The sequence below is a fragment of the Podarcis melisellensis genome (assembly GCF_964234715.1).
Source record: "Podarcis melisellensis genome assembly, chromosome: 8".
In the NCBI taxonomy this organism is placed as follows: domain Eukaryota; kingdom Metazoa; phylum Chordata; class Lepidosauria; order Squamata; family Lacertidae; genus Podarcis; species Podarcis melisellensis.
The window spans coordinates 82,721,985-82,791,567 of record NC_138540.1 but is presented as its reverse complement, the minus strand read 5'-3'; the positions used below and the strand labels follow the sequence as shown (position 1 = coordinate 82,791,567).

General features: G+C 49.8%; 3 protein-coding genes and 1 long non-coding RNA gene across 5 annotated transcripts in view; 1 reads left to right on the top strand and 3 right to left on the bottom strand.

Annotated features, from left to right (window-relative positions):
- NOP53 (NOP53 ribosome biogenesis factor) overlaps positions 1-15,744 on the top strand; it is a 22,752-nt gene extending 7,008 nt beyond the window's left edge. Inside the window, exons 5-13 of the mRNA XM_081922220.1 lie at positions 156-226; positions 310-405; positions 1,489-1,593; positions 4,303-4,500; positions 7,726-7,901; positions 8,741-8,807; positions 12,582-12,658; positions 14,302-14,358; positions 15,665-15,744. Of these exons, the coding sequence (XP_081778346.1) occupies positions 156-226; positions 310-405; positions 1,489-1,593; positions 4,303-4,500; positions 7,726-7,901; positions 8,741-8,807; positions 12,582-12,658; positions 14,302-14,358; positions 15,665-15,671 (854 nt within the window). The 3' untranslated portion in view covers positions 15,672-15,744. The remainder of the gene's footprint in view (positions 1-155; positions 227-309; positions 406-1,488; positions 1,594-4,302; positions 4,501-7,725; positions 7,902-8,740; positions 8,808-12,581; positions 12,659-14,301; positions 14,359-15,664) is intronic.
- An 11,209-nt stretch (positions 15,745-26,953) lies between these two features.
- LOC309376124 (gap junction delta-2 protein-like) lies at positions 26,954-41,562 on the bottom strand. 2 transcript variants are annotated; one of them, XM_081922322.1, is made up of 3 exons: positions 41,121-41,562; positions 33,171-33,627; positions 26,954-27,329 (listed from the first exon to the last, which is right to left on the bottom strand). In XM_081922322.1, the coding sequence occupies exons 1-3, from the start codon at positions 41,189-41,191 to the stop codon at positions 26,967-26,969; spliced, it is 891 nt and encodes a 296-aa protein (XP_081778448.1). In that variant the 5' UTR covers positions 41,192-41,562; the 3' UTR covers positions 26,954-26,966. The 2 variants fall into 2 exon arrangements, with proteins under 2 accessions (XP_081778448.1, XP_081778449.1); XM_081922323.1 differs by having other exon boundaries at positions 41,125-41,562.
- Positions 41,563-61,333: 19,771 nt separating this feature from the next.
- LOC309376239 lies at positions 61,334-62,582 on the bottom strand. The gene is made up of 2 exons (XR_014171093.1): positions 61,864-62,582; positions 61,334-61,736 (listed from the first exon to the last, which is right to left on the bottom strand). It is a non-coding gene; the product is annotated as an uncharacterized lncRNA (long non-coding RNA).
- A 1,459-nt stretch (positions 62,583-64,041) lies between these two features.
- On the bottom strand, positions 64,042-68,376 carry LOC309376136 (homeobox protein Nkx-2.4-like). Its single transcript, XM_081922339.1, has 2 exons — positions 68,000-68,376; positions 64,042-64,609 (listed from the first exon to the last, which is right to left on the bottom strand). The coding sequence occupies exons 1-2, from the start codon at positions 68,256-68,258 to the stop codon at positions 64,065-64,067; spliced, it is 804 nt and encodes a 267-aa protein (XP_081778465.1). The 5' UTR covers positions 68,259-68,376; the 3' UTR covers positions 64,042-64,064.
- Positions 68,377-69,583: the final 1,207 nt, after the last annotated feature.

Here is a 69,583-nt window from a genome sequence, read left to right as displayed (position 1 = left end):
AGCAGGCCGGTATGTGTGCTGATGGGAGGAGAATTGAGTAGCTGCAGCCCCAGAGGCTGCATCTCACACCTTGTTCAGAAGAAGCAGAAGCTCAGGCTCTTGCTGGCCTTGTGACATGCTTTCTTTCTCCTCCCCTCCCTTTTTTGTCTTCCCAGACCCACTGGACAAAGCCCTGGCTGGGAAGGATACCTGGTTCCTGGAGCAGACCAAAAAACAGCCCGTGAAGGTACGTTGGGGGCTTCGCTTTTAAGCCGGGGTGGTTGCTTGAGGAGCCGGGGGCCGCTTCAGCCTCTCTTTATCTCTCCTTAGCGCCCGGAGCGTCTGCAGAAGCCTCGATCTCAGCTGCCGGCCGTGGAGGTTATTCCCCCAGGAGGGTCGTACAACCCCAGTTTCGAAGCCCACCAGGTATCTGCAAGCCTTTCCGCCTGTGGGGATGTGGCTGCGACACTGCTAGGGATTGGGGAAGGCGCCATGGTTAATGGGAGGGGGCATAGGCAACGGAGGCGCCAGGGGAACACATCACACTTTTTTGAACTGGGGGAGGGGTACCGTTTTCAGTTCAAGGGCCACATTTCCTCATCAGCTAGCCTCCAGGGGCCACATGCCAGTGGCAGATGGGACTAGAGTCAGATTTGGACAGCACAGAAGTTGTGACTCTCTGCTATGTGTAGCAGGCTAGATTCAGTTAGAGGTGTCTATGCACATACACACACACATTTTTTATCTGTTGTATTACATTGATAAACCACCTTCACCTTCCAAGGAGCTTGAGGTGGGTTAGGCTAAGGCAGGGGTCAGCAAACTTTTTCAGCAGGGGGCCGGTCCACTGTCCCTCAGACCTTGTGGGGGGCTGGACTATATTTTTTAAAAAATAAATGAATGAATTCCTATGCCTTACAAATAACCCAGAGATGCATTTTAAATAAAAGCACACATTCTACTCGTGTAAAAACACCAGGCAGGCCCCCACAAATAACCTACAGATGCATTTTATATAAAAGGACACATTCTACTCATGTAAAAACCTGCTGGTTCCTGGACCACCTGCGGGCCTGATTTAGAAGGCGATTGGGCCAGATTTGGCCCCCTGGCCTTGGTTTGCCTACCCATGGGCTAAGTGGTGGTGACTGACACCATGGTCACCCAGCATTAGCTTCATGGCTGAGTGCGGGATTCGAACCCTGGCCCCTCCCAGGTCATAGTCCCAGCACTCTAACCTTTATGCCACACTGGCTCAGCCAGCCAGCCAGGCAAATGAGTGATATCACAGTTTAATAAAGCATTGCAGCCAGGAAACAGCACCCAGGGAGGGTGTGGAGCAGGGCTGGTGAGAGAAGTAGCTTGAGAATGATCCTGAGGGCCAGACGGAGAGGGCTGAAGGGCCACATTTGGGCCTGAAGCAGTCCCTTACGCATCACAGCGGAGGTCCCACGAGGGATGGCTAGGCCTGTTCCTCCGCTGTTCACGCCGCTCCCTCCCCCTTTGCAGGCCCTCCTCCTCCAAGCCCACGAAGTCGAGCTGAAGAAGCAGAAGGCAGCGGAGCGATTGGAGCGTCAGCTGAAGTTCCCCACAGTGGAGGAAGCCCCCACCGAGGTGAGCGTTGGCCCCTGCAGAAGGGAGTTCCACCGCTGAGGCTGTTGGGGAATTGACCTGCGCCCTTGCCGGCATTCTGACCTTGTTCTTGGGAGGACAAAAACAAGAGCAGAAGGAGCAGGGGTGCCACCATTGGACCAGAGGATTGTATCAAGTGAAGACTTGGCCAGGATATCCTGGGGCAAGCTTCCCCAACCTGGTGCCCTCCAGATGTTGGACATGGACTCCAGACCATTGGTTAGGGATTATGGGAATTGGAATCAGAACAGTGACGTCTAGAAGTTGCCAAGTTGTGGGGAGGCTGTCTTGGTCCTGTTTGTGCAAAGAGTGCAGAGGGCCTTGTCTTGGATAGAGTCAGCCAAGCTCTCCTGTCTGTTACCTTCTCCTAAGAGCACATTGTTATGCCATCCGTTCCATGTTTGCCAGGGGTGACTAAAACTGCAAAGGGCCATAAAATGACAATGGCTCATCTAGGCCGGGGCTTTTCAAGCTTTCAGTCCCAAGGAAAACGCTTCCCACATTTTTATCCCTGCTAAGTTGCATCTCTGCATCACAGGAGATTCTTGGGGTTAGTAGAGGGAGGAGTTTTCAGCACCTGCAGCTGTCCAGTGTGAAAGGAGAGTTTGCAAAAGCTCCCAGAAGCTGCCTTTTCATGAATACTTACTTGCTGCTGCTATCGATCTTCCAGAGAAGCCCCGGATAAACTTCCTAGGGAAGCAGCGTGAGAATTACAGGTTTAGGTAAACACGTTGACAGTTCAGGTGCTGCATGACAAGATCACAATTTGTCACTTCCTTTTCAGTAGGTGTGATCCTGGAGGGGTGAGCTGTGGTGTCGCAGCCTGGCAGCAATAAGTCATTGTGCTTATGTAGATGAAAAGTTGCCACTTGGTGGTTCTCAGCCCCTCCTTGCCGAATCCTCTTTTGCGGAGGACCAGGAAAGGGCAATGTGGCCGCTTCGCCCGTGGTTAGCACCCCTCTCCTGCTAGAAGCAAGCCAGTTTCCTCACTTGGCCTGAGGAGAGCGTATATTTAGCCTCCTAATAGGCCTTAACCCTACAGCCCTGTATCAGTTTAAAGGGATGTGCCGGCCTCTGAGAAGATGTAAATAATCCTGCCCAGAGGTGCCAGGGCCTGGCACTCAGCAGCAGCAGCAACAGCCTCCCACCAAACAGCAAAAGCTCCCAAGCCTAGGGAAGGAGCCAGGATCCAGCCTAAGGCTTGGAAGAGCCATGCAAGATCCTGTGTCCAGGGTCTTTCTGTATGTTGAATTTAAATGCAGCTGAGGACTTTTAAGTGTTACTTTTTCGAGTCAGAGACTCAATATGAATGCGTTGGTATGAGGTACGTGCTTTCCCCATTTTGGACGCCATGCTTTGGCAGTGATCAGCCTTCAACTTAAGCATTGCCAGTGGGGTTTGGGCAAGACTTGCTGGAGAAACCAAGCCAGATCCAAGGTTCTTGTGTTGAAATACAAAGTCCTGGTCAGCGTGGGTCCAGGATCAGGGCCCCAGAGCCCTTGTATCCCTGCTCAGTCACTGAAATCCAGAGGAGCATTGTGACTGTATTACTAATTATTAACTGCTTAGGTAATGGCAATGCTGCCACAGGGAGTTCAGAGGGACCTTCAGGATCCCAATAGCCTGGGTTGTATCCAGTGTTAGTCATACTCAAAGTAAACCCATTGAAAGTGTGGGGGGGGGTGTTCCTGGATTGTTTTGGTTTTACCATGTATTTCATATTCTCCTTTTGTGTTTTTCTGTTGTGAACTGCCCTGGGATCTTCGGATGAAGGGCGGCATTTAATAAATAATAGAGCAATAATAATTGTTAGCTGTCCTTCCACGTACAGAGGCCCAGTTGGCCTCCACTAGAAGTCAGCCATATAGCATCGCCAGGCCCTTGCAAAGGAACACTCTTCCAGCAAAGATTTTGCTCTCTTTTTGACCTTTAGGTATCTGTTACGAGACATGTTCGTGCCAACAGGCCTTTTGTAGCTGCTCAGTTTTAATTTTTAAAAATGATTACCTGCCTTGTTCTTTATTTTGTGTTTCAGTGTCGGACACTGATATTTTATGATATGGCTTATGCTTCTTTTCTATTTTTTTAAATTTTTTAAATTAAATTTTCCATTTTAACAATCCAATCAAATCACATTAAATATTCCAAATTATACAGATGCATATTATATAGTCCAAATATTCCACCAAATTATAAATTTTTATTGGGACTTCCCATGCTTCAAGTTTGGTGGGGCTCTGATCATCTTATATCTCTACTGCCTTGAGTTTCCAATAGTTCCTTTAAATCTTCCTGTGGTTAACCTCCCTTCCTTCTTTCATGGCCTCTGAGTTGTTTCCACAGGCGAGTTGAAGTAAACAATGATATGCTTCTCTGTGAAATTAGATATGGCTTACGTTTCTATAGGTAAATGAAATAAAACCAAACGGGGTGCACTGAACCCTCTCTGGCTCTTCTGGCCCCTTTCAGATATATTAATGTGCAGGCAGAAGGTATCATGCAGAGTGAAATGGGAAAGAGCTTTTTTGTCTTTGCAACGGCCTTCTCCCTAAGAGAGTTGGCACATCCTTTGAGGACAATGGATTGAACGCTACCGGCCGTTGAGAGAAGACGCAGTCCAGGCAGGGTGTGCGATGTTTCTCTCCACCCCCAACTCATTCCTAATGCTGCAGCTTCCCTCTGCACTTGCAGGAGACGGTGTTCCAGGAGCAGTGCGAGGGCCTCTTGGAGGAGGAGTCGGACGGCGAAGGGCGGCAGGAGAGCCCGTCAGAACCTCAGGAGGGAGAGTCGCAGGCGGACGCCGCTCCCATACCTCGTCTGACCCGAGTGGCGGCAGGAGAAAAGAAAACAGAGCGTCAGCGGAAAAAGGAGAAGGAGGCCAAGCGGAAGGTGGGTTTGTCCTCGGTCTAGTGCAAAACTTACACGCAGCCCCAGATTTGTGGTTGTGCCTGAGCCCCTCCCTTATATCCCAGAACCATAGAGTTGTAGACTTGGAAGGCTCCCTAGAGTCATCTGGTCCAACCGCCCTCCTGAAACGCAGGAATTGCAGCTAAAGAATCCCATACAGATGGTCGTCCAACCTCTGTTTAAATACTGAGGCTCCCCCTTACGTTCTGAGGTAGTCAGTTCTTCCTGATGTTTAGTCAGGATCCCCTTTGCGTCGTTTGAATCCATTGCTTTGGAATCCATTGCTACCCCCTGGGGCATCAGGAAACAAGCTTTCTCCACCTTCCATGCGGCAGCCCGTAGGGTACAGTCGTACCTTGGAAGTCGAACAGAATCCGTTCCGGAAGTGTGTTCGACTTCCGGAACGTTCAGAAACCGAGGCGCGGCTTCTGATTGGCTGCAGGAAGCTCTGCAACCCATCGGAAGCCCCGTCAGACATTCGGCTTCCAAAAGAGCATTCGCAAACCAGAACAGTCACTTTGGGGTTTGCAGCGTTCGGGAGCCAAAACGTTTGAGAACTAGGCTGTTCAAAAACCAAGGTGCGGCTGTATTTGAAGATGGCCTGTCATGTCAGCCCTCAGTCCTCTGTTAGGCTAAACTCAATCAGTCAATGCCTGGTTCCTTGCACCTTCCACCTTGAATCAAGTATTCAGGCGTGTTGTTTTTCTAGAGCAGGGGCCCTCTGGGGGTGATTGGACTCCCAGCTTCCCATTAGCCCAAGGCAGTGTGGACGATGGTCAGAGGGGATGTGGCCCCAACAGAAGGCCAAGGGACCCCTGTCCCTGTCGTGGAACATGTCTTAGGGGAAATGGATCGTTGGTTGAAAAACTTAAAACTTTCGTATGTAGAATATCAAGCGGGGGGGGGTGGGATTCCAGTTGTGGTCCCCCCTCCACCCCCAAATTATGCACCCGGGTCTTTGAGTGACGTTTTCTTGTTCATATCTGGGTCATTGCCTTTGGGGCCATGAGTTGATTTGCACCAAGGCTTTGGCCTGGGACTTGTGGTGGGTTAAAGGAGGATGCTCCTCTTTCCCTCATATTCACAAGAATAAATGCTTTATTCTCAGTGTTCATTATTAAAGAAATTAACACTTCTTTGTAAGACCTTGTCCGAAAGACTAGTATTAGCCTTCCCCAGCTCCTACATGGGACCGAAAAGATAAAGTTGCCTTTGGTCAACCTCTAAGTCTCAGACTGCATGCCATACATTTGAAACACACATGTGATGTTTTGCAAAGGATCTTGGGAACTGAGCCACGTGCAGAGGCGGCATTTGAACTGGCGGCACCTTCCCTCCCAGCTCAGACTCTCTTCAGCACTATGCAACAATAACTATTGTCATTGTTGTCATTGTTACTGTTACTATTACAGTGGTACCTCGGGTTGAGAACTTAATTCTTTCTGGAGGTCCATTCTTAAGCTGAAACCGTTCTTAACCTGAGGTACCACTTTAGCTAATGGGGCCTCCCGCTGCCGCCGTTGCACGATTTCTGTTCTCATCCTGAAGCAAAGTTCTTAACCCGAGGTACTATTTCTGGGTTAGCGGAGTCTGTAACCTGAAGCGTCTGTAATCTGAGGTACCACTGTGTTTCTATACCATCCTTCATCTGAGGATCGCAGGGTGGTTCACAATATAAAAACACAAAAATACATAGCACAGCAACAATAACACACACTCCCCAGTTTAAAAGGTCACAGATTAAACTCATTAGCCAAAGCCTAATTACAGCTGAGTTACCATAGCCTCCCCTGCCTCTTGAGATGTGGGTGTGGGCTGTTTCTCTATTCTCTTGTCTCTGGAAGTGAAGTTCGCTATAAGCACAGCCACAAAAGGGGCTCGGGGTTGAATGGGACATGGCAGGTTCCCACAAGGCCTCTGGTGAACAGGGCTGTCCGTGTGCACCTTGATCCTGTTGGAGCAAAGAAAACCTTTAAAAAAATTTTATTTATTTATTAAAGTTTTAAAGGTTACAGAAAGAAAAAAGAGAAAACACCAAATTACACAAAAACAAGACCACATGTCACAATAAAGAAAAACAAAGAAAAAACAGAAAAATAGAAACAATTTTTTAAAAAAACCACAACGAACCTTCCCATAACTTATCTTTCATTTGCTTGTTTCCTTGACCTCCTCACACCTCCCTTTTTTGTATTCTAGTTCAGTTAGCTATCCAGAGGTACTTTAAACAATTATACACACAGGAGACGCAGAAAGAAATGGACATTGACCGATTTTTGAAAACAAATGGTCTACAAAAAATCTCTCAAGAAAATAAGCTAATGTTGAATTACAAAATAACGGAGCAGGAGGTAGAAAGAGCAAAGAAAACCTACAAAACATAATAGCTAGAGGGTTGGCTTCCTCAGCACCTCCCTTTCCTGTAAAATCAAACACGACATTTCTGGCCCCAGTGGTTGGTTATGTGCTTGAAAGAATCTTGACATTTCTCTACTGAAGTCTCAGAAACCAGTAGGAAGTAGCTTGATAAAAAGCAGGGAGATTTTCTCCTGTGCATAGCTGCTTCCTCCTCTTAAGCTGCAAAAAAAAAAAAATAATAATAAGAGGAGCCAAACCTCCATAGCACATATAGACTGTACGATCTAGCTTTTCCTCGAGGCAAAGTTTGGTGCAAAACGATAGTAGTTCTGGTGCAGGGATGCACAGACCAGTCGCCCTGTGATTGCGTAAAATGCCCTTTTGTTTTGTTTCTCTCTCTGTGTGTGTGTGTTTCTACACACGCTCGTACTCCTTCCTGTGCAGGCACCTAAGCCTCTGCCAGGGCTTGCTTGCTCCCTGAGCTGCCCTTGAGAAGCCGTGGCAATGAGGGCTGCCTTCTGGGCCGCCTGCCAGAGCGAGCCTGATTATCCTCTCCACTGATGCTGCTGCGGCTCGCGAACACGCGGCCATCTGGCCGAGCCTGGCGCCTGCCATCTGCTCCCTGCAGGAGCTACGCGGGAGCAGGGAGGACGCCAGCTCTTGGGGACGACCACCTCTCTGCTGAGAGAGAGAGATCCTGCGCTGGCAAGAGGGAAGGGGTTTGCCCTGGGCTACAGAGCGCACCGTGGACAGCAAGGGGCAAAAGCGAAGAGGGAAGCCATTCTCTCCAGACCTGCTGCCTCATCCTCTCTCTCTCTCTCTCTCTCTCTTTTTCCCCTCTGTAAACAGAAAGCTCGGGAAGCGCTTGAGAAGGCGGCCCGGCTCCGGCGGCAGGAAGTGTTCCAGCTGCGCGCCATCCGGCTGCAGGTGAAGCGGAGGGAGGCGGAGCTGATTCGCCGGAAACGAGAGCGGGAGGCCAAGCGCAAGGCGGAAGAAAACAAGCCCAAGAGGCTGGGCAAGCTCAAGTAAGAGCCTGTTGAGGGGGACGCAAGGCTGGGAGGAGGAGGAGGAGCTTGGCTAAGAGACGCCACGGATAATGACCCCATTCTCTCCACCCCTGCCAGGAAGGGAGCTCCGAAGGAGAAGGCCCGGTCCTTGTCTCACACTTCTCAGCAGGGCTAGAAACTCAGGATACATTAGCTAGGTGCCAAATGGCTCCTTAAAGCAGGGTTTAAGGAATGTCTCGTAGCCATTTTGGGGCAGGGCTGCAAGTCTTGTTTTTCAAAGGGTGGACTGACCGTGATCGATTCTCGGTTAAACGTCTGGCTAGTTCAGAGGACCGCCTTGAGCTCGGTGGAGAGCTTTGAGAACTTTAAAGGAGAAAAGTCACTTGACCCAGGGACAGTCCACATGTACAGTGGTAACTCTGGTTAAGAACTTAATTCGTTCTGGAGGTCCGTTCTTAACCTGAGGTACCACTTTAGCTACCCGCTGCCACCGTGCGGTTTCTGTTCTCATCCTGAAGCAAAGTTCTTAACCCTGAGGTACTTTTTCTGGGTTAGCGGAGTCTGTAACCTGAAGCATCTGTAACCTGAGGTACCACTGTATATTTGGCCCATTCCGACCTCTCTTTCTGTACGGTGACTGCCCCTGCTCAGAAAAAGCGTTTTCGTACCCTGAAATTCATCCTGAGTGTGCAGATAAATTATAACGGATAGAATTCGACATGGTGGGGTATTAGTGTGTGAAAACAAGCATCTTCGCTCAGTCGCAAGCAGCCAGTAGCCAGGGGCAGAATGCGCCTGGCGAATTTCGGACACTGCTTCTCAGCAGCCCCCTTTTGTTTCCCCCTCTTGCGTGGCAGGTACGAAGATCCTGACCTGGACGTGCAACTGAGCACTGAGCTGGCAGAGTCCTTGAGGACGTTGAAGGTGAGCATTTGCAGGGCAGGCAAGAGGCTGTATTTAGCTTCCCCATCGAGCGTTCAGAGTTCCCTTGGTCCCGTTGCTGGCCCCCCTCCATTTCTCTGCCGCCTTCTTGAGGTTGGCACAACCCTCGCTGCACGCTTTCAAGCCAGCCCTTTTCAGAACGCAACTTTCTAATTAGGCCGCCCACTCCGAAAATGAGCAGCCTGGCCTTGCTGGCGTTTGGAGGGGCTGCCGAGTGGAGTTAAGAGAGCCCCTTTGGAGTTGAGGGGTGGTCCATTCCTCTCCAGGGGCCTCTGCCCTGTGCCCCCCACCTGCCCGCCCGTGCCTGCATTCTTCCTTCCCTTGGTGCCCGATGATGAGACCCATCCTTGCGCTCGGAGAATTTGCAGCAGTTGCTTGCTGGGAATGTGAAGTTCCCCAGGGGCTCCCTGGCCCTGCCGAGCAGGTGAGGACTGGGGAGCTGAGGCGCCCAAGGAAGACTCTCCTTTCTTCTCTCTCTTCTTCCCACCCCCTTCCCAATTTGGAAGAGTTCTCCCATATCTGGGTACTGCACGATCACAGCCTCTCTAAAGGTGTCCTCTCAGAGCTGCTTACTGCCAGCGTTTGTGCCCCTTCTCTGGACCAGCTTGGGTCAGGGAGACCCACAAATTCACCCCAGGATGTTGAGCTCTCAAACTCATCTCCCCTCCACACAGTTTGGACCACTAGGCTCCCAAACATTTTTTGGACCACTACCTCCTTGCTTCCATGAATGCATCCCCAGTGGCTCCTATAAAAAAGGCATTTTTGCAGCATAGCGGTTTGCACAGCTTCCTAAGGAATTGCAGGCATGGAATTGTCGAGTTGGAAAGGGACCCCAAGGGTCATCCAGTCTAACCCCCTGCAATGCAGGGGTCTCAACTAAGTCATACACGATGGGGCCATCTTACATGGGTAGGCAAACTAGGGGCCGGAGGCAGCCCTGTCGCCTTCTAAATCCAGCTCAGAGATGGTCCGGGAATCAGCGTGTTTTTACATGAGTAGAATGTGTGCTTTTATTTAAAATGCGTCTCTGGGTTATTTGTGGGGCATAGGAATTCGTTCATTTATTTATTTTTTCCAAAATATAGTCCGGCTCCCCCACAAGGTCTTGGAGACAGTGGACCGGCCTCCCTGCTGAAAAAGTTTGTTGGCCCCTGAAATCTCTGCTCGAACAATATTCAAAACAGTATCAATTCATTGCGCATTTATTCAAAATCCAGTTAGAACTATTTAGTTTAATTATTTCTGCAAAACTGCTGAACCTGACCCTGTGGTGCCATTTTTTTCATAGTCACTGACGCCACTGCCGCCGCCCCCCCTTTCCCCTTAGTTCCCCCCCCCCCCACAAGCAGCCAGCAGAGCCCCCTAAGGGGACACCAACTCTGGACAGTGCTGACTTCCTCTTCCTGTTGGGTGTGACCTTCACCTTCCTCCATCAGCTGACTACCACAGAGGGAGGAGGGGCTGCGTAGACATCCCAGGATGTTCTTCAGCATCAGAATTAACGTGATAGATGGGTCTTTCTGCGTTTGACTATCTGAGATGCCACAGAGGGATTTCATGTCAGTGGAGAGGCTGAGCTTCTGGCTTCTGTGGCCAGTAGTCCGAGAGAGAGGCCTGTTCTGCCTGTGTGTTGACTCCCCTTTCTTTTGCAAAAACCTGATCAGCTGAAGTAGCCACCTATTGCCATGCACAGTAGCAGGGTGTTCCAGTGGTCTGTGGTGTGAAGAATTAACTTCCTTTGGCATTTGCCTTGCCTTTGTTGCCTCTTAGTCGTGGGGAGCAAACCCATCAGAGGGCTTGTCTGCATGCCCCTATTTCACAGTGTCCTTTCAGCGTCCCTGCGATTGGCGAGCTAGTTTGGGATTGCGGCTTCTCCAGCGCCAGCCAATGAGCTTCGAGGCTGAGAAGACTTTGGAGGTGGGCTCTCCCCCCTCCCAAATACTCCGTTCCCTCCCTCCCAGCTCCTCACACCTTCCCCCTCACAGGCAAGACTCCCAGAGCTCATGCAAAACACCTCCATCCCAGGGAGCAGGAAGGCACCTAATGAGTGTACGTGAGGAGTTGATGTTGTGCGAAGAGTTGCGCTCCCGACACCTGCAGTGTCTCTGCTGGAGGTGTTGGTGCAAAGAGGGGAGGGCTTCGTACAGCTGTTTCTCTCTCTCCCCCCCCCCCCTTTCTTCACTGTAAAGAACACGGCTGAGACTCCAACTTTCTGGTGCAAAAGGGAAACTCTCCAGCCGACTGTGCTGTGGGAAACGGTTATGATTTCCAGGAGACCTGGCTTGGGGAATCTCTGGCTCTCCGGATAATACACCAGGGCCAACTCTCAGCCCCAGCGATCAGGGCTGGGGAAGATGGGAGTTTGAGCCCAAGAACATCTGTAGAGCCGCAGATACCTTCCCAGAACCAGTCTCTGTGTTTGATTGTTACGGGCAAACTTGAATGTTTGTGGATTCGGGGGTTTTTTAATCCCCAACTGTGTGTTTAATTTTGGGTTGCATGTAAGAGAAGGTGGGGTATTTTGTTCAAGGCAAACAAACCTTCACGGTTTCGACATTGGCAGTAGATTTGGGGGGAAAGAGGTGTTCTGAACCGCAGGCCCAAAGCGGGGCAACCAAAATGGTCAAAGGTCTGGAAATGATGCCTTATGAGGAACGGCTAAGGGAGCTGGGCATGTTTAGCCTGGAGAAGAGGAGGTTAAGGGGTGATATGATAGCCATGTTCAAATATATAAAAGGATGTCACATAGAGGAGGGAGAAAGGTTGTTTTCTGCTGCTCCAGAGAAGCGGACACGGAGCAGTGGTTCCAAACTACAAGAAAGAAGATTCCACCTAAACATTAGGAAGAACTTCCTGACAGTAAGAGCTGTTCGACAGTGGAATTTGCTGCCAAGGAGTGGGGTGGAGTCTCCTTCTTTGGAGGTCTTTAAGCAGAGGCTTGACAACCATATGTCAGGAGTGCTCTGATGGTGTTTCCTGCTTGGCAGGGGGTTGGACTCGATGGCCCTTGGGGTCTCTTCCAACTCTATGATTCTATGATTCTATGAATGGTTGGGCGCAGGGATACCAAGGACGTCAAAAACACGAGTGATCTGTTCTCGTGCTTTATTAAAGGAAGGTGCAGACTTAGAGCAAATTTGCCTGCCAGTTCTCCTAGCCTTTGCAAAAGCAGGACAGATAACGCAGCAGGGAGACGGTTTGTCCGTGCCCAAGCAAACAGTCATACATTCTTTATACACAAAGCAGCAAACATCACTCTGGCCCGAACCTCCCATCCCTTCACCTGCCCAGATGACTGCATAGGTGGCAAATACCCAGGCATTACCCTCTTTCAGAGCCCAGCACCCCAAGCCCATAGATAGCACCAGAGCAAGTGAATATAAACATATATGAGCTCGTTGCTGCAACAACTACCAATTCATTGTGGGGTTATCTTGCCTACCAAGATGGTTCATTAAAGGAACAATTTGCCTTTAGTGCAGCATGTGAGGGCATCCAGGCACAGCTACTTCTCTTCGCCTTCTCCCCCTTCTCTGACAACCTGGATGTTGTGCCGTGAGAACCAGTGAATCCAGGTGTTGGCTGAATTTCCCCAAAGAGTAGCCTGATCAAGACTGCTTGGCACATAAATGGGTACTTGACCAGGAAGGCTCTCCCGCCACAAGCCCCAGACTATCGGGATAACCACAGGTCTCTTTGTGCTTAACATGAATCCAGATCTATCACGAGTTCTGTTTCTGCTTCTTCCACCAGCCCGAAGGCAGTATCCTGAAGGACCGGTTCAAGAGCCTACAAAAACGCAACCTTCTAGAGCCCAGAGAACGTGCAAAGTGAGTGGGTTGGCAGGGGTGACTCTTCAGGGTGACTCTTCACTGTTAACACAAGGGGCCCACTTGATTAATGTTTCTTAACTGGAAGAAGGCAAGCCAGAATCAGCAACCCCTGCAGAGAAATGGGGGTCAGCCTCCTCTGGTTGGTTCTTTAGGCCGCAGGGAGTCTTTCATTGGAAATACTTTCTGGGCAGCCATCGGTCCAGGGATGCTATGGTCACATCCTGCATTGCACATCCAGCATGGAGCTGGAGGGGAGGAAACGAGATGACCTTCCCACTCTGTAATCCTGAGTCTCTTGTTACTTCCTCCAAGCGGTTTAGCAGTTCTCTGATGCCACAGTGGCGCACCCAGATTCAGGTATTAATGCAGTAAATTACCCCCAGTGGGTGGGAACTCTCTACACCTGCTGCCGGCTGTGGCCTCTTTAAATTATGGGATATTGTGGGATTATCCACACTTGCTTAAACCTCTGATAAGATTTGCACGTTCCAGAGAGGAAGCTGAGATTTCAGTGAGTTGAGAGAATCGGCAAGGTCAGAGGGTCTCCTATTGCTCCTCTCATTCATACAATATAAGCAGCAGCAGGATAATGCTGGTGTCTGTCTCTCTTCCTCCATAGAACTGTGCCCCTCACCACCAGCAAAGATTCTTTCTTATTCAATCATTCATTCAATTTATACACCGCCCTATACCCGGAGGTATGAGTTACGCGGGTGGCACTGTGGGTTAAACCACAGAGCCTAGGACTTGCCGATCAGAAGGTCGGCGGTTCGAATCCCCGCGACGGGGTGAGCTCCTGTTGCTCAGCCCCTGCTCCTGCCAACCTAGCAGTTTGAAAGCACGTCAAAGTGCAAGTACATAAATAGGCACCACTCTGGCGGGAAGGTAAACGGCGTTTTCGTGCGTTGCTCTGGTTCGCCAGAAGCGGCTTAGTCATGCTGGCCACATGACCCAGAAGCTGTACGCCGGTTCCCTCGGCCAATAAAGCGAGATGAGCGCCGCAACCCCAGAGTCAGTCACGACTGGACCTAATGGTCAGGGGTCCCTTTACCTTTTTATACCCAGAGGTCTCAGGGCTGTTAAGTCGTTGTGAAAACCCTGGGAGTTCTGTGTGGATGTGGAATGGCCTTTTCCAACTCCATGTCCACCAGCTTGGCTCACGGCCTATGTGGGGGGTTGTAATCCAAAACATTGGAAGGCAACCACTTGCGGAGAGGGTGGGTGAGGCTAATGTGTAGACCCTTTCGGCCGGTTCGCAAATGTGTGTCCAGCACTTGGATTTCTGTATGTGAAGTGGCAAATCAGAGAGCCTTTGATTCCGCTTCACAGCAGCTCAAAACACGGTGTTGTTGTTTGAAGGTGTTGCTTCACACCTTTAAGCGGTGAGTCACAAAGTGCAATAGTCGCAGCTCTCCTGAGGACTTTGGGGGGAAACGTAATCTCTAAGTCTTCATGCGGGAGGGAGGGAGGGAGAGAAACCTTTCAAGGAGGGTGGTGTGTGGCCTTTGGAGAGGAGATGTCTCTGCAGCCATGGCGGCTTGCCTCCCAGGTTGCTTTGCTTGGCTCTGGGCTGGTGTATTTAGCAGTTCCTCTCACTGAGGGCTGCAAAGTCCCTAAACCTCTTGTGTCTTCCTTGCCAGGTTCAAGAGGAAATACCGGGTGAAGTACGTCGAAAAGCGCGCCTTCCGGGAGATCACGTAAGTGGTGGCAGCACTTTGCCCGATAGTGGCAGGCTAACCAGTCGCTCTTGCCCCTCTAATCTTGCTCCACCGCCCTTGTATTTATTACTTACTTATACAGAAATGCACAGCCTTCACAGCTCAGATGCATTGTTACTCAGGTTGACAACAGTTAAAATCGCAGCAGCAAGATCGCACAGCCCAGACAGGCATAGCAAATAGAAACGCCGTCTTCAGATAAAAACATCTACTGGCCAAGGTGAAAGCCTGCCAGAATAATAACAGCAAGAAGAAAATAGCTTTGCCAACTGGGGCAAGACAGCCAAAGCAGGGGCCGCATTTTTTTTAAAAGATGGGAGTGGGGACTCCTTGCAGTATTAAGCAAAGCAGTTGGCACATAAGAAGGAAATGTGCCCTTGTGTGCTAGCTTTCTCTCTGCCTGGAGTCATTTCCATATGGGGGTTTCGTGAGTGGCACCCCCACCTCTAGTTGTGGGGTGGTTCGGTCCATTCTGCCGCCTCCACCACCTCGTTCCTGCCTCAGGTTTACAGTCTGATAGCCATTGGAGAGGAGGCCTGAGGTTCCCAGGGTGAAGATGCAAGGAATCCTTAACAGGCAGTTGAGTCTATTTGGGGGATCAGGCTGTTCTTCTGGGAGTGGGGCAGGGGCTCCATCTCCTAGAAGCCCTTGGATCTCTGGCTAGTGTATGAACGCCCTTTCCTTAGCCTCTGAAGCCACGGGGCAATTGACAGTGCAGTCCTTTCCAGGAGGCAGAATGCACAATGCTTCTGGTGGTCTGTGCTTAGGGCCAAGCTGATCTTCCCCTCACTGCTATTATGTGTGCCTCTCCCCCCCCCCCCCCGGAATCCTGGGAACTGTGGTCTGCTACAGGTGCTGGGAACTGTAGCTCTGTGCGGGCAAACTACAGTTCCCATAATTTTGGGCCGGGGAAAGGATGTGCTTCAAGTGCACGGTGTGTACACAGCCCAAAGCAAGTCTCATCTTAATAATAATAATATAATAATAAAATTTTATTTATATCCCGCCCTCCCCAGCCAAAGCCGGGCTCAGAGCGGCTAACAACAATAAAATAATACAGCATTCTAAAACCAATTCATTATCTTTGCTTGGTTCTTGTCCTCTGGCCTTTCTCTCGGACCCAGTTCAGCTGGTTTTAGCATCTCCCATCCAGGCCCCCCTCTGCCTCCCAAGCTTACGCTGTTGCCTCTTCTTTTGAGAGAGATCCAGTCGTTCACTTCTGGTTTTGCTTCTGACTCCCCTTAATTCATTACTGTTCTCTCTTCTCTCCCTCCCCATTCTGCAGGTTATAGAACACGGATTACGCCAGAGCACCCCAGCAACTCACCGTTTCCCCAATCTTTCATTAAAATTCCATAAACTGCACTCAGATTGTGTACCTATTCTCTCTCTCCTTCCTCTCCCTGATCCCTCCATTTGTCTTGAGTGTGCAGACATAGGATGTCACCCTTCTTCAGGTGGGAAGGGGCCCAATCAGTCACCTTAAGTCTATTACTGGTTCACAACAAACAGGCAAACCTTACTACGTCTGTACGCTTTCTGCTCTTAAAAAAAATGGAAAAGGGAAACTTTGCCCTGCAAAAAGTTCCCCTGCATCCCATTTTCATCAGGCACTTTCAACAGCCATGTGCTGACTCTGCACAACTTGGGCCTGCTTTTTGCCCAGTTTTGCAAGAGGAAGCGAGTGGACACTTGCCACTCACACCGCAAGTCCTACCTGGCTGTTGCCCCTTTTTCTCAGGTATCTGAAGTTTTCACAAAGCACTGCGCACAGCAGGGATCCCTCGGCGGCTGCCAAGCTTCAGAAATGCAGGTGATTGAAGCATATCTAAAAACAAATTTCAGTAGCTGCACAAAGTCCTTTGTGGGCTTATTTGAGTCATGTTTGCTGAGCAGACCCATTGAAATCAATTAATTCAGCCTGGTGATACTCAGTGTGCCCGCTCTGAGTATCCCTATTTTGGGGTATCGCCCTTTGTATTTAGAACTGGGAAGTAGCAATGGGCATGTCCATCTCTACCTCTGTCCGTCAGATCTCTGTCCCTCCTTTCCTTGAGCCTGCTTGCGGTGGCCAACTAAGCTTTGAAATCTCTGCAGCTACACTCGGCCAATAGGAAACGAGGAGCTGGCTCCACCTTCCGCTGCTACCAGTGATGGGTACCAGTCGGGGGGGGGGGGAGAAGGGAGACAGGGCTCATCTCAACCAGCTGCCTTTTGAGCCTCTTCTCCCACTGCCAACCTTGTTTCGGGAGTTTTATCTTGACGCTGAAACCCCTAAATATCTCCTGCTGTGTGGTGTCCTTTCGCCGGTTCCTCCTTAACTTCATTCCGGCGGCATCCTTGTCAAACGCTAAAACTGTCGGCTTGTGCATCCCCTCCGGCCTGGAGGAAAGAAGATTAAAAACACCCCCACTTCCTAGGAGAAGAAGCTCTCGGGGATTTGTCTGGCTGGGCTTTCATTACCTCCGGAGCTCTCCTCCACCCTCTGCATCCTTTGTTGATCTCTCTTCCCCACCTGCTGCCAGGATGCTGACAGCTTGCAGGTGGGAGAGAGTCCCCTCTCTCCCGTTTCCCCTCTCCCGAGCAATTTGACGCCAATCTGTATCGATGTTGCGGAAATATGGGTCACCTGTGTTCCTTTGGGGAAGGTAGCAGCCTGTCCGGTTCCTTGCCAGCTGCCGGCATTGGTGGCTTGGAGTGCACCTTGGTTGTCTGTCGCCTTGGGGTCTGGCTTTTTTGTATGTGCCTGTGTGAGAGAGAGCACCACTGGCATTTCATGTGCCCAGCTGAACAACATCTGGCTCCTTTTTGTCTCCGCTCGGCCCAGTCGCCTCTCTCTCTCTTCTCACGGCCCTTTCCTCCAGGCCTCGCATCTCCTCTCCCTTTTAACTAAAGGCAACGTTGCTTTCCCCCCTCTCGCTCCCTTTTCCGAGTGCACCTGTGACCTAGTTTGGCACTAATGCCACTGCGCACCACCTGTGACCTACTGCCCTGCAGTGATCACCTGTGCCCGCGCACCTGCTATTCCTGTTAGCTGCCGGTTCCCAGCGCTGTGTGCCGTGTCTTGCACAGGTTACCAGGATGGCAAAGTGGAAAAGGCCAAAATGGGGGAAGGGATGATGAGTAGCGCTGCTCACTGCTGTACTATTCTCTTCCACTGCGCATGTGAGATTCTCCTTTGTTGTGAAGGGCCAGTCTTCCTATGAGGTGAAGCGCACCTTTTTTTCCCCCTGAAGTGAAACGGAAGCTGCACTTCACTTGGTCAACATGAGAAGCAAACTGATCTTAAGCATACAAAGTTCAGACCGATTTGCAGGAAAACAGATCAGACCAGTGACCCACCATAAAGCACACGTCCAACCCTCTGCAATGCAGGAATCTGCCCAGCTTGCAACTCAGACCCATGACATTTAGATTACGCTCTGCTCATGCTCATGCTCTGCTCTTGTCCAACATTCTTTTCTCACAGTGGCCAGCTTGAAGCCTATGAGGTGGGGAGCCTGAAAGTGTGACCTGAGTTTAACAGGACTCCTCTGTGGTTTTGAGTATCTGATACAGTGGTACCTCTGGTTGCAAAAATAGAAGGGGAAGAAATGGAGGCAGTGAGAGATTTTACTTTCCTGGGCTCCATGATCACTGCAGATGGTGACAGCAGTCACGAAATTAAAAGACACCTGCTTCTTGGGAGAAAAGCAATGAGAAACCTAGACAGCATCTTAAAAAGCAGAGACATCACCTTGCCAACAAAGGTCCGTATAGTAAAAGCTGTGGTTTTCCCAGTAGTGATGTGTGGAAGTGAGAGCTGGACCATAAAGAAGGCTGATCGCCGAAGAATTTATGCTTTTGAATTCTGGTGCTGGAGGAGACTCTTGAGAGTCCCATGGACTGCAAGAAGATCAAACCTATCCGGGATCCGTTCTGGAAGCCCATTCCCAATGTGAAAGGAATACAACCCGCAGCGGCACATCTGTGCACGCACAGGTTGTGATTCACTGCTTCTGCGCATGTGTGTGACGTCATTTTGCACGCATGCGCAAGCGGCTGAAATCTGGAAGTAACCCTTTCTGGTACTTCAGGGTCATTGTGGGATGCAACCTGAAAAAAAGTAACATGAAGCAAACCTAACATGAGGTATGACTGTATTCAAGTAGGACATAACCACCAGAGTTGATAGCCATTGATAGCTTCATTCTCCATTGCCACTGCAATGTCCACTGTTTTAACCATGTGCTGTGCAAAAGTCCTGTGTCTCTGCCTGAGTGCTTATTCTGGAGGACAAGAGAATTATGAATAGACTGATCCCCTCACACCAGGTGCAGGCATACAGCAGAAGGTGCTTCCTAGTGGAGGGTGTTGGGAACGAGGCATCAGAACGGCATCATTCAGAGCTGCAGCAGAAAGAGATTTCATGCGTGTTTTTGATTCACGGTAGTCTCAGGCCATACAGTTTAGGAACTGCAGTCTTGAATGAGACTTCCCTGCTGAGAGCTGGCACCAAATTTATTGGCTTTGAAGCAGTGGCAAAGGTGCAATAAAAAGTAGGCTCTTTCCCTCTACAGAATGTGGGAGTGTTTGCTGTTTCCTGATGACAGGCGCCAAGAGACTACTTTGTTAGTTTCATAGTAGGGAAAGGTGTTCCTCGCTTAAAACTTGACAATAATGCTGTAACGTCAGCCATTGTTCCCCCTGCATATTCTACAGAGGTGAGAGTGAGTGTAAATAAAGCAGGTTTGAGCCACCGCTGGCATGCCTGGTTCAGAGCTGCCTCCTTGCACAGGTGATCTTGCCTTTGGCACGGCACCTGCCCACCGACAGCTTTGCAAGGTAACCTTGCCACCTTGCTGACAGCCAGGTCTTGGCCTAGAGGAACAAGCAGCAGAAATTTGAGGAAGGGAGAAGAGCCATACAGGATAGCAGAGAGGAAACTGGTTCTCCAAAAGTTGGGCTTCACCTCCCGCCATCCCCAATCCTTGTCCCTGCTTGTCTCTCGTTACTTGGACGAACGCTGGGTTTTCAGTTGTTTTGAACAACTGATTTCCTGCCGAGTAGCCCCAAGAGACTCTCAAAGCGGCTTACAAAATACTTGCACGGTAGCAAACGCATTCGAGTATAGGAGCAGGAACAGAAATAACATGGCGTCCACGTGGTGTCAGGATTATCCAGGCGGCGTTTGCTCTCCCCTGCTTAGGATCTTTGAGACAAAGGAGCAGGGCTGAGTAGCCAAGAACCCACTCAGCCCACAGTGGAGGCATATTTGATTCAAGGAAGGTCTGTAGCTTGGAAGAGTTGGGTATGTTGCTCGTCTGAAACCCTGGAGAGATTCTACCAGACAAAGTAAACTGCACTAAGCTAGGTGCTCTCACTCTGTAACGCAGCTTCCAGATTTGGCGCAGGACTTTTCCCTGGTATAAGAGCATCTGAGGAACCTTGGCTGGATCTGGCCAGTACAGTGGTACCTCGGGTTACATATGCTTCAGGTTACATATGCTTCAGGTTACAGACTCCGCTAGCCCAGAAATAGAACCTCGGGTTAAGAACTTTGCTTCAGGATGAGAACAGAAATCGTGCTCTGGCGGTGCGGCAGCAGCAGGAGGCCCCATTAGCTAAAGTGGTGCTTCAGGTTAAGAACAGTTTCAGGTTAAGAACAGACCTCCGAAACAAATTAAGTACTTAACCCGAGGTACCACTGTATTCCATTTAGTTCAGCACACTGACTTGCCTCGAGTGGTACATGCTCTGTAGTTCTCTCCCGCTTAGACTACTGCAATGTGCTCTACATGGGGCTACCTTTGAAGGTGACTCTGAAACTACAGCTAATCCAGAATGCGGCAGCTAGACTGGTGACTGGGGGCGGCCGCCGAGACCACATAACACTGGTCCTGAGAGACCTGCATTGGCTCCCAGTACGTTTCTGAGCACAATTCAAAGTGTTGGTGCTGACCTTTCAAGTCTTAAACGGCCTCAAAGGCCCAGTATACCTGAAGGAGCGTCTCCACCCCCATCGTTCAGCCCAGACACTGAGGTCTAGCGCCGAGGGCCTTCTGGTGGTTCCCTCACTGTGAGAAGTGAAGATACAGGGAACCAGGCAGAGGGCCTTCTCGGTAGTGGCGCTCGCCCTGTGGAACGCCCTCCCATCAGATGTCAAGGAAATAAACAACTAACGGAAGTTTTTAATGTGTGACATTTTAATGTATTTTTTATCTTTGTTGGAAGCCGCTCAGAGTGGCTGGGGAAACACAGCCAGGTGGGATTATTATTATTATTATTATAGCTGATGTTTAGAAGACATCTGAAGGCAGCCCTGTTTACGGAAGTTTTTAATGTCTGGTATACAGTACGCTCTTTTATCCTCTGTTGGAAGCCGCCCAGAAAGGCTGGGGAAACCCAGTGAGATCGGCTGGGTACAAGTAACAAATTATCGTCGTCATCATCATCTGAGCAAAACAGCCCTCTCCCCCAATTTCAGCTCCCCGCAAATTCTGATGCATATTGTCAGCCGCGGTGGAGGCAGAATTCAACCATCATGGCTAGTGGCCATTACAGTCCTAGCGCTGCAGCAGTAAAACTGCTATCACATTTGCAAAGCTAAGCATGGTCTAGTACGGTTTCAAATTGAAGGGGGGTGGGAACCTTGTGTTGAGATTCCTTGGGTTGGACTAGAGGACCTTTGGCGGTCCCTTCCAACTTGGTGATAGCCTTGCCCTCCTCTTATCTGTTTAGGAAAAGCGTTCCGCGGCGGTAAGGGTTCCTCTGCCGTCGTGCAGAGCGCTTTCTCCGCCAACCCAGCCGCAGCCTCGCCCAGCTGGGGATTACAACGCAGGGTTTCTAGGTCAGACCATGTTACATCGGGCAGAAATTTCTTGGGGAGGGATCCGGCCTCCGCTTGGAAGGAAGGGAGGATTTCAGTGTCCTCTTCCCCAGATGTCTGCAAGGCTGGTAACAAGCTGTTCTTCCCACCCCTCCCTCTTTGTGGAGCAGCGAAAGCTCTGAAGGAGGCAGGTGTTGCAGGAGAAAAGAGGGGGAGGCGAGTCAGGAGAGAGGGGGTGCATGCTAGGATCCTGTGTTTCTCCCACCCCACCCCAGACACACACATCTGATCCCTTTCACTGCAATGGCTGTCCCCCCTTCCTTCCCACCCTCCCAGGTCCCTGGAGAATGTGCTGCATGTTCAAGGCTCAGCGGCACATTAACTGGCTGCCATACATAATTCACACCGGATTGCCACAAAGCCAGCCTCTCTCCCTCCCCGTTCCCAGCTAGCATCTGGGAGTAAAAATAGCAACAAAGCCCAGCTAAGAATAGCATCCAAGCCCACCCAGCTCCCGTGCCCCAGGAGTGGGGAAATGGCAGTACACGGGAGTGGGGTACCGATGCATCCATCTCCCATCCCAGCGCCTCTTTTCCCAGGTCAAGGATGGGGTAGCCCTCTCTTGCCTTCCCCAGCCAGGATAAACCAAGGCTTCTCGCCCTGTTGGCTGTTGGGAGGCAGCAACACTTCTGAACGCCAATTGCGGGGAAAGAGCTCAGGTTTCCCACACACATCTGGCTGGGTGAGATGTGCCACTGGTCATATCCAACGGACTCGTCTTATGTGAGGGACAATGGGAATTGTAGTCAAGCAAACATCTAGATGACTGCAAGTTCTCCATCCTTGAACTAGGTCAGGGTTTCCCAAACTTGGGTCTCCCGGTGTAGTTGGACTACAATTCCCATCATCCCTAGCTAGCAGGACCCAGCGGTCACGGATGATGGGTATTGTAGTCCAAAAACAGCCAGAGACCCAGGTTTGGGAAGCCTTGAACTAAGTGGAGACCAAACTACAAGCACAGCTTGTATGTTCTAAATCCAGTAGGTTCCTGAGGCGCGAAACCTGTGTCTAGACTCTGCCAGTTCAGGCTTGGAGGGCTCCCATGATGGAACGATCTTCCGTATAAATAGGCATACATCTGCATATAGAAAGCTAGCATGCCATGGAGAAAACTGACCTAGAACTCTTCCAGGCATGCTAGTTGTGTGCAGGGATTTCTATTTTGGTTTGTAGGATCTCTATCTTCACTCTGAAGCAATTCAACCCGGTCATTTTTTAACTACTGAAAACTAGGCTTAAGGGTGACCAGCTGTGGTAGCAGATGGCTTTCATGTGCCCTTTGTAGCTGGGTAGAAAAATTTGGAGGCTGCACCATAGTTGTGGATGTTGGTTCTAGGGCGGGTGAGGTGGAATCAAAACTTAGCATATGTTTGCTAAGACTCTGGAGCACTGCCTTTGTGTCAGGACTAGAATGCGTTATTGTGATAAGATGCACAAGCCACTCTTTCGATGATACAGATTTAGCAGGAACGATAAGGTAGCTCCGTCTAGATTTCTCTGCAATTTTCTGTTTTAGGATTAAATAACGTGGGTTAAACCACAGAGCCTAGGACTTGCCGATCAGAAGGTTGGTGGTTCGAATCCCCGTGATGGGGTGAGCTCCCGTTGCTCTGTTCCTGCTCCTGCCAACCTAACAGTTCGAAAGCACAAGTGCAAGTAGATAAATAGGTACCGCTCCAGTGGGAAGGTGAATGGAGTTTCCGTGTGCTGCTCTGGTTCGCCAGAAGCGGCTTAGTCATGCTGGCCACATGACCCGGAAACTGTACGCCGGCTCCCTCGGCCAGTAAAGCGAGATGAGCGCCACAACCCCAGAGTCGTCTGTGACTGGACCTAATGGTCAGGGGTCCCTTTACCTTTACCTAATATGCATCAGGGGGGGTGAGAGGAAGAGTTTTGACCAGTTGAAAACTACCAGTGAAGAATGCAGCTGGCATTGCCTTTCCACGGGGCTTCAGGATACAACCTCTTCCTCTCTTTTCTGCAAGCATTAAGATGCTTGGGGAGACATGCTACCCAGAGCCAGAGCCTAACATCATTGGCTGGGCCACGCGTCTTGCATCCTCCCTGCTGCGTCAGAAGTGACCCTGGTGGTCCCAGCTCTCATCTTCCTCGCTCCCCATTGTTTTGTGGAACGGGGTACAAAAGTTCTGGGCTCCCTGATGGTAGCCCAGCTTCCTAACTGTCTCTGTTCAGTGCCTTGAGCAGCAGCAGCAGCCTGACAAAGAGAAATTAAACCAGCTGCTAAAGCTTTTTCCAGCTTCAGGCGATGCTTCCTTGCCACCAGCCTTTGTTTTCCGCACACAAGGTGGCTGTTTACAGGCCCAGGGCTGCTTCAAAAAGTTGGCATCCCTCTGCCCTCTCCACACCTGTCTCCTTCCCCTTTCTCTAACCAGGGAACCACTTTTCCCTCCTCTCTTATCTTCCTAGTGAATGGGAAGGAGGATCGGCGGCAAAGCAGGGATGACACGTTGGCAGCTGTTAGAGCCCCGCCAGGCACAGGGCACTATTAATAGAGACATACATATGAATGAGATCTCACCTCATTCCCAGTGCAAATGAGCAGGCAAGGGGCAGGGAGAAGGCAAGGCGTCTGCTCCTCTGGCCCACCTCCATTCGACTCAGTCGAAAGCCTGCACAGACGAGGGTGGCCAGAGGCGAGAGAGGGCCAGGGCTGCCCCGGCAGATGTATAGGAGAGGCAATTCCTAGAGCCCTGTGATGCTCTGCTCCCATGCCAATCCCCCCACAGCTGCAGGGACCCTCTTTCTGTCCCCCCTCTTGTGAATGCTTTGGTGATTTGCTTAGGGAGCACTGACTCAAGAGGTCCCTATTGTGACCTTAGTCCTGCCAGCAATGTCCAGACCACTGGAGAGAGCAGATGAGAGAAGAGAACAGCTGGAAGAGATCTGGAAAGGACTAAGGATGTCAGCTGAGCAAGTGCGGCAGATACAGCAAAGAAACAACTGGTCAGATTTATCGTATTTTTCGCTCTATAAGACGCACCAGACCACAAGACGCACCTAGTTTTTGGAGGAGGAAAACAAGAAAAAATATTCTGAATCTCAGAAGCCAGAACAGCAAGAGGGATTGCTGCGCAGTGAAAGCAGCAATCCCTCTTGCTGTTCTGGCTTCTGGGATAGCTGTGCAGCCTGCATTCGCTCCATAAGACACACACATTTCCCCTTACTTTTTATGAGGGAAAAAGTGAGTCTTAGAGAGCAAAAAGTACGGTGTTTATTTTCTAAACCTGCAAGCGGATTCCCTGCTCCAGGTTGGGATTAAAGCGGGGGGGGGGGGGAGGGCAGAAGGCAGGGAAAGATGCTCTATTATATATAACCACCTCAGAGGGAAGGAAACTAGTTCAACATTTTGCAGGCAGGAGATCCGAGAAGCATTCTTCGGCATCCCCAGGTAGAGAGACTCCTTGCCTGAAACCCTGGCGTCCGTTCTGGCAGTCCTGAGCAAAATGCCCTGACTCTGTGTCTTCACAGTGAAGAGGGAGTTTCAGGATCAAAGGGCAAACATGGGTTGTGCCTGAGAGCCACCCCCAATTTCAATGCTGTGACCCACCTCGGGCAGACGGAGACATCCAGTTCTCTACTCTAGTAAGCTCCTTGTCTCTCTCTTTTTTGCCTGAACTCCTTTGCTCATCTGGTTGGGACACCAAAGAGGCTTAGATGGGGTTAGGCTCTCTAAGTGCACCACAGGGGGCAGAGGGGGGTCTGGGCGGAGGGGCTGCGCAAGAGCCGCTTAGGGGATGGGGACAACGGGAGGCCGGCGGCGGTAGGAGGGACGGGGATTAGTAAACAAAGAGAAGGAGGCTGGGTCCCGTTCCGTCTTTCCCCTTGCTCTCGGGAAGCAGGAGGGGGACTCCGGAAACGCAACATCCGTCCTCCCCATAGCCTGTGGGGCAGGAAGGGACTCTGGTTCTCCCCGATCGCCTCGCAGGCCTCTTTTGCACCACGAGATCTTGGGCCTTCGCTCAGGCTAAGCCAGATGGTGCCCGGTTAACCCCCTTCTCCGCTTTAGACCTATTAGAGAGCAGATTAAGGGATGAGAGTCCGCTGCAGCTGACCGGGCTGGGAGGGGTCTGTGGACATGTGCGGGGAAGGAGAGGGGGGGAGCCTCGCTGTGCTCTGCGTCTTGGGCCCAGGCAGTCAGAGACAAAACCACCACCCCCCACGCCGCTTCCGTCCACAGCAGGGTGGCCTTGGGAAAGATGCTCCAGAGGTGCCCACGGTCAGAGTGATGGAGGCAGGAGTTGGCAGTAGCTAGGACAAGGCGACTGCTGTAGATTTGAGCAGGTTTTTTCCAACTCCGTTTTAACAGCAGCCTGACCTGCAGAAATCAAGCCAGTGCAAATTCATTTCTCGTGGCGAGACAGTGGAGGGAAACTTGCATCTACAGTGGTACCTCGGGTTAAGTACTTCATTCGTTCCGGAGGTTACTTGTTGGAGTCAGACTCAATATGAATGCGTTGGTATGAGGTACATGCTTTTCCCGTTTGGGTGCCATGCCTTGGCAGTGATCAACTTAATCATTGCCAGTGGGGTTTGGGCAAGACTTGCTGGAGAAACCAAGCCAGATCCAATGTTCTTGTGTTGAAATACAAAGCCCTGGTCAGTGTGGGTCCAGGATCAGGGCCCCAGAGCCCTTGTATCCCAGCTCAGTCACTGAAATCCAGAGGAGCATTGTGACTGTTCAGTGGTACCTCTGGTTACTTAATTCGTTCTGGAGGTCCGTTCTTAACCTGAAGCACCACTTTAGCTAATGGGGCCTCCTGCTGCCGCTGCACAATTTCTGTTCTCATCCTGAAGCAAAGTTCTTAACTCAAGGTAAAATTTCTGGGTTAACAGAGTCTGTAACCTGAAGCTATGTAACCCGAGGTACCACTGTACTTCACTTCCACATGCCTGATTGCTCTTCAAAGCCCGGAAGAAGGTCAATTGAAAAACAAACAAAACTGCGGGGCCGCCCCACATGCCGCGGCTGGGACAGAATGGTGATCTGGTCTTCTCCCCATACCCTTGGGATTTATGGAGCACACACAGACATCAACCTGACCCATTCATCCTCCCAACACCATCGCCACCGATTCCCTCAGCACCAACAGAGAGGCTGCCAGGAAAAACAAGGAAGAAAATGGGGTTCTTTTTATTGCATACCTTATCTTTTTTATATAAAATCACATTTGCATCCTTCACTATTTACATCACGGCAGATGAGAGAGAGAGAGATCCGGTCGTGCATGAGGGGAAAGCCCCTCTCTCTGTCTTTCTGTTGTTGCTTCCTTTAAAAAATACACACACACAAGCAACGTTCCCCCCCCAAGCCTCCCCCACCCACCGCCGATTCATGCGTTTTTCATCACCAGTCCGTAAAAAGGAGTCGTAGGCACAAGTTTTCGCAAACTGCACCGTTTTGCTTGCACCATTAGTTAAGTGTAGAGAAGAGAAAATAATCGACGGGAGCCAGCGCATAGAAGGAAGGGGCACCAAGCCTCTTCCTCCATTTACCTCCCCCTTGCTCCTGCCCCATGGCTCCTGAGGGGCTGGGTTTCCCCCATCAGCCCTTAAAGCGAACGTGAGGCCCCGTCCTCTGAAAGCGAGGAGGGCGTTTTGTTTTTGAAAGCACCCACTGAATATTGCATGGTTAACCTGGGAGGTATTGTGGTCAGGCCAGCATTCTCCTTGCTGCGTTGGCGAACCGGATCGGGAGCGCTCAGACGTAGGCGGACTCGCTCGACTGCGTCCGTCCGAGCGTAGGCACTTGGGCCAGCGAGGAGAGGTCCTTCTTCCGCACCTCGCAGATGGATTTCCGCCTGGCCTGCACCCCTCGGATGGCGGTCTTGATCTTGCGCCAGCCGAGGTGGTTGAGCTCGGCCAGATTGAGGAGGACGCAGATCCCGCTCACGGCAAACATGAAGACGAGGAAGACGGTCTTCTCCGTGGGCCGCGACACGTAGCACTCCACCTCCTTGACGCACGGGTAGCGGTCGCACTCGAAAATGGCCGGCACGTTGAAGCCGTACAAGAAGTACTGTCCCGCCAGGAAGCCAATCTCCAGGGCATTGCGGAAAACCACCTAAAGCAGCAGAAGGGGAACAGGGTCAGGGGGTGGCAGAGAGTGTGGTGTAGTGGTTCAGAACGGTGGACTCGTAATCTGGGGAACCGGGTTCGCTTCCCCGCTCCTCCACATGCAGCTGCTGGGTGACCTTGGGCCAGTCACACTTCTCTGAAGTCTCTCAGCCCCACTCACCTCACAGAGTGTTTGTTGTGGGGGAGGAAGGGAAAGGAGATTGCTTTGAGACTCCTTAAAGGGAGTGAAAGGTGGGATATCAAATCCAAATTCTTCTTCTTCTACCTCCAGATGCTACTGAACTACAACTCCCATCATCCCTCACCACAGAGGCTGATGGGAACCAGAGGCCCAGCAACATCCGGGCAGCCACAGGTTCCCTTTCCTCTATACAGTGATACCTCGGGTTAAGTACTTAATTTGTTCCGGAGGTCCATTCTTAACCTGAAGCACCACTTTATCTAATGCGGCCTCCTGCTGCTGCCGCCGCGCTGCTGCTGCACAATTTCTGTTCTCATCCTGAAGCAAAGTTTTTAACCCGAGGTAATATTTCTGGATTAGCGGAGTCTGTAACCTGAAGCATATGTAACCTGAGGTACCACTGTAGGCCCTTTGGCGATTATCCTCGCACTCGTTTTTTTGTTAATAATGACTCAGTGGCTTGTACAGTGGCACCTCGGGTTAAGTACTTAATTCGTTCCGGAGGTCCGTTCTTAACCTGAAACTGTTCTTAACCTGAAGCACCACTTTAGCTAATGGGGCCTCCTGCTGCCGCCGCCAGAGCCCGATTTCTGTTCTTATCCTGAAGCAAAGTTCTTAACCTGAAGCACTATTTCTGGGTTAGCGGAGTGTGTAACCTGAAGCATATGTAACCCGAGGTACCACTGTAATTGCTTGATGCAAATCAGCAGGGGCCTGAAGCGGAGAGAGTAAGGAACCTCCAAACTTTCCCTGTGGTATCCATGCTGACCTTTCCTGTGATCTTAGCTTTCTGTCTCCTCCAGGTCCCCTTGGGAGAGATCAGCCTTGGGATCTATATGTGCTGAGAGCCAAGGAGCGACCATGGACCCCTTGGATCTTCAGCTTAGTAGTTAGCTAGAACTGGAGGACTCTTCCTTACCCAAATACGCTTCTTCATGAATTTTCCATACCAAATGTCTCTCTTTGCGAGAGCGACAAGCCAAGGCTGCTCCCCTAGCAAGGACCTGCAAGAGTTTGGCTTTCAGCCGTGTGATAACTTTGCATCATCAATCAGCAATATTGTTCCTCAATTGCTGCCAGGGTCCCCATTGTTTGGCTTTTTACTTTTTTGCACTGATCTGCTGCCTCATGTTTGGTGGAAGGTGTTAGCTCCTTTGTTCAAACTACAGTCAATAAAGTGTGAGAGATGGATCAATGAATGTTAGAACGATGTCGGATAGAAATTAAGTGGTTTCCAGCTGTAATGTTTTAAGAGAATATGGAAAAAAAAGGTTTAGAACTAGGCTAAAGCTTATTGATAAGGATTTGCTGAACTAACAATTTGAATTGGAATACAAAAAAGGGAGGTATGAGGAGGTCTGGGAAGTAAGTCAAAGGAAAATAAGTTATGGAAAATTTGTGTGTTTTTAATTATTTTTATTTTTGTATTTTTGTTTTTTTCTTTGTTTTTTTATTTTTATTGTATTAATATTGAAAATTCTAATAAATATCTTTAAAGAGAGAGAGAGAGATGGAACGAGGAAGGGAGAAAAAGCAAGTCGGGCAATTTGGGTAGCTGCGAGCTGGAAGGGAGGTGGCTAAGAAGCCTACACCAGAGAGCAGATCTTCCCACGCTGCTTCCTTCCAAAAGTTCAGGCAAACCCTAGTCTGAAGAGGATTAAGCCCAACAGTTCCATGCAAGGGGGAGCATTCAAGGGCATACACTTCGGCCCCAATGAAATTTAGGAGGCCTGAGCTGCATACATGTGTCACCAGGTGGAATCAGTGCGCCTAGGGTCCCAGGCTTGGTTGTGAACCGTCTGCTGGATGATGCGAGTTGTAGCCCAACAACAACTGGAGATCTGAGTTTGAGAAACAGAACCCTAGAGGGCACTGAGCAGGGTTCGGGGCCTAGGGCCCTAAAATGAAAAAAGATGCCCTTTTAAGCCCAGCAGCAGAATTTGGATTTTTGAATGGACCAGCAGCTTCAGCTGGAGCTGACCTTGGTCCTGCAACGTTCCTGTTTTCCGCTCCTGATTTTGACTTGGTCTTCTCCGCTGCCTGCTTTCAATATATCTGCCTGGCTTTGTGTAGGGGGGGAGACCCTCTCCTCACACACCTGCCCCAAATCCAGAGGACGCCCCACCCAGATCCAGCCCCAAATCAATGTGGGGCAGGGCTAATCTTTAAAAACCAGAGTTTCTCAAACTTGGGGTGTCCTCCTGTTTTTGAACTACAGTTCCCATCATCCTTGACCTCTCTGGTCCTGCTAGCTAGGGATTATGGGAATTATAGTCCAAAAACAGCGGGAGACCCAAATTTGAGAAACTCTGGTTTTTAGACTCTAATTTAAAAGACAATTGGGGGCGCTGTATCACCTTTCTTGCTCCCAGCAGGGAAGGCACTTGCGGGACGCTAATAATAATTGTAATAATAATAATAATAATAATAATAATAATAATAATAATAATATTCCCCATCCGCTCTGGGCGGCTCCCAATTGAGTGTTAAAAACAATACAGCATTAAATATAAAAAAACTTCCCTAAACAGGGCTGACTTCAGATATCTTTTAAAAATAGGATAGCTGCCTATTTCCTTGACGTCTGACGGGAGGGCGTTCCAGAGGGCAGGCGCCACTACCAAGAAGGCCCTCTGCCTGGACCCCTGTAACCTCCTTTCTCACAGGGAGGGAACCGCCAGAAGGCCCTCGGCACTGGACCTCAGTGTCCGGACAGAACGATGGGGGTGGAGACGCTCCTTCAGGTATACAGGACCGAGGTCGCTAAATGGCAATCCCAGTTTGAAAAGCTGGTATCGCTGCATCAAGTTCATCAGTTTTGTTGAGTTGGTTAATTAGACTCAATCTAATTGGATTCTGAATAAATGGACAACTGACCGTTGCCGTTTTGAATTTCATTGTGTTGTTGTGTTCCTTAGCGAGATGTCCACACCGCTGTCATGAATGGTGCTTTTTATAGGGGAAGGGGCATGGGAGATGAGGTTATGGAACCAAGCGGGTGGCAGCGCCCCCCCCTCCACAAAAAAAGCTTGGGAACCACTGCACTGGTACATTCCCTGCTGGGCACCCCACCCTCTGGCAGCCCAACTCACAGAGATTTGAGGCTTCTTCCACCCAATTGGGCTGCAGGCTGAATCCACACCCTGGCCGAATCCGCCTGAATCATGCTGTGTGAGTGCCTACTCTTAGCTCTATCCTTGCTGCATAACCAGACCCCACCCCACCCCACCCCACCCCAGAGAATCCGAACTGGTCATTGACAGGCCCCACCGGAGCCGGACAGCATGGGAGCTGTCTGGGGTTCTGGAAAGACACATGGAAGATGTGTCTTGTGGTGCTCAGAGATGGTTGGATTTCTCCAGGTGGTGCTGGCACAGCCTGAAGTCTCAGCGCCACTCCTGCCTGCTGCCAATGCTGCCTCCCTTCTACACTCGTTCTCGCCCCGCGCGTCTATAAATAAAACAGATGGTCACCGTGTTGCCGCCAGACCCTCGTGCCCTTTTCTCTCGCGTAGGCTGCTGGGAAGGAAGATCAGGACGACGCTTAGAGTCCGGGCTGCACATTCTCTGCGCTTAGGAAAGGGATCTGCATTCTGCAACCCGAATGCCGAAGTTCTCTCCTTGTTCCTTTTGCATAAGGCTATATATATTTCTGCTATTTCCAAGGAGGGGGGGGGAAACCACTTTGTCCCCCAATCCCTGGCTCACCCTCAATTAGAAATCTTGCTCATCACACCCAGCCAGATGGGCGGGGTAGAAATATTACAATTATTAAATTGCTATTATCTTCCACCTAAAATTGGAGCCAGACAGTTTGCCCACATACCTCAAAGCCTGTCTTCTCGTAGAATTGTAGAGCTTCTAGGAAAGACCAGGGTCATCTAGTCTGACCCCCTGCAATGCAGGAATCGCAGCTAAATAATCCGCAATGTATGGCCACCATCCTCTGTTTAGAAACCTACATGAAGCAGAGTCCGCCACCTTCCGAGGGCGTCTGTTCCACTGTCAAATGGCTCTAACCATCAGACAGTTCTACCATCAGAAAGTACTTCTTCATTTGGAGCACATTTAAACTATGGAACTCATTGCCACCAGAGGCAGCGATGGCCACCAACCCGAATGGCTCCAAAAGAGGACCAGACAAATTAATGGAGGAGAGGGCTACTAGTGCCCTCGCAGCCGGAGGCGGCAATGTCTCTGAACAGCTGGGGACCACCGGAGGGGAGAGCTGCTGTTGCATCTGGCTGGCTGCTGCAAGAACAGGACACTGGACCAAACAGGCCACAGTGTGATGGCCTGGGATTTCGGACTCAGAGGCTGAACCTGAGGGATCCCAGCCTACACAGGATTCCCCGCCTCCAGAACCAGCTGAGCCGGGGCTGGGGCTTGAGCCTGAAGGGTCCTCACCTGTGCTGGATCCTCAAGTGCAGGCATCAGCTGAGTCTGCTCTGGCTCCTGAGCTGATGGAGGACCCATTGCCTGCAGGTGCTCCTCTCTCAGCCCCGTCAGAGGAAGCGGAAGTTGCCTCTGGGTCCGGTAACCCTCCAGCCTCTCCGGAGCTGCAGAGGCTCAGGGCAGAGAGGCGGAGGGAACTAAGTTCCCGCAGGAGGAGTGCTCGCCTCCAGGCCAGGAGAGGCGAGTCACCTGTGGATCGGGGCCGCCCTATGCCTCGGGGCAGATAAAAGCCAGTCAGCCCCAGTCCCAGGTTGTGGGAGCAACATTGTTGGTTGCTAGTTTCTGACAGAACCCTGTCCTGCTCTTCTGTCAGAGTACCTGATCCCACCCGACTCTCCGCCTTGGACCCAGCTACAGCTTTGATGGACAGCCTCCATACCGCACCATTGACCTCGGACTGGACTCAGACCTCGCCTCTCAGTTAGCCACGGGACCATCACACACAGGCTCCTCCGATGTTGTTCTGTCTGCCAGAATGTTCCAGTCTTTGCCAAGCAGGTGGGGGCCCTTGAACTACAATGCCCATGAGGCCCTGTCAGCTCGGTGTTCCTCCAACGAGGGCACCGGGTTGCTGAAAGCTGCGCTACAGCCACGCAACACCCAGCCGGGAGTGGGGGGAATGAATGCACCCCAAAGCATTGGTCGTAGAATCATCAAGTTGGAAGGGGCCTGAAGATCATCCAGTCCAACCCGCTGCAACTCTGTCCCTTACAGGGATCGAACCCACGACCTTGGTGTTATCAGCACCACGCTCTAACCAACTGAGCTACCCTGGTGGGTCATGCCCGATGGATGACATCTAGAGCCAGCCGGAGGCAAGGGACAAGACGGTGCCCCTCTCCAGGCCTACGCACACCTTGACAGGTGGCTATTGTTTTAACGCCGGGGGCCGTCTATGCTATTGCACTAGACTGGCGCAGGGGGCATGGGGTGGCACACAGAATTCTGCCTGCCATCTAAGGGGATAGGCGGCTGGGCACATTTTGCCGGATTGTGCAAGGCTATGATGGAACAACCTAGAATAGCCTTGGCCTCACTTGCCGCCGCACCACATGACAGGCTCATGCACGACTCCTCCCTGCAACCTCTCGGCCTTTTCGCGAGCTGTTGAGCAAGTCCCCGGCCCCCCCAATCTTAGGGAGGAGTTGGGAGTGCAGCAAGCAAAGGGGAGCCCTCTAGCGCCCTGACTGACCTGGATGATGTAGAAGCGGGAGATGCCCTCCTGTCGCTTGACCTTGGAGCTCTTGGGGGGCCGCATGGGGGCACTGGGGATCTCCTTCACCTCCAGGCAGTCGGGTTCCTCCTTGGAGGAGCCGTCCGGGTTCTGCACCAGGATGCCGTTGACGTTCTTCACCTTCCGGCCGTCCTTCTCCAGCAGCGGGTAGAGGAAGGAGTAGCGGCGGTCTCTCTGCTTGGCCGACTGGTGCACTGAGTAGGTGATGAAGCAGAGGCTGGGCGTGCAGACCAGGATGATCTGGAACACCCAGTAGCGGATGTGGGAGATGGGGAAGGCCTTGTCGTAGCAGGCCTGGTTGCACCCGGGCTGCAGCGTATTGCACATGAACATCGTCTGCTCGTCCTCGTAAACCGTCTCTCCCACGATGGCCACAATCAGGATGCGGAAGATCACCACCACTGTCAGCAGGATCCTGGTGGGACGGAAGGAGAGGAGAGCAGAGGGAGATATTAAGGGAGACTGCGGATGGCCATTGTGGCCATATAACACAGGTCCTAAAATATCTACATCGGCTCCCAATTTCCAAGCACAATTCAAAGGGTTGGTGCTGACCTTTAAAGCCCTAAACAGCCTCAAAGGCCCAGGATACCTGAAGGAGCATCTCCACCCCCATCGTTCTGCCCGGACACTGAGGTCCAGCTCCGAGGGCCTTCTGGCGATTCCCTCACTGCGAGAAGTGAGGTTACAGGGAACCAGGCAGAGGGCCTTCTCGGTAGTGGCACCCGCCCTGTGGAACGCCCTCCCGTCAGATGTCAAGGAAATATACAACTATCTGACTTTTAGAAGACACGCACACACAAATGTTGAAGGAGAGCCTCTGGGGTTGTAGCTGTGTAAGTGCCACACATCTCAAGATCCCAAACGCCTTGCGAATCAAATGTTTTGGCTCCCGAATGCCGCAAACCCAGACGTGAGTGTTCCGGTTTGCAAACGTTATTTGGAACCTGAACATCTGGCAGGGCTTCCGATTGGCTGCAGGAGGTTCCTGCAGTCAATTAGAAGCTGCGCTTTGGTCTCTGACTGTTTTGGAAGTCAAACGGGCTTCTGGAATGGATTCCGTTTCACTTCCGAGGTACCACTGGATAGATAGATAGATAGATGATAGATAGATGATAGATAGATAGATAGATAGATAGATAGATAGATAGATAGATAGATGGATGATATAGATAGATAGATGATGATAGATAGATAGATAGATAGATAGATAGATAGATAGATAGATAGAGGGAGCTATGGTTTAACCCTCACAGGGCTATAATTCCCAGACCCTTTAACAAACTACATTTCCCAGGATTCTTTGGGGAAAGTCTTAAATTTATGGAGCCAGGGGATTGGGGGCTTCCTCGGAGCACCTCTTGGGAAACAGCTGAGAGGCTGGGTGAAAGCAGAAGGGCTTCCAAGAGCCCCAATCCACTGCAAGTTAAGAGGAATCGCCAGTGTGGTGTAGTGGTTAAGAGCAGTGGACTTGTAATCTGGTGAACTGGGTTCGCTTCCCCGCTCCTCCTTCTGGGTGACCTTGGGCTAGTCACACTTCTCTGAAGTCTCTCAGCCCCACTCACCTCACAGAGTGTTTGTTGTGGGGGAGGAAGGGAAAGGAGATTGTTAGCCGCTTTGAGACTCCTTAGGGTAGTGATAAAGCGGGATATCAAATCCAAACTCCTCCTCTTCTTCTTCTTCCTCCGCAAATGAATTCAGATTTCATTGCACGGGCAGAGAAAGCTGAAAGCAACATTGCGGGTGCAGTCTAATACCCATTTACCTGAGAGCCAGTGGGGCTTAACTTTTGAGTGGATGTATATAGGACTGCACTGCCAGGTATGCACGCAGTAGAGACAGTTTGAGAGAGTATATACCTAGGACAGCTTCAAGGGCACGAGGGAGACTTGGGTTTCTGCAGCGACGCAAAATCTAGCAAGTGAGTCAATTTGCGCACTTCAGAGGAGGGGAGGAGGGGGAGAAGAGAAGTTGCTTTTCGCCAACTCCGCAGTTCCCATCAGAGCTGCAATATCGAGGAGGGGGAGAAGGGAGGGTGAAATTAAACCTAAGGACAGGACGCAGAGTTTTTTGCCAGTAGCACTGGTAAGGAAGATGAATGAGAAAACGCTGGCATTTGGCACAAAGAATGACCGGAGAGCAAAAGCAAAATGCAGAAAGGGAGGTGACATTCTGAGAGGGTAGGAAGGTGGATCAGAGACTATTTGGGTAGCCCGGGTAGCTGGATTTTGTGCCTTGCAGTCAGGCAGGAGCAGAGCGATGCTCACAGTTCAGACCGCCTGTCCAGAGGATCGTAAGAATAGTAGAATTGGAAGGGATGTTGTTGTTGTTGTTGAGTCGTTTAGTCGTGTCCGACTCTTCGTAACCCCCTGGACCAGAGCACGCCAGGCACTCCAGTCTTCCACTGCCTCCCGCAGTTGGGTCAAACTCATGCTGGTCGCTTCGAGAACACTGTCCAACCATCTCGTCCTCTGTCGTCCCCTTCTCCTTGTGCCCTCCATCTTTCCCAACATCAGGGTCTTTTCCAAGGAGTCTTCTCTTCTCATGAGGTGGCCAAAGTCTTGGAGCCTCAGCTTCACAATCTGTCCTTCCAGTGAGCACTCAGGGCTGATTTCCTTAAGAATGGAGAGGTTTGATCTTCTTGCAGTCCATGGGACTCTCAAGAGTCTCCTCCAGCACCATAATTCAAAAGCATCAATTCTTCGGCGATTAGCCTTCTTTATAGTCCAGCTCTCACTTCCATACATTACTACTGGGGAAACCATGGCTTTAACTATACGGACCTTTGTTGTGAAAAGCATATGAAGGGAGGTCCCTGCCCCAAGGAGCTTGCAATTTAGAATGCAACACAGGATGATTTTTCCTCCCAGAAAGGAGATTCTGACTAAACATCAGGAAAAACTTTCTGACAATAAGAGTTGTTTGACCGTGGAACGGTCTCCCTCGGGAGGTTTGGACTCTGCTTGGAGGTTTTTAAGCAGAGGTTGGATGGCCATCTGCCATGGATGCTTTAGCTGAGATTCCTGCATTGCAGGGGGTTGGACTAGATGACCACAGGGGTCCCTTCCAGCTCTACAATTCTATGATTCACAGGTTCACATCCTTTTCCAAAGGGTACTCCCTTAGATCTTGCGGTTCCACTGCTAGGCAAAGCTAAGTTGCTGCAACATTGGCATCGGGATGAAGGTGCAGTTACGTCCATGGAAAAGTTTGCCTTCTCCCATTTATAAAAATATAAAATACGCAAATAAAATGTGACAACGCGGATTTAATTCATTCAAGCATTTGTCCTACTGGGTTTCAGGGTGGTGTAGGATCCATCTGTGTCATTGCTCGGTGAGAGCAGCTGCTTTGAATGCAGAATGTCCCAGGTTTATTCTCCAGATAGGAGAAGACTCTGGCCTAAAAGCCTGGAGAGCAACTGCCAATCAGTGTAGACAATATTGAACTAGATGGGCCCAGTGGCCTGACTCAGTCTAAGGCAGCTTTCAATGTTCCTGTGTAATGCAGTCAAGCACAATGATTAAAAATAAGACTAAGCCTTGGACCATTTAAACTGCCTGGGCGAACCGTGCAATTGTAGGCAAGTCTCTTTTGGGAGCCTTTTGCATCCCATGAAGCTGCATGCACAAGAGCAGCACTGTTCCTGTCTGATATTTACATCCGAGAAAGGGTTCTGCCCCACAAGCTATTTCCTGTGCCAGCATGCCTCTGAGCACACGCAAAGTGTCTCTGTCTCAAGACCGGGTCGTTCTACCAATTCTTGTCCATTTACCAAAACCAGCAGTCTGACTTACAGGAAAGATGGAGGTCCAATCTCTCTCCTCCTTTCAGAAATGGTGCACCCCTGCTTCTAAGATTTAAGCCTTGGGTAATTTGTGTCTCCTCTAAGAATGGGGAGGGGAGATCTTCATAGGCTAGGAATAGAAACAGCAGGAGGTGCACAAATGTTGAGGCGCATAGCCTAGGCTGGCAAGGTCCAAACACATCTCGGTCGGCTGCGTTTAAGGACACAGGATTCCATGTTTGTTTCCCTTTTCCACCTATCTACTCCTATTTATAGTTTTCATTTTGCACTGGGGATTTGTTGTGTGGGCTGGATCCTGCGTGTGCGTCTGAGTCCTGGCTCTTGTGTGCTAACAATCTGAAGTTTTGATTGAAAGACCTCTTGGTCTGAACTGAGGAAGGAAAGGGGGAAAACCTCAGTTTTGGGCACACCCAGCCACATCTTTGGAGGAGGGGTCATTTAGCATTCTCAGCTTGCTTGTCTTATAAAGGCAACGTCTGGCAGGAGTAGCAGTTTGCTAAAATGCCCCCCTACACAGAGAGAGCGAGAGAGCCAAGGGAGAATGAGTTTGATGGACAGGGTTCCCACAGATAACCATTACAGTGGTACCTCGGGTTACATACGCTTCAGGTTACAGACTCCACTAACCCAGAAATATTACCTTGGGTTAAGAACTTTGCTTCAGGATGAGAACAGAAATCGTGCTCCGGCGGTGCGGCAGCAGCAAGAGGCCCCATTAACTAAAGTGGTGCTTCAGGTTAAGAACAGTTTCAGGTTAAGAACAGACCTCCAGAATGAATTAAGTACTTAACCTGAGGTACCACTGTATATTGTTATTTTTTTTTGCCAACCTGGCACCTTCCAGATGTTTTGGACTACAAATCCCATCAGCCCCAGCCGGTGCCAGAAGCTGTAGTCCAAAATATCTGAATGGTACCAGGTCCACGAGGGCGGCTAAAATTATCAAAAAGCAAACCTTGGTCAAGCCCTGCTCACATGGTGCTGATAGCACCAAAGTCACAGGTTCGATTCCCATAAGGGACAGCTGTATATTCCTGCATTGCAGGGAGTTGGGCTAGATGAGCCTTCCAGGTCCCTTCAGACTCTGTGATGCCATGATTCATCAGTCACAACAAAAATATTTGCAAAGGAACCTGCTGAGCAACAACATACTTAAAAAGTTCAAATGGATTTGTTTGAGAGGTAAGGTTTTCTTTTCCGCTAGTGTTGAATGAGCTCAGCAAAGGTAGAAAGACCGCTATTGCGAACAAAGGCTCTTTGCACTCGTGTTTATTTAGGCTTTGCAGAGAAAGGTCACAGGCAGGACCTCTCGTATTTAGTGACCTTCTGACCCCGCCATTGACATTTCTTCCCCTTCTCCTCCATATAGGTATTATAGACCACTTTTTCAGAAAGATGGGTTTGCAGGCAACACTTCAAGATGGGAAGAGACTGGGTAATGCAGGCCGTTAGGAGGAAGGCTTCATTCCACAGGGAAAGAGCAAAGGATGCAGAGGGACAAAAAGGACATCAAATCTTGAGGTGTGTGAGGAATGAAGAGAGCATGCAGGAGAGCAAAAGGGTGACAAGAAAATTTAAAGCCCAAAGACACTGAAAGCAGAAGTTTAAACTGGTTGAAGGGACATTCTCTGGGACGTCCCAGTGGCCTCTTCTGCATCATCTTGGTTTGGTTGCCCTTGGAGACGGGATGCTGAGATGGATAGACCACTTATCTGAGCCAGTCTCCTGGGTGCTGAAGAAAGGATGTGTTGCCCTTTCTTCTTTCACCTCCCTGTTTATGCTTCCTCTCAGCACTCCCCACCCCCGCACACCTAATTCCTGTTAATTACATCCTCCATCCACCCACACAGTCCCCACTGCCCACCTGTCTGGCTCGCTCTTCCCCACCTCTCATTATTTACTTATTTCTATTGCATTTATATCCCCCACCTTTTTCCTCCAAGGAGCTCAGGGTGGCCTCCATCCTATTTAATCCCCACAACAACCCTGTGAGGTGGGATAGGCTGAGAGGCAGTGACTGGCCCCCAAGGTCACACCCAGCCAGCTCTGTGCGAGCGGGGATTCGAACCCTGGTCTCCCGGGTCCAAGTCCAGCACTCTAACCACGAGACCATACTGGCTCTCGGTGTGTAGCCTTTGCTTACAAAGACACTTGAGTGGGCTGAGCTTCTGCCCATGCTGCCGTCCCCAAACCATGGGGAGATGCTCCCTATGCTATTAATTCTGGTGGCACTGCCACCACCGCCCCCAATAAAAGAAAGGGTGATGGAGAGAGGGTCAAATAAGACAGCAGTGGAGGAAAGTGGTCAGATTAGGGAGACACAGTGGCTTCATGAGGCCACCCCAAGTATCCCTTAAAACAGAGGGGGCAACCTTTGGCCCTCCAGCCCCACCTAGCAGGGGTGAGTCCTGCAGTATCTGGCAGGCCCCAGAGTTATTGAAGAAGGCGATTATCAGCCTGCCAGAAACCTGTTGTCTCTCTATTCTTTCACACACACTTTCTTTCCATTTTTATTTTTTTAGGCCAGTCCCCATTTACAGAGTCTGTGTATTGTTTGGTTTCTCAAAAGATAAACCTGTCTGAGTGTTAGCCCTCTGATGAAGCAACCTAGAGGTGGGTGGGAAGCGGGTTCATTGCAGCTGCTTCGCTGCGGGTCGCAAACACTCTGCACATGCCCATTGACCTTTTGCCTGCCTTTCTGTCCGTCCCCACGGACACCTCTGTGGGTCTGTAACTCCAGTCACACCTGCCTCTCCCACCCCTCCTTCTGCTGCATCTCCCGCTGCTGTGGAAACTTATAGATTGCAGTCTCCTTGGAGCAGGGACCTGTCTGGGCACCCTGTAAAATACCCACAGGTGTGATGCTGTGCCACATTATGTCTCGGGCAGTGCCATGTCTCAGGTCCAGCCGCCCTTGGTTCAAGTTGAAAGAACCCACCTGCCCATAATTTTCCTCCCTGGTGGAAAGGGATAAGGCTTCCAGATTTGGCAAACCCCATTCCCATCTGTAGGAACTTCCCCTCTTCTGCTCTGCCAAGCACTAGACAAAGCCAGGCTGCCAAGCTGATATATTTTACCCTGGTTACTCCACCAGCCTTTCCTAACTCTGCAAGCCACTCTGGTAACAATTTTAACAATCTTCCAGACGGCTGGCTGGGTGATTCTGTTTTAGATCATATGTTTGGCACAAGCTTTCCAATACAGAGGGGAAGAATGCACCTCTGGAAAAGGGCTGTAGCTCAAGGTTTGGACGCCTGCTTGGCATGCAGAAGGTCGTAGGTTCAATCCCCCGGCATCTCCGTGCGTGAAACCCTGGAGAGCCGCTGTCAAAGTGTGTAGGCAATATTGAACTAGATGGACCCGTCTCGGTGCATAGCTCTTTCTGACTTTAATACGCATACGGCCCACCCGGCATCTGAGAGAAGCAACTATTAAGTCTGGGGGAAGCCTGTGCGAAGCCGTTCCGGCGCTGCAGGGTTCTTCGGCGACCCGGCGGTGGGGAATCCCTGCGCCACTTGCCCCCGGCAGGACCGGGCGCTGGAAGGGAAGGGGACCCGGCGGCGAGGAAGCGCAGAGAGCATCCTTCCGGCTCCGGCAAGCCGCACCAGCTCTCCGGGTTCTCCTCGCAGAAGGGGGAACCTGACGCGGCGCTTCTACCCTCCGCGTAAAAACGCACCAGCCGGACTCTCGCCAAGCCAAGGACTCCTGAAAGGGTCTTCCCAGATCAGATCCCTTCCTCGGAGAAAAGGTCCCGGGGACGGCAGGCCCAGCTGGACACCCAGGGAGGCGAAGCAGCAGCAGCAGCTGTGGTTCAACCCCTGCAGCTTCTGTCTTTGCCCCGAGGCCCCTACAATGGCCAGCCGCCCCTGCCGGACATGCCCCCCACCTTGGCTGTGCAGAAGCCCCTCCGAGACCCTCCCTCTGGGACTCAGGCGTCCGGGCTCCCAGCCCTAACCGAGCCACCTTCCCAACTTTACGCGCGGGGCAGATCCTGCCGGGTCGTCCGTTCTTCCCTGCGCTTGCTCGCTCGCTCTCCTTGCCCCGCCGGTCTCGCCAAGCGGCTAGTCCACTTGGTGTCTCGCCCTCTCTCTCTCTCTCACCTGCCTATCATGGTGGAATGCTGTTGCACCGCAGCCTCCAGCAGCCTTTCCAAAATGGTCCACTCTCCCATCGCTCCGGGCTGCACGGGTCTCCCCGCATCCGAGGGCTCCGCCGAGGGATGGTCGCCGCCGCCGCTGCCGCCGCCGCCCGCCTAGTCCGCCGAGTCCTGCCCGCGATCGCCCTGCTCACAGCCGGCCCGCCGCCGTCGCCATCAGCTGCGCGCAGCGGCGCCCCGCCTGGCGCAGGAGGAGCGGGCTGCGGGGGCATCCGGAGCAGCAGGGCGACGAGGAAGACGCGGAGAGCAAGAGGAGGAAGAGGCCGCCGTCGCCACCGTCTCCCCCGGTGCCCTGCTGCTGCTCATGCTGCCACCGGGAACCGGGGGATCCTCTCTCGCTCTCTCCGCGGCGCGCCGCGCTCGGCTCCGTCTCCTGGCGCCACCTGGGCGCGCGTGTCAAGGGCGGAGAGGCGGATTAAGCGCCGGGCGGGCGGGCGCGCGAGAGGGAGGGAGGGAGGCAAGCAGGGACGAGGGCGCGCGGAGGCGAGGGAGGGAGGGAGGGGTGGTGGGTGGTGCGCGCCCCACCACCACCACCAGGGAGGAGGAAGAAAGTGCCCACCGCCAGGGCTGCGCAAGCAGCAAGTCCCTGGTGAGGTCGGAGCAGGAAGAGGACTTTGCGGGGAGGCGACGCCTGGATCTTGCAGCCCCGGCTCCGGGAAGACCACGCCGGACGCGGGCGAGCGCTGGGGTGGCCCGGCGCCAAGCTGCCGCTCCAGGGGGTCCGGGGGAGGGCGATCTGGTTAGGGGGTGGGGTGGGGGTCTCTTGCAGGCTGCTGGGGAGGGACCTCGTGGGTGGAAGGCGATTTGCAGAGGGGGGAGCGGGAGGTGGCTCCTCCGGCCGCAGCCTGGGCTCCCCAGCCGGGGTAACTCCCGGAGCAAGAGAATCGTGAATATTGCGAATCTAGTAAGTAGGGACGGCTCTCTCTCACGAGCTGTATATGCGCGCACGCAGGCGATAGGGGAACCGTATCCAACATGTGCGTTGTTTACGCACGGTGCAATTTCGAATTTCTCAGTATTCCTACTGCTATTGCAACTCCGTGGCCGTCCAAGGCCAGTGCAGGGGGGCAGGGAGGGGGTCAACTGCCCTCACGAATGAACCACGGCTGTGTTTTTGTGGTTGCAACCCGCCCTGGGGGCCCCATTGTGAAGGGCAAGTGTAATAAACTGGACCAGCATCCGTTTTAAAAAGAACGAAAGTTTGCTGTAGCGCAGATGCCAGGCGAAAGGTCCAGGCGCTGGGAACTCCCTCCCTCCGCCCCACTTTAAATATTTTACTTCGCGCGCACCCCACCCCCCAAGCCTATTCCTGCGGGTGTCCACTACACTATTATGATTAGTGGAGGAATGTCGTGGCGTGCATGCAACGGCACGCGCTGCGATTGTTGCGAGAGCGCGCCCACACGTGCACGCACACCTTGCAGTGTTTCCGCTGCATTCATTGCTGCAGTCTGTTAACACACACAAACGCCAGGGAGAGAGATGGACGGAGAGCTCACAGTGTTCTTGCCGGGTGGTAAAGGAAGCGGCCCCCCACCCACCTCCCCGATGACGGGGAGTTGCAGAATTTCTGCACCGGGGGGGGGGGAGGAGGCGGAAGCGTGTGCACACGCACAACACACACGTGTTGCAGTATTGAGAGGGCGAGAGAATTGCGGTGTGTCCGAGACACTGCTGTGCTGCTGCTGTTGCGAGGTCTCCCTCCCACTCCACTCTGTCCACACAGACACCAGGGTTTTCGCTTTTGGCCACTCCATAAAACCAGCGGCTCCAGGACTCGATCCTGTCCCGATCGCGGTGCGTGGCTTAATTACAGGAGAGGAGAAAGGGGATTCTGCAGCCACCGTTTTCTCTGTCTCTCTGTGCGCAAGAAAACCCTCCTCTTCTGCCCATTGTGCCAAGGTCCAGTCGTCCCTCCTCTGCGTCTACTCATTCTCTTTCCCTTTCATTTTTTATATTTTATTAGATTTGTTTACCGCCCTTCATCCAAAGATGACAGCTGAAATAGCTCAGTCACTAGAACAGGAGACTCTTAATTTTAGAGTCCTGGTTTCAAGGTCTTTTCCAACTCTAGGACTCTGTGATGACAGGGCCGTTTGCAACATAAAATATTGCCTCCCCTGGATCTGATCCTGGCCCGAAGGCTGTTGCAATGGGCCAAGCCCATTGACATTCTCCAGGTCTGATTTGAGCGGGGCTCTAGGACCAGTTTTCTGAGCCCAGGACATCCATCTCTCATGTCAATTCCGGGGTGCCAGAGATCGGTCACACTTTGGTGTGACCAGGCTCCCGAGCTTGGCAGGATAGGGAGCAGGCAGGTAGGAACTGGCTTCTTTCTCAGTGCCTGGGGTCTCTCCAGAGGAAGGAGGTTTTGCTGAACTCCCACCCCCAAGGTGTCACCAGAGAAAGAGCCATTAATGAATGGTTCCCATTTACTACTCTTGCTGTGAAGACAAAACCTGACTTCCGTCCCTGAGATTCTGCCGCAGATTCTTCACTGGCAAGGATCTCTTGCGTAGCAAGGGAAGAGGAGCATGCAGTTATTTTGTACTTTGCACATGCTCAGAAAGCACATAAATACATTGAAATGACTGCCAGACAGGTGGCTCCTAAAGGGAAAGGTACCCCTGACCGTTAGGTCCAGTCGCCGACGACTTGGGTTTCACGCTCATCTCGCTCTATAGGCCGAGGGAGCCAGCGTTTGTCCACAGACAGCTTCCGGGTCATGTGGCCAGCATGACTAAGCCGCTTCTGGCAAACCAGAGCAACACACAGAAACGCCGTTTACCTTCCCGCCGGAGTGGTACCTATTTATCTACTTGCACTTGGACGTGCTTTCGAACTGCTAGGTTGGCAGGAGCAGGGACAGAACAACAGGAGCTCACCCCCTCGTGGGGATTCGAACCACCAACCTTCAAATCGGCAAGTCCTAGGCTCAGTGGTTTAAACCACAGCGGCACCCGCATCCCATGTAGGTGGCTCCTAGTGTAATCCAATTATTGTTCTTCCATTGGAAGCAGAAAGTGGAATTGGAATTGACTTCCCACAATCTGAGGAGCATTAAACTTTTTCTGTACATGTTACAGCCTTGGAGATATTTGAAGGTGGCTTTCACAGCTCCTCTCAGTCTCCTCTTTTCCAGGCTAAACATACCCAGCTTCCTCAACTGTTCCCGATAAGATTCTTTGGAGTAATAGAATCATAGAATCATAGAGTTGGAAGAGACCACAAGGGCCATCGAGTCCAACCCCCTGCCAAGCAGGAAACACCATCAGAGCACTCCTGACATATGGTTGTCAAGCCTCTGCTTAAAGACCTCCAAAGAAGGAGACTCCACCACACTCCTTGGCAGCAAATTCCACTGTCGAACAGCTCTTACTGTCAGGAAGTTCTTCCTAATGTTTATAGTACCACTCTATTCTACCTTGGTCAGACTACACTTGGAGTACTGTTCTGGGCACCACAATTTAAGAAAGATGTTGACAAGCTGGAAGGTGGGCGACCAAGATGATCAAGGGTCTGGAAACCAAGCCTGATGAGGAACAGTTAAAGGAGTTGAATATGTTTAGTCTGGAAAAGAGGAGACTGAGAGGACATAGGATAGCCATCTTCAAATATCTCAAGGGCTGGCACATGGTAAATGGAGCATGCTTGTTTTCTCCTGCTCTGAAACTAATGAATTCAAGTTATAAAAAAGATGCTCTTGCAAACGACCACAACTTTATATGGCAATAATGACTTTTTCAGACGACCTTCAGCCCAAACAAGCATTTGGGAACCCACTTTAATTTAATTTTGCACCATGCATTTGTGTTGGGGCATTCCTGCAGTTGTTGGGCTCCCTCAGCTGCAGGCAGCCTGGCCAGTGGTGAAGGATGATGGGAGTTGTAGTCCAACCACATCTGGAGGGCAAGTGCCAAGAATGCAGTCCTTTTGGCTCTACAAGAACCATACCCACAGCTCCACCCGGTGGCATAATGGAGAATTGCACATATCCTCATTAGGAGCAGAAGTTTGCTGCAAGTTGCATTCCTGGCTCAGCTGTTTTGGGCTTTCAGTTGTGTGCCAAGTTTCTTACAGTCCCACTGACAAATCTTTGCAGCGGCAGGAAAAACCACTGCATTAAATCACTGTGATTGTCCATGTCTGGAGATTTTCTGCCAATAAATTTTCTGTGTGTTTGTGTTTTTTTTCAGAGTCTGTCAGGCAACTGCTAACACCGAATCTCTTTCAGTTATAGGTGGCTGAAAACCAGCAAGACTTTGTTTGACACAAGTTTTGAATGCAAAGGCTCGGCCCCTGAACATGTGAAACAGCAGGGTGTCTTTGGGCATGTGCAGAGTGCATTTCTCCCAGCGCTAAGCAACTACAGGTGGAACGCAGGTACTTCCTGGTGAGGAACGGGTTAATGAAAGAAATATAGGCAGCTCGAGTGAGTGAGTCAAGGCTCATGCTACAGCAAAGCCTTCCCCATTGCCACCAACACAATCTTCTAGGTCACACTCATTTTGTGAGTGGGGGAATGTGAGCAGAGTTTTGAAAATGAAACAAAATCCTCTATAAAAGTAAATAACATGGGTAGCCTCAGCTGCGGAGACATTGCCATCATTTTGCAGGCTGAAAAACGCTCAGCTGTGAATGCTTGCAAGACCTTAGACATGAACTGTATACAGTGGTACCTCAGGTTAAGTACTTAATTCGTTCCGGAGGTCCGTACTTAACCTGAAACTGTTCTTAACCTGAAGCACCACTTTAGCTAATGGGGCCTCCTGCTGCCGCAGCACCTCTGGAGCCTGATTTCTGTTCTTATCCTGAAGCACTATTTCTAGGTTAGCGGAGTGTGTAACCTGAAGTGTATGTAACCTGAAGCGTATGTAACCCAAGGTACCACTGTACCAGTTCAGATTTACCAAAGGGATCCTTGCTAAGCTGCAAAGTTTGTAATGTTCCATGTAGATGGAACTGAAGGGTTGTTCCTTTATCCTTTGGATGGCGCAAATCCAACCTGTAGAATCGTACAGTTGGAAGGGACCACAAGGGTCATCTAGTCCAACCCCTTGCAATGCAGGGATCTTTCGAACCCACAACCCCGAGATTAAGGGTCTCATGCTCTACCGACTGAGAAGGTCCTCTTCATTGACAATGATTAGGGAATCACAGTGAGGACACCTCTGGGGCAGCTTCGCTTCCTTAATCTGGGACCCTCCCAATTTTCTCAATTAAAACTCCCATCAGCCCCAGCCAGAGTAACAGCAAAGTATCTGAAGGGCACCAGTTTTGGGGAAATTGCCTGGCGGGGAGGGGGGTAATTTCCACAAGGAATGTCAAGAAAGCGTTTGCCAGTATGCGGGTGGCGCTGTGGGTTAAACCACAGAGCCTAAGACTTGCCGATCAGAAGGTCGGCGGTTCGAATCCCTATGACGGGATGAGCTCCCATTGCTTGGTCTCTGCTCCTGCCAACCTAGCAGTTCGAAAGCACGTCAAAGTGCAAGTAGATAAATAGGTACCACTCCGGCGGGAAGGTAAATGGCGTTTCCGTGCGCTGCTCTGGTTCGCCAGAAGCGGCTTAGTCATGCTGGCCACATGAGCCAGAAGCTGTACACCGGCTCCCTCGGCAAATAAAGCAAGATGAGTGCCGCAACCCCAGAGTCGGCCACAACTGGACCTAATGGTCAGGGGTCCCTTTACCTTTACTGACATTACAGAACAGAAAACAGCTAAGATTGCTAAACTTCTTACTGACCCTGCTCCTCTGCCTTTCGCTGCAGCCTGATTTGCGCAACTTAAGCCGTTTAAGCCTTCTGCCTGGCCCCTGCATTTTCGCTTTATATCCAAAAAGGCTTCACCTGCTAAATTTGTGCATGAAAGGCTGCCGCTGTTAAAATCAGAGGAGGAGGAGGGGGGGCAGGAAAAATGTTGGCAGGCCTAACGGCAGAAGAGAAAGCCAACTTTTAAATTAAAGTTTGCAATCCAGCCAATGTTGGGTTTTGGATGTTTGAGTTTCAGGCACAGGGTGTGCAAACACTGGTTGGAAACAACTTCCAGACTGGGTGTCAATCTCACCCAAAAAGTTGCTGCCAGGCCTGTAAAGGTCTGGGTTGATTCCTGTCAATCTTGGGTGCTCCCTACATTTAAAGCCTCCCTTGCTTCCCTCCCATATTCCTGGGAACTGTAGTTCTGTGGGGTGGGGTAAACTAAAGTTCCCGGGATTATTTTGGGGAGGCCGTGTGTCTGCAGAGTCACAAGACCAGAGCTGATCCCTAGAGCTGGATCCGTGCAATCTGTGATCCTCAAACCGAGCTGAATGCCACTCCCTGAGATCACACCAAGGATCATGGGTAGGCAAACTAAGGCCCGGGGGCCGGATCCGGACCAATCACCTTCTAAATCCGGTCTGGAAATCAGTGTGTAGAATGTGCCCTTTTATTTAAAATGCTTTTCTGGGTTATTTGTGGGGCCTGCCTGGTGTTTTTACATGAGTAGAATGTGTGCTTTTATTTAAAATGCATCTCTGGGTTATTGTGGGGCCTGCCTGGTGTTTTTACATGAGTAGAATGTGTCCTTTTATTTAAAATGCATCTCTGGGTTATTTGTGGGGCATAGGAATTCATTCATTTTTTCCTCTTCAAAATATAGTCCGGCCCCCCACAAGATCTGAGGTACAGTGGACCGGCCCCATGCTGAAAAAGTTTGCTGACCCCTGATCCACATCGACTGATTTGTGGTTTGCTTGGAAATAATGGACGGAGTTCAGTGGCGCTCTTCTTAGACCACAACACGGCTGGTGGTTTGTGTGTGTTTGACGCTGCAGCTGTGCCGAAATGGAGCCTTCTCATCTCTGAGGAGAGACCACCTGAATCACCTCTCTGGGTGCTGTTGCCGCCTCAGAGATCCTGGGCGATGTTGCTATGGCGACGGCAAGGTGGCAGCCTGGTTGCCTAGGCCTGATGTGACCCGCTTCTTAGACTCTCATTAGGTGGGCTCTGAGCTCTTTGTCAAGGGAGTTAGCCGGGGCAACGGAGGGGAGATTATATATATTTTATCCATCCTCTCCTTCCTTCCTTCTCCTGAACCTGAATTGCCCTGGATTTCCGAGGGACGGAAAGAGGCTTGGGAGTTTGTGTCAGGGAGGAAGAGAGTGATGGAGGCTTGCATTCTTTTCAATTCAAAACAGGCCTTTTATCTTTCCTAATCTGATTGAAGCGATGGACTGAGCCCTGCAAGGTGAAGACCTGTCTGGAAGGCCCCCAAGGCTGAAGAGAGCAAAAATGGAGATATAGCTATATGGGAGGAAGTGGGAAGGAACCCAGCAGGGGACAGAGGTGGTGTATATATTTAAAGCACACACACAGAGTGCAGGAATTCTGGGAACGACAGTTCTCTTCTAGGATAGCTCAGTCAGTAAAGCATAAATAATTTTGTTGTTGTTTAGTTGTTTAGTCGTGTCTGACTCTTCATGACCCCCTGGACCAGAGCACGCCAGGCACTCCTGTCTTATACTGCCTCCCGCAGTTTGGTCAAACTCATGCTGGTCGCTTCGAGAACACTGTCCAACCATCCTGTCCTCTGTCGTCCCCTTCTCCTTGTGCCCTCCATCTTTCCCAACACCAGGGTCTTTTCCAGGGAGTCTTCTCTTCTCATGAGGTGGCCAAAGTACTGCAGCCTCAGCTTCAGGATCTGTCCTTCCAGTGAGCACTCAGGGCTGATTTCCTTCAGAATGGAGGGGTTTGATCTTCTTGCAGTCCATGGGACTCTCAAGAGTCTCCTCCAGCACCATAATTCAAAAGCATCAATTTTTCGGCAATCAGCCTTCTTTATAGTCCAGCTTTCACTTCCATACATTACTACTGGGAAAACCATAGCTTTAACTATACGGACCTTTGTTGGCAAGGTGATGTCTCTGCTTTTTAAGATGCTGTCCCAAGAAGCAGGCGTCTTTTAATTTCGTGATCTGCAGTGATCATGGAGCCCAAGAAAGTAAAATCTCTCACTGCCTCCATTTCTTCCCCTTCTATTTGCCAGGATATCCCGCCCTCCACAGCCGAAGCCGGGCTCAGAGCAGCTAACAACAGTAAAGTAATACAGCATTCTAAAATCAATTCATTCTAAAATCAGTTCAAATCAAATCAATGGAAACCATTGCGCTAGAGTTCTGTGAGGTTTACCAAAGGAGGGAGTCAGGCTGTGCCTTGGCCAAAGTCCTGGTGGAACAGCTCTGTCTTGCAGGCCCTGCGGAAAGATGTCAAGTCCCGCATGAGACTCTTAATCCTTGAGTCATGGGTTCGAGTCCCACATGGGGTAAAAGATCCCTCGTGGCAGGGGCTTGGACTAGATGACTCTCGGCCCCCTCCAACTGTACCATTCTATGATTTTTTTGAGGGGGGCCTGCTTTAACTGCATGGTGTCTCTGCAGCCTCACACCCTAATCCTGTCCCCCCTTTTCTGGGAGTGGTGTTGAGTCTCATTGAATTGAAAGTAACTTTCTTTGTGGAAATCATAAATCAGACTGCAGATCTGCAGCTTACCACTATTATTATTGTTATCGTTATTTAAAAATTATATATCACCCTTCATCAACAGATCTCGGCAGTTCCCAGCCCTAATAATAATAATAATAATAATAATAATAATAATAATAATAATATCTCCCACTTGGACTACTGCAATGCACTCTACGTGAGGCTACCTTTGAAGGTGACCTGGAAACTACAACTAATCCAGAATGCGGCAGCTAGACTGGTGACTGGGGGCAGCCGCCAAGACCATATAACACCAGTCTTGAAAGACATACATAGGCTCCCAGTACGTTTCCGAGCACAATTCAAAGTGTTGGTGTTGACCTTTAAAGCCCTAAACGGCCTCAGCCCAGTATACTTGAAGGTCCAATATACACTGAGGTCCAGCACCGAGGGCCTTCTGGCGGTTCCCTCACTGCGAGAAGCAAAGCTACAGGGAAGCAGGCAGAGGGCCTTCTCGGTAGTGGCGCCCGCCCTGTGGAACGCCCTCCCACCAGATGTCAAAGAGAACAACAACTACCTGACATTCAGAAGACATCTTAAGGCAGCCCTGTTCAAGGAAGTTTTTAATGTGTGATATTTTAGTGTATTTTTGGTTTCTGTGGAAGCTGCCGAGAGTGGCTGGGGAACAAATAATAAATTATTATTATATTATATAACAACAACAACAACAATTTATTTATATCCCGCCCTCCCCAGCTGAAGCAGGGCTCAGAGCGGCTAACGACAATAAAAGTAACACAATTTACATAAAATCCCAATCAATTAATTGAAATGCATTCTAAAATCAACCCATTCTACACAGTAAACCCCACTGACTTCAGGGTGTATCCCAAAAAGTCTGTTTTGAATCGCAGACAATCAGCCCCAAAGCCAGTCCCATTGAAAGAAAAGACCCAACTGCGTCTGATGGTAGACGTTGTCCAAAACAGTTCGGGGAAAACCTCGCTGGAGCGTGATGGAACCCGGGAACTATAGTTCATATAAAATAAGCTTTTGGATTATCCCAACAACAACAGAGCTTTCCGGTTGCGTCCGCACAAATAAGTAAGGGTGTTCTGGGCGCGTGAAGAGATAGGTTCAAAGGACTTGTGCAGAGCTACAGTTCCCTTTGGCAAACTACAGTTCCCATGATTTGAGCGGGGAGCAATGTGCTTTGCAGCGTTTCCAGAGATGCCAGTCCTTTCTCCAAAGACCTGGTGAAAGGGTTGGGTGGCGCAACCCCGTCTCCTTTTTTTGAGTCATCACTGAAGAACGCGGGCGGTGGGGCGCCTGGTTCACAAGAGCTTTGTTTGCCTAGCGAATGGAGTGTCTTGCCACTGTCTCTGCCAGCTGGCTCTGGGGACCAGACGGAGGCCGCCACGTTTGTTGGCAGCCTGCCTATCACTTTGAGGTGTGTGAGGTCCCTGAATTTTGCAACGGGTCTCTGTTGCGGCCAATACCAAAAGCCTCCTTCAAAGAGGGCTGGTTTTCCAAACGCATTTTCTTTTTAAATTTTGTTTATTTGGCTTTTTATAATATTCTTAGCAAACTTAACTAAAAAAGAAAACAAAACAGAAAAAAACAAAACAAAAGGTTCCTCAAATGTTTCTTTTGCCACGTGGTTCGAAATGAATTCCTTTTTACTTGTCTATAACTAAACCTTCATGCTGAGTTGATTTTTCAGCAATAGCTAGAGACCAGATTTGATTATACTTAATCAAATCCTTATTTGTAATCCCTCTAAATATTTCAGGAAAGTGCCGCTTTCTAGATTCGCAAAGCAGGCGAATGCAAAGGCTAGTTTTAGTTTTTCTTTAATAGCCAACAATCTGCATCAGAGATCTTGATCACAGGTCTCCCTGTCATGGCTCATTTGCCCTCCCGTCATCATAGATGAAGCTGAAAGCTAGTCCCATGATTGAAGTGACTTACATATATTTTAGTCCTCGCCATGCAATGACTCACAGCTTTGCCTGATTCACGTACTGACCTTTGCATCGAGTAAGGCTGCACATAGAATCGTAGAATTGGAAGGGACCACGACAGTCATCTAATAATAATAATAATAATATTTTTTTATTTATACACCGCTCTTCCTGGTTCAAAAACCAGGCTCAGGGCAGCTGACAACAAATTTGAAACACTTTAAAACACTTAATTATAAAAGCAGCATGAAATACAGTATAAAATACAGTATGAATAACAATAAAATTCAAAAATCAATTAGATAATCCCCAGGCCTAGCTGGCTGAATTGGTCCTAGTTGGGGCAGCAAGGAGGCCAGGGGAGAATTAGCTGTGGGGTCTCAGAGCGGGTGATCTTCATAAAAGGGGAGGGGGAGGGAAGAGAGGGAAAATGAAAGATCAGGCTGAATTCAAATTAAAGGCCAGGTGGAATAGCTCTGTCTTACAGGCCTGGTGAAAGGAGGTTAAATCCTGCAGGGCCCCGGTCTCATGGGACAGAGCATTCCACCAGGTCGGAGCCATCACTGAGAAGGCCTTGGCCCTGGTGGAGGATAGTCTGACTTCCTTAGGGCCCGGGACCTCTAAACTATGGTTATTCATGAACCTTAAGGTCCTCTGTGGGGCAGAACAGGAAAGGCGGTCCCATAAATACGAGGGTCCTAGGCCACAAAGGGCTTTAAATGTCAAGACCAGCACCTTGAACTTGACCCTATACTCCACCGGGAGCCAGTGTAACTGGTAAAGCACTGGATGAATATGCTCCCATGGCAGGGACCCCGTGAGGAGCCTCTCTGCAGCATTCTGCACCCGCTAGTCCAACGCCCTGCCATGCAGGCATCGTTTGCCCAAGGTGGAACTCGAACTCACAACCTTGAGATTAAGAACCTCGTGCTCCACCAACCCAGCTACCGCTAAATCCCAACTCGCCTACCCCAAGAATCCTGGGAACTGCCGTGTACACCTCTACAATTCCCAGCACCTTTAACACACTATAGTTCCCAGAACTGCTTGTGGGAATTGGTGTGGGGAAGAGTGCTTTAAAGCTGCAATGTAGACGCAGACTCGGTGTGGTTCTAAGGATGGTTCTAAGATGTAGAAAATACGCTGCGAGAAATAGGAGGAGAAGCTAGTGGAGAAGGCAGGTTCTGGAAGGTACTTTCCATTTCCCCCTGAAGTGGTGGCCACAGGCAAATTTGAATTTGCCCTTTGTAAGAATTCAACAATTCTTGCAAATCTATGCAAAAGCCTTTGACTGTGTCGACCACAGCAAACTATGACAAGTTCCTGAAGAAATGGGAGTGCCTGATCACCTCATCTGTCTCCTGAGAAATCTCTATGTGGGACAAGAAGCTACAGTTAGAACGGGATATGGAACAACTGATTGGTTCAAAATTGGGAAAGGAGTACGGCAAGGCTGTATATTGTCTCCCTGATTATTTAACTTATATGCAGAATTCATCATGCAAAAGGCTGGGCTGGATGAATCCCAAGCCAGAATTAAGATTGCCGGAAGAAATATCAACAACCTCAGATATGCAGATGACACAACATTGATGGCAGAAAGTGAGGAGGAATTAAAGAACCTTTTATTGAGGGTGAAAGAGGAGAGCGCAAAATATGGTCTGAAGCTCAAAATCAAACAAAATAAGATCATGGCCACTGGGCCCATCACCTCCTGGCAAATAGAAGGGGAAGAAATGGAGGCAGTGAGAGATTTTACTTTATTGGGCTCCATGATCCCTGCAGATGGTGACAGCAGTGATGAAATTAAAAGACGCCTGCTTCTTGGGAGAAAAGCAATGACAAACCTAGACAGCATCTTAAAAAGCAGAGACATCACCTTGCCAACAAAGGTCCGTATAGTTAAAGTTATGGCTTTCCCAGTAGTGATGTATGGAAGTGAGAGCTGGACCATAAAGAAGGCTGATCGCCGAAGAATTGATGCTTTTGAATTATAGTGCTGGAGGAGTCTTTGAGAGTCCCATGGACTGCAAGAAGATCAAACCTCTCCATTCTTAAGGAAATCAGCCCTGAGTGCTCACTGGAAGGACAGATCCTGAAGCTGAGGCTCCAAGACTTTGGCCACCTCATGAGAAGAGAAGACTCCCTGAAAAAGACCCTGATGCTGGGAAAGATGGAGGGCACAAGGAGAAGGGGGCGACAGAGAACGAGATGGTTGCACAGTGTTGTCGAAGCTACCAGCATGAGTCTGACCAAACTGCGGGAGGCAGTGGAAGACAGGAGTGCCTGGTGTGCTCTGGTCTGTGGGGTCACGAAGAGTCGGACACGACTAAACGATTAAACAACAAGAATTCAACACGTGTTTCCAAAGCAGGGACCGACTTTCATGTTTTGCAGATTACTTATGTACTCATTTGTTAGTTACATTTTACCTTACCTTTTCTCCAAGGAGCTCAAGGTGCATAAGTGTTCCCCCCCTCCATTTTATCCTCGGAACAACCCTGCAAGGTAGGCGAGGTTGAGAGGCGCTGTCTGAGCAGAGGTGGGATTTAGGACAATGCAACCGGTTCTGCCACACTGGGCGCTGAGCCTAGGGGGTGCCGCAGGGTGCCACAACTATGACCTAGCAAATTGAGCCGTCGCAGAGTCTGCACAACCAGAGTTGTTAACAGGGCCAGATTTAGGTTTATGAAGCCCTAAGCTACTGAAGATAATGGGGCCCTTTATATGTCCAGCTGTCCTTTGTCAACAACAAATGGTAGCTGTTTTTTGTGTTGAATATATGCTATATGGTAATTTATGGACCTAATAGGTATCTCAAGCCATTTGCACATGCACCCTATATATAGAAGTGAGCAAACCAGTGATATTTTAGGGAGCAGGCTAGCAGGCGGGGCCCATGACTTACATCACAGGAGCCTACACAACACAAAACACTGTTGCTGTATGTGGGTTTTATTTTATTTGTTTTTTATCTTATATCTTGGAAATGTACATCCAGCTTTTTTTCCTTTAATTTTTTTGGGGGGCCCCAAGAGAGTGGAGCCCTAAGCGATAGCTTGTTTGGCTTATACGTAAATCCAGCAGTGGGTTGTAATCACGTTTAGCAGAAACTGCTTACAATCCCTTATCAGAACTTCCCTCTTAATGTGGGAAGGTGGGGTGAAGGGAAGAGCACAGGTAATCCTATGCCTCTTTCATGGACCAGCAATGAGCGCAATTTGTCACATCATCACTTTCTGTGGTCTATGTGATGAGCTGAATAATTGCAAAAATATAGAAAAGGGCTATGGAGTAATCCATGGGTAGGCAAACTAAGGCTCGGGGCCGGATCTGGCTCAATCGCCTTCTAAATCCGGTCTGCGGACAGTCTGGGAATCAGCGTGTTTTTACATGAGTAGAATGTGTTATTTAAAATGCACCTTTGGGTTATTTGTGGGGCCTGCCTGGTGTTTTCACATGAATAAAATGTGTGCTTTTATTTAAAATGCATCTCTGGGTTATTTGTGGGGCATAGGAATTTATTCATATTTTCCACCCCAAAATATAGTCCGGCCCCCCACAAGGTCTGAGGGACAGTGGACCGGCCCCTGCTGAAAAAGTTTGCTGGAGTAAACCCTACACAGATCCGGAGAAGAGTCCCTAAGATGTTTGGATGGCACCTTGTACGCTTCCTTCCAGAAATTCCTGCAGCCCGGAATAAAGGTCCTCCGCGGGGCATACCGGGAGAAGCGATCCCGTAGGACACAGGGGAAACTGTGATCCCATACCTTTGCTGCCTTGTGGGAAATCTTTGAGAGAAGAAAAGGCTTAGGAGCAAACCCTGCACAAATCTGGAGGGGAGTCCCTAAGGCAGTTGGATGGTGCCTTGCATTCCTCCTTCAGGCAACTCCTGCAGCCAGGCTGGGGCCAAACGTCTTGTTCTGCTTTCCTTTGGACCACATCAGTGGGGCCGAGAGAGGAGTCTTGTTGTCTGAGCAGCCCAGGACCTGCATGCACACAGCCCAGGCTTGCACCCCAGCGAAGTCGCTTCAAAACCCAGCAAAAGCAATGCAGGTGGCAGATGTTACGCATTACCAGTCTCTGCACACAAGGCAGGTGTAGCAATTCTCCCAGCGGTTTTTCTTCACCCACAGAGGCGCATTCCGCTGTCTCTCGAGACAGAACGGATGCCGACAATAATCTATCTGGCGATGCAAGCTGACCGTAAGCAGTTTTGCATTGTGCTTTCTGCTGTGCTGTTTCCAAAACTTTCTGCTTTAAACATAAATAAAGCTTCTTCTTTTTTTAAGTTAAGAGCTGAACGCAGCTCCAAGCCTGACTCCCCTCCTGCACTGATCATCTTGAGAAATGATTAAATTGTAAAACCGTTATGGGTCTAGAAATCATGACAAGAACTAAAGATAGCAATTTGAAGGAGTTCATTTTGATAGAAAGAAGATATTGGAAAACTGTTACAAAGAGATACAATGGAATTCAGTTAGGGAGGATTTGAGGAAGTCAAAGAATGAAAACTAAATCGGATTTTAGAAGGATGATGTGTTTATTTGCATGTTTTTTTCTTCTTTTCTTTATAGTTTTTCTTTTTTCTTTTCCCTTTTTAGTATGTTATATTTGTTATAATTTTGGGAAATGAATAAAAAAAATTGGGGGGAAAAAGAGAGAAATGGGGGTCTAGCTGGATTTGGGCGTGTGGCACATGGAAATTTGCTGTCTGCCTGCTGTCTTCCTGCTAATGATCTCTGGAGGACGGGAAGCCTGTTTGTTTCCTGTCCAAAATGGACCTGCCTTCAAACAATTGCCTGCCCTTAATCTCAGCCTGAGAAGGTGAAATGTCAACAAGGCTTGTTTTCACCCCTGGCGCCATGCAAGGAACCGGCTTCTCCTCAAGTACTTATCCAAGAAGAAAGCAAGAAGCAGAGGTGGGGTGGGTGTGTTGTGTGCAAAGGACAGTCAATATTGACGGAGGCACTTGGAGATCTAAGCTCAGTGAGCTCATTACATTCTTGAAGGAGTGCAGAGGTGGCCTGAGGTTAGGCCAGGATGGAAAGCCAGCACGTTTTTTGTGGCTTCCTGGACACGTAACAGGGGGACAGCAGAAGTAAAGACAGGCTATTTCAGGGCTGCCGGGTCGTCCTACACACACATGCATTGGTATTTCAGGTGGCATGCAATTCTCATTTATTCTTCTCATTTGTTTATGGCATATCATAGAGCTCTCGAGTTGGAAGGGACCACAAGAGCCGTCTACTCCAGGCATAGGCAAACTCGGCCCTCCAGGTGTTTTGGGACTACAATTCCCATCATCCCTGACCACTGGTCCTGCTAGCTAGGAATCATGGGAGTTGTAGGCCAAAAAAACATATGGAGGGCCAAGTTTGCCTATGCCTGATCTAGTCCAACCCCCTGCAATGCAGGAATCTCTTGTGCAATGTGGGGCTCAAACCCACAACCGTGAGATTAAGAGTCTCGTGCTCTACTGACTGACCTTACCCCCACACCTTTTCCTCCAAGGAGCTCAAGGTGGCAACCATGGTTCCCTGCCCTCGTTTAATCCCCACAACAACCCTGTGAGGTTGGTTAGGTAGAGAGGCAGCGCCTGTTTCCGCCCCCAACAGTGAGCTTCGTGGCCAAGCGGGGATTCGAAACCTGGTCTCTCAGGTCCTAGTCTGACACTCTAACCACTACATCACACTGTTGTGGGGAGAGAAATATCACCTACTTAGCTCGCTGTGAGTTTTCTTCTTCTTCTTCTTTGGTGATCACTTGTAGCAGAGTAAGATTGTCTTCCATAAACACGGTTTTAACCATGAGTCCATAAGTGACCATGGACAGTGGCGTAGCGTGGGTTGTCAGCACCCGGGGCAAGGCAAGTAATTTGTGCCCCTAACCCGTGGATTTGCGCCCCCTAACCCATGGATTTGCGCCCCCTAACCCCCAGATGTTGCGCCCGGTGCGGCCCGCCCCCCCTGCACCCCCCATGCTATGCCACTGACCATGGAGGCCAATTCTGGATCCACACGTCCTTCCACAGTGGGGACATTGGTTCCCAGGTGGGAGTTGATCATGGTGTGGATTTGCCAAGCGTGCCTTCCTCTTAGCGCGTTTCTCTCTTGCGTTCTGAGTTCGAGTGTCTTCAAAGCCCATGACACCTTTGAGAAAGGCTGTTCTCCAACTGGAGCGCTCGCAGGCCAGTGTTTCCCAGTTGTCAGTGTTTATACTACATTTTCTAAGATTTGCCTTGAGACAGTCTCTAAACCTCTTTTGTCGACCGCCAGCATTACGCTTTCCATTTTTAAGTTCGGAATAGAGTAGTTGCTTTGGAAGTAAGGGCTGTGTCTGCAGGTAAGGCTGGAGCTGGTCCCTGCCCAAAACTCTGAGGAGCTGCCGCCGGCCAAACAATGGTCTGATTTGGTACAAGGTATCTCCCTATGTTCTTCTGTTTTGTGTACAGAAAAGAATATAGTTGGTGACAGTGAAATGGGCACATCTGCTTAAATGTGGCAGTCAAAAGCACAAATCCCTATACTTCAGGATAGCGGGTGACTGAAATACACGAACCTATGCCCTTAGAATGCACTTTCCCCCCTCTTCTCTCCACCTTCTGTGATTTATTCTTGGATATCTCTAAGAACAGGGCTTTTCAGCTTGCTGAAACAATGGCCTCAAATGGACTCAAATTGATTCCTTACCTCGATTTCACTGGCTTTGAGAGAAGTCTACAGATGCTTGATTCTTGCACCTGCAGTTGTAAGAGGCGAAGTGTAAAAAAATAGCCAGGTGGGGAGAAAATGTTATATTTGCTTAAATAAAAAAGAACAACCCTCAGTATATTTTGTTATATTTGTTTCTTCCCAAGGGAAGAAAAGAGGACTATATGCTATTCAGTTTTACCATTTAAAAGCAGCAAAGAAAACTAACAGAAATATGAAACCAGACTTGCACCCAGCATTGCTTGGGAAGCTTAGGAAACAACCAAGTTTTGAAATCAGTGGTTAAAATAAGTGATAAGTTGTTAAAACCAGTGTAGTTTTGAGACGTTCAGTCCGCCATCTTGATTCAAAATGGCACCCAGTTCTACCCAAATGTCGACGAAAATCTGCTCCTTTATCTCGGGAGCAGTGATGCAAAATTTGGGTATGGGATCTTAAAGAGGTGTCCATATCTATGGTGAGCAGGCAAACTGCTTGCCAAAACATATAGTAAATTAGTCTAAATATGGAACACTTGATACAGCAATCAGAAACCGAGTTGTGGTGCTATATTACCCACTGAAAAAATGTCCTTCCTGGAAAAAACATTTATTTGATAAAAAATTATACACCACTTGATTGTAAACAAAAACCTTAAAGTGGTTTACAAAAGATTAAACAGTAACAGCAAGGGGGGGAAATCACAACTCTTCTTTAAAACATACAAAAGTTAAAATACTAAAACGGATTAATCCTTTTAAATATCCAAGAAGCACTCAGTCCTGTAGCTTTGATTTGTTATAATCCACACACAAAAAGCTTTATTTGTTGGCTCTGGTTTGGCTCCTAGTTGGCTCTGGTTTGGCTCCTAGTTTACATACTTGTGCTAGTTATTCCTTAATGATTCTGATGTACTTGTATCAGCAGGGATTAAAGAGATACCAAAATGTGGATTATTCCCAATTAGGGCTAATGATGCTGAACAAATAGTGATTTATAAATGAACAAGGGAGAGAGGTTCTGAGTCTAAACATTGGTCCTTCTGATCTGGAAGCACTTCGTCCTCCTAGATGGAATAGGCCTGGTTGCAATGACCCAGAAAAATGCACTCTGCACATGTTCAGAAACACTTGCATTGCTTTATGTGTGCTCCCAAGTTGAGTCTGCTCACTGCAAAACAGGCTTCTGAGATGAGCTCTTGACTTAAGGTAAGCCCGGCTGGCTTTTGCCTTTGCAAAGGCAAAGAAAAACTTCTGAAATTGTGGCACAACAGAGGGTAGCCTTCGGCTGCAGCCCTGAGGCGTCAATCAGAGCTTCTGGATGTGAAATACTGTCCCCATTTCCTGCTTGGGTACATATTTGCCCAGAGGTTCAGAGCAGCCCAGGTTCAACAAGATTGCTGCCGCAGTGGAGTTCGGAACGGGTATTTGCTAAAAGCTGTCTGTGCCAAATCATTCTAGATGCCGTCAAAGAATGCCGAGCCTTGGAGAATAGAAGTCGGCTAAATATTTACTAGGCAGCAAAATTCTGGTAGAGGCATTCGTCTCTGCTGAGGCGGCTGGTTTCTGATCTCTTGGGGCTCAAATTTTGATTGCAGGGACCCTGCCGGCCGCCTTTTAATCATTTATCCATGATGATTTGTGCAATTGATGGTAGTGGAGCCAGTGGCGTAGCGTGGGGGGTGCAGGGGGGCCGGCCGCACTGGGCGCAACATCTGGGGGTTAGGGTAAGGGGGCGCAAATCCACGGATTAGGGGGCACAAATTACTTGCCTTGCCCCGGGTGCTGACAACCCACACTACGCCACTGAGTGGAGCTATTATATGCAATCTTTCTTTCTTTCTTTCTTTCTTTCTTTCTTTCTTTCTTTCTTTCTCTCTCTCTCTCTCTCTCTCTCTCTCTCTCTCTCTTAATAATAATAATAACAATAATAATAATAATAATAATTTATTTATACCCCGCCCATCTGGCTGGGCCTCCCCAGCCACTCTGGGCGGCTTCCATAAAAACCAAAAATACAGTAAAATATCACACGTTAAAAACTTCCCTGAACAGGGCTGCCTTAAGATGTCTTCTGAATGTCAGGTAGTGGTTTATCGCTTTGACATCTGCTGGAAGGGCGTTCCACAGGGTGGGCGCCACTACCGAGAAGGCCCTCTGCCTGGTTCCCTGTAGCTTCGCTTCTCGCAATGAGGGAACCACCAGAAGGCCCCCGGCGCTGGACCTCAGCATCCGGGCAGAATGATGGGGGTGGAGACGCTCCTTCAGGTATACTGAATAGGTATAATAATTTTTATTAGTTTTCAATTACAATCCAATAATAGCCTCATTATAAAAATGCCAAATTATAATGCAATTACTAATACCAATCATTCAGATACCCAAATTATACAATTTAGGTGCCCCCCCCCCGGCATGCTAGAATTGATGGTTCTAACTTACAGAATATGCAGAAATGGCGAAACTTACTGGAAGAAGAAGAAATCAAGATAACAAACTCTTTATAAAAGAATGGGAACGGTTTATTGAATATTTACAGGTGAATTGTAAATGGGTAAGAACATTGGCAGGATTATTGTAATAACCTGCAGTTTGATAAGAGTATATATTTAAAGCAGATGAATAAATGAGCAAATCAAGTGAATTTGGACATGCAGAAGATACTAAAAACCTTTCCCTAAATAATAGCAGCAAACATGGATACTGTTTCAGGGTGGAAAAATGACTCACCACCGGTATTTAATGAGTATTTGTTCCAGAAAATTTGAACAACTGCACTAGTGTCTGAATGTGCTTCTTGAGAAATTGTTCTCCACTGCAAACAAATTTGTTGAGAAATGGACAGCGCTCAGAGTGTTCCTGGCATAGCGTATTCCAGGATGACGTTCGTGCTGCGTATACATTAACCAGTCTTACAATATCATATAAAAACAACATTTGGAGTAATATTTGTCTTTTATCTCAGCGCAACACTCAGGTTTATGCTGCCGCTGTTTCATCTTTAGCCTTGTTTTTTAAAAAGGCATAACTGGGTTTTATTAAAAAATTGCTTTTATGATACAGAGCACACGCCACATACACCAAATGTCATGCGTACAGGTAATGTACCTTACAGCAGGGGTCGGGAATTTCCAGACCCCAGGCTAATCGCAGAGTGTTTGGCAGAGTGTACAATTCGTAAAACTTGCAGGATGTAGAACACATCCATAGTAAACGAATGTAACAGGATTGGACAATCTAAAGAAGGGGACGCTATACCTTTAAAGCACATTTAAAGCTCATTATCTCCCTCAAAGAATTCTGGGCACTGTAGTTTAACCCCACCCCCCACCCCGCTGAGCTACTGTTCCCAGCATCTCTCAGCAAACTACAGTACCCAGAATTCTTTGAGGAAAAGAATGTGCTTCGAATGTGCTTTAAATGTGTCTAGTCCAGTGTTTCCCAACCTTGTGCCTCCAGCTGTTTTTGAACTACAACTCCCATCATCCCTGACTAGCAAGACCAGTGGCAAGGGATGATGGGAATTGTAGTCCAAAAACAGCTGGAGGCACAAGGTTGGGAAACACAGGCTACAGTTTCCTCAGGTGGGTTCCATATCCAGAGGCAACCAGAGGTGTGTTCTGTTTGTGTTTGATCTGAAATAGAGCTCTGCCATAGGGCACGAATGTACCCGGTCTCTCCCGAGTTCTCTTAAATGTTGTGTACAATTTCTTCCTGCATAGCAATCGGCAATACTTGTCTGTACCAGAGGAAGCAACGGCAAGAAGTTTCACGTCTGGGCAACTGTTAGACAGTTAGCATCCCAAAGGGTGAGCCCAGTCGGTCCCTGTTTCCAGGAGGTTTTCAATCTCAAGCAGATTTTTTGCACAATTAAAGCGGTTTCAGGCACTCTGTCATCACAGCGCAACAAGCAAGCCCTGAGCTGTCGCCCGCTATTTGCACCGCCTAACAACAAATTATCTTTCCCCCCCCCTCGAAAAAAACCTCGGTAGTTCAGTCAGAGGCAAATTTATCTCCCATCAGCCCCAGCCAGCATGACCAATGGTTAGAGATGATGGGACACCAAGAGGACACCAAGCCAGCGAAGGCTGGTCTAAAGAGAATTGACGTTCCACTTTTCCCCCGCTCACTCTTGCCGTAATCTGTGCTGATTTCCTTTCGACAAAGCAATAAGAAGGGAGCCTGCAGAGAAATCAGCAAAAGCCATTTGACGGATCTTTCCCTTTTCCCAAGAAAGCTACAGCGATCGATCCTGGAGCACCAATCGATCGGAAGCGCTAGCTGATCTGAAAAGCTGCGAACCTTTTTTGTTTTGTTTTTGCGGGGTTTAAAATGGTTTGGGACTTGCTGGTTTAAGCCTGTGGTTAGCTTGGCTCCTCCTCATCTTCCCACCACGATTTCTCATGATGTTTTAGTCTGGTCTCTTCTGTCTCAAAAGCCAAAAAGCACCAGAGTGAAGGTTGGTTAGAGCAGGGGTGAGGAACCCTCAGCCTGCGGGCCAAATCTGGCCCGCCATTTTGTCTCCCCCAGAGCACTCCCACTTGCCCCATATTATTATAGGCGATGTCATGTGTGGGGCAGGTGGAGACGTCGCTGCGCTGGCTGCTCACCTGTCCATCAACTGCCACCATTAGGGTATTGGATGATTGACAGAGGAGTGGTCCTGCCCACCTATCAGAGTTGGCCCAATCAAAGATCTGTCCTGCCAGTTGGAAAAGGCTCCTCACCCCTGCGTTCAGGTGAATGGGGTACTGCCCTACCAACCTCAGATTGCCTTCATCCATCCTGCCTGCCTTTTTACTTACAGGGCTTAGTGAGCAGGGAGAATCTGTGGCAGAAAGCAGTCCGGAATCAGAGGCAGAAGCAAAGGCTGGAGAGGAGGGGTGGGCAAGAGGCAGAGATGAGTGAGGCTGGTGAAGAAACCAGGGAGTTCTGTCCCTTCTGCTGTGACAAGCTCCCCTTTCCCCTGAACCTCGTTGCAGAACCAGGAGAGGCATGAAGAGGGTGGAGGAGATGTTCGCTTCACACAGGCGCAGTCTCTGATTGCTTGGGGAAAACCCTAGAGAGGAGGGGACTTAGGCAGCTGTGGGGAGACGGGGATTTTCAGTCTCGGCAACTGCATTATGGGGGCAAGACCTGCCAGAGATAAGTTGCTTTGCCCACTAGGCCTGAGCAGATCCCATTTTTGTCAAGAAAGAGTCCACTCCAACTTGCACGGTGTGATTTACTGCAGGTTTTGCCCTGGCTCCAGTCTTGTCATGTCTAGCCCTGACCTGGTAAAGTAAAGGTAAAGGAACCCCTGACTATTCGGTCCAGTCGTGACCGACTCTGGGGTTGCGGCGCTCATCTCGCTTTATTGGCCGAGGGAGCCGGCATACAGCTTCCGGGTCATGTGGCCAGCATGACTAAGCCGCTTCTGGCACAGAAACGCCGTTTACCTTCCCGCCGGAGCGGTACCTCTTTATCTACTTGTACTTTGACGTGCTTTCGAACTGCTAGGTGGGCAGGAGCAGGGACCGAGCAACGGGAGCTCACCCCGTCGCGGGGATTCGAACCGCCGACCTTCTGATCAGCAAGTCCTCAGCTCTGTGGTTTAACCCACAGCACAAAAGCAAATCTGAGCTGGTTTCAGAGCAGCCAGCCTGACGGCACACAAGTCACATCTGATGCCTCCGTCCACTGGGTGCTACCGGTGCGACAAGACAAGGCAGGCGTTTGAGTAGGCTGTCAGGTGCCCATCACGGCCTGGTCCAATCTCGCTCCCCTTCCATCAGCTACCAGGGCTTGCCGAACGCAAGCCTGCTTTCGGCAGCCTTTGTGCCGGGCTGAGAGTCGGCGCTGGAACTGGGGCTGGCGGATAAGCTCTGGGTGCTGGGTGCGAGTCCGGGGAAGGGATAAGGAGACCCTAACAAGGGCTTCTCCTCCATCAGAGACCCGGCAAAACCGTAATCCCCTGGGTGTGGCGGAACCACACCGTTGTCGCAGGTTCGGTGTGCTTCCTGCCCCGGGTCGGCCTTGGGGTCCTGTTGCTTGCCTTGCTTCTTCATCTTGTACCGGTGGTTCTGGAACCAGATCTTCACCTGGTTGGGGGTGAGACGGGTGACGGTGGCTAAGTGCTCACGCTCTGGGGCTGTCAGGTACCTCTGCAGCTCGAACCTCTTCTCCAGCTCGTGAACCTGGGCCCGGGTGAACAGCACCCGGCGCTTCCTTTTGGATGGGTTCCCGGTGAAAAACGAGGGAGGCTTGATCACTTCACCAATGTAGCCCAGGCAGTCGGCTCCGGCCACACTGAACCCCGATGTCCCCACATATCTGGGGACTGGGGGGGGGGGAGGAAAGAATGAGAGTGAGTCAGGCTGTCATTGAGAATCAAAAATTATCCTGTACAGTTGTACCTTGGAAGTCGAACGGAATCCGTTCCGGAAGTCCGTTAGACTTCTAAAACTGTTGAAAACCAAATCACAGCTTCTGATTGGCTGTAGGAAACTCCTGCAGCCAATCAGAAGCCACGGAAGCCCCACCGCATGTTCGGGTTCCAAAAGAATGTTCGCAAACCGGAACAATCACTTCCGGGTTTGCGGCGTTCGTGAGCCAAAACGTCCAAGTTCCAAGGCGTTTTGGATCCAAGGTATGACTGTCTTTTTATCTTGTGAACCAACCTGAAGTCTTCAGATGAAGGCGGTATAAAAATCAAATAAATAATCAAATAATAATAATCAAATGCAGAGTCCCATTTTTGGGTGGTAGGGGAGCTCTCCGTAGCATGTGGATCCTTGCAAATCCACACTATACATTTAAAGCAGCAGTTCCTTGTTTTTTTCAAACAGTCACTCTCTCTCAGCCCCATAAATTCATCTGCAGTGACCCCTGCTCATCGTTCGGAATAGCGGTTTGCATGACCCACCAAGGAAGCACAATAAAACTCATAACAACAACTAATTGTGCAACCTTTCAAAGTCTACGTATTTTTTGCTCTATAAGACTCACTTTTTCCCTCCTAAAAAGTAAGGGGAAATGTGTGTGCGTCTTATGGAGCGAATGCAGGCTGCGCAGCTATCCCAGAAGCCAAAACAGCAAGAGGGATTGCTGCTTTCACTGCGCAGCGATCCCTCTTGCTGTTCTGGCCTCTGAGATTCAGAATATTTTTTTTCTTGTTTTCCTCCTCCAAAAACTAGGCGCTTCTTGTGGTCTGGTGCGTCTTATAGAGCGAAAGATTTTTAGTTTGGTTAATTCAACAAAAGTGATGCCCTTGATCCGGCGATCAAAAGCCTGTCCTCATTTTAGCTCGGCTGGTTAGCATGCGGTGCTGACAATGCCATATATTCATATTCAGCACACCTTAAAAATGCACGACTTCCGCCAAATAATTCTGTAATCAGTAGGTCAAGGAAATCTTAGCTCCATGAGAGGAAAGCTACGGTTGTCAGAATTCTTTGGGGGAACTCGAGTTAAAGCACTGCACTGAATATACTGTGGATCTGTAAGGATAGGATGCTGGGCCAAATGGGTTTTTTGCCGGCAAAACTCCCGACACCATTTTCCAATGTGAGAGATACTGGACTTTCACTAAAAAGATAAGAACACAAGAAGAGACTGGCTGCAGGATCCGGCCAAGAGCCCACCAAGTCCAGCATCCTTTTTCTCACAGCAGCCAGCCAGATGACTCCGGGGAACCAGGACAAAAGCTGATATTATTTTCCCCAAATATCCCTGAGAATTGTAGCTCTACCGGCCCCGTTCTTTGTGGGAAAGAATATGTTTTATTTCATAGATTGTAGAGTTGGAAGGGACCCCAATGGTCATCTGACAAATAGACATGAGGACAATGAGTTTGATTTTATTATACAGTGGTACCTCAGGTTAAGTACTTAATTCGTTCCGGAGGTCCGTTCTTAACCTGAAACTGTTCTTAACCTGAAGCACCACTTTAGCTAATGGGGCCTCCTGCTGCTGCTGCACCACCGGAGCATGATTTCTGTTCTCCTCCTGAAGCAAAGTTCTTAACCTGAGGTAATATTTCTGGGTTAGTGGAGTCTGTAACCTGAAGCGTATGTAACCTGAAGCATATGTAACCCGAGGTACCACTGTATAAGATTCGGTTGCATACCATAATGTATATTTGTAATCTATCGGGTTGTCCTAACTTTTCTTCCAAGGAGCGCAGAGTGCTTTCTGTCCTCACAACGACCTGCGAGGAATGCTAGTGGCAGGCAGAGGGCGGGCCATAGATCAGTTCTAGAGTGCAGGCTTTGCAATCAGCATGTTGCAAGCAGAAACTGTGTTGCACTGCTGCTGCTGCCAACCTGTGTAGACATTACTGAGCCAGGCCATTGGTCTGTCTCAGTACAAAGCAGCTTCCTATGTTGTTTCAAGGCATAGCTGTCAACGTTTCCCTTTTTTAAAGGGAAATTCCCTTATTCCGAATAGGATTCCTCACAAGAAAAGGGAAAAGTTGACAGCTATGTTTCAAGGTCACCCAGTCAGCAACCAGGACTCTTCGGTCTAAAAGTCTAACCACTACACCACACTCCCTCCGTACATAATAACAACCTTTCCGAAATTCTGACCCGTTCCAGTGCAGGGTTCCCCTAACTTCTGATAGCAGAGGGATTCAAATTGTAGTTTCAAAAATAGGGGGTTGACTTTTTGAGTGTGCAAGAGGCATTCTCTGCCACATCGAACGTAGACCCCATTCCTGGTTGGAAGGTGGTAGCCCAGGGCGAACCTGGAAGATTTAAGACAAATAAAAGAAAGCCCTTCTTCACGCAGAGCGTAGTTCACCTGTGGAACTCCCCGACACAAGAGACAGGGACAGCCACAAACTTGGATGGCTTTCAAAAGAGGATTGGACAGATTCATGAAGAAATCTATCGACGGCTACTAGACCTGATGGCTCTGCTCTGCTCCACACTCAGAGGCAGCAATGAATACCTGGAGGGAAGAGTCCCGCTCAGGTTTCGCTCTCGGGTTTCCCGCAGGCTGGCCACTGCGAGAATAGAATGCTGGACTAGGTGGGCCATTGGGCTGATGCAGCTACAGGCTCTTTTCATGTTCGTAACTCCTGCAGGGGTGCGACGCGCAGCCTCCTCTGAGAGCGTCACTCCACCACATTTCTGCACTTGGCAGTTCAGAAGACCGCCGACAGCCCCACACAAGTTGCCCTACAGACATTTTGCTTTCAAAAGTAACAACAGCAACCCATCTGACAGCTAATAATAATAACAATAATAACAATAACAACAACAACAACAACAACAACAACAACAACAACAATAATAATAATAATAATAATAATAATAATAATAATAATAATAATTTACTATTTGTACCCCACCCATCTGGCTGGGTTTCCCCAGCCACTCTGGGCGGCTTCCAACAAAGATTAAAAATACATTAAAATGTCACACATTAAAAACTTCCCTGAACAGGGCTGCTTTCAGATGTCTTCTGAAGGTCAGGTAGTTGTTTATCTCTTTGACATCTGAAGGGATGGCGTTCCACAGGGCGGGCGCCACCACCGAGAAGGCCCTCTGCCTGGTTCCCTGTAGCTTTGCTTCTCGCAATGAGGGAACCACCAGAAGGCCTTCAGTGCTGGACCTCAGCATCCGGGCAGATGGGGGTGGAGACGCTCCTTCAGGTATACTGAACCGAAGCCGTTTAGGGCTTTAAAGGTCAGCACCAACACTTTGGTGTACAGTACATCACTTACATGAAGGGTAGGGTCCATCCGCGGTGCCAGAGGTGTACCACTCTGCGTGGGCCACCCCATTCCTGAAGTTCTCCTGGGGGTAGGCGGGCAGCTCTGCTGGGCCTGGGAATGACCCTGGGTAGCATCCTAGCATCGAGTTCGGAGGCAGGCAGTTGCCGATGGAGAATCTGGAGCCCCCCAAAGGAGACTGGTGGGTGCCGGGCATAAACTGGGCAAAATCTTCCAGTGCCTCCGCAGCAAACGTTTTGAGGTCCTCCATGTGGACGGATTATTGCTCCCCCAAAAAGATGGAGGATTTAGAGCTGGATGCTGAGGTACCCCCCCCACACACACACACACTCTTTGACCTGCTATTCTTCCCCACCCCTCTCCAGACGGACTCTGGATTCAAGGGGCCTTCTCCTCCTTTTATCTTAAAGTCTGCACCTTATCAGGGATTTAAGTGCTCCACCTACCGCAATGGAGGTGGAGTGGGTGGGGGCGAAGGAGCCAGCCCCTCCTTTCCAGGAGTCTAACCAAACAGCAGGAGCGAAGAAGTAGACAGTCCAAGTTAATGGAAGCGGTGAATTGGTTTGAGAGGGGAGGCTCAGTTCTCGAACCTTTAACCTGGGACATCTCGCTGGCATCACTGCAGACAAAGGTAGGGGCTACCTGTCCGCGACGAGGTATGCTGTCTCCAGGCATGCCACCCGGATGGCCGTACATTGGGTGCGGGATTTCGTTTTTGAATCAGGTTTCTAGTCCACATGGCTGCAAAACTGGCATAATTGCGAACAGGCCATGGCTGCTGAGATCTTGGAAGCCCCAGAGGAAGAGAAGGATTCCCCGTGGTCAGAAAACAAGGCGGTGGATCAGCCCAAATGACTTGAGCAAAGCTAACAATTGTATAAATTGCAGCGATAGATCAGACAATTTCAAATGACGTTCACAGTTCTTTAAGCCGTAGCTGTGACAGAATTAAGTAGTAGAATCCGCCTCTAATTCTTTTTAAAATAGGTGATCATTAAAAAGGAACCATAGAATTACATTAAAAAGGAATCGTAGAAAACTCACAGAACTAAAACAGTACACAAAGATCTATTTAGGAAGGCAGATGCTGTAACTACGACAACAACAAGGAGGTGGAAATGCATGTATTTGGGAAAACAAGCTGCGCAAAGGCATTGTTTTAGGGGAACGGCATTGCAAAAAGGTGTACATTTGGCAAAATGACATACAGGGTGGGTGTCTATTGGGGGGAAATGCACTAAGATATTGATCAATTTTCCCAGGGCCTTTTTGAAAGTCCACTTGGAGCCTGGCAAATAAATATCCTCTCACAGGAGGAGGTGAGGGGAAAGGGCCCAGCTGGCCCAAAATGTCAGCTGGCAGCCTGGTGTTCTAGGTTTGTAGGTAAAATGAACGGCCACATTTGCCTGTTTTTGGACTAATTTTCTGAAACAGTTCTGAAAAACCTCTATTGGTTTAGACATTTCTCGTCTGGTTTTTTCTTCCTTTTGTTGGTCCGGGGAGTTAAATACACGCCATTCTTCCATCCTTATTTTTTTAACAATTTTTTTTATTGGTTTTTAAACAAATACCAAA

Bases quoted from the DNA above. Each gene is read 5' to 3' on its own strand.
- LOC309376124 (XM_081922322.1), bottom strand. From the start codon at position 41,191: ATGGGAGAGTGGACCATTTTGGAAAGGCTGCTGGAGGCTGCGGTGCAA. The intron at 33,628-41,120 runs GTGAGAGAGAGA...CCGTCCCACCAG, and splicing joins CATTCCACCATGATAGGCAG to GATCCTGCTGACAGTGGTGG. The intron at 27,330-33,170 runs GTCAGTCAGGGC...CTGCTGCTTTAG, and splicing joins CCCGCTTCTACATCATCCAG to GTGGTTTTCCGCAATGCCCT.
- LOC309376136 (XM_081922339.1), bottom strand. From the start codon at position 68,258: ATGGAGGACCTCAAAACGTTTGCTGCGGAGGCACTGGAAGATTTTGCC. The intron at 64,610-67,999 runs GTAAGTGATGTA...CCCCCCCCCCAG, and splicing joins GGATGGACCCTACCCTTCAT to TCCCCAGATATGTGGGGACA.